The sequence below is a fragment of the Nicotiana attenuata genome, chromosome 2 (genome assembly GCF_001879085.1).
Source record: "Nicotiana attenuata strain UT chromosome 2, NIATTr2, whole genome shotgun sequence".
NCBI classification, from domain to species: Eukaryota; Viridiplantae; Streptophyta; class Magnoliopsida; order Solanales; family Solanaceae; genus Nicotiana; species Nicotiana attenuata.
The window spans coordinates 52,714,121-52,766,198 of NC_031990.1; the positions used below are offsets into that span (position 1 = coordinate 52,714,121).

The 52,078-nt window shown below is 38.5% G+C and overlaps 4 protein-coding genes across 4 annotated transcripts; 2 read left to right on the plus strand and 2 right to left on the minus strand.

Moving 5' to 3' along the window:
- LOC109210042 (kinesin-like protein KIN-14E) lies at positions 10,978-21,406 on the plus strand. Its single transcript, XM_019373417.1, has 24 exons — positions 10,978-11,189; positions 11,790-12,032; positions 12,173-12,245; positions 12,418-12,549; positions 12,629-12,867; positions 12,986-13,313; positions 14,235-14,334; positions 14,411-14,592; positions 14,704-14,819; positions 14,991-15,093; positions 15,512-15,664; positions 15,768-15,914; positions 16,021-16,221; positions 16,536-16,700; positions 16,774-16,878; positions 16,975-17,115; positions 17,203-17,397; positions 17,695-17,821; positions 17,925-18,127; positions 18,227-18,409; positions 18,692-18,787; positions 18,923-19,120; positions 20,493-20,764; positions 20,931-21,406. Exons 2-24 carry the CDS (start codon positions 11,887-11,889, stop codon positions 21,121-21,123), a joined length of 3,798 nt encoding a protein of 1,265 aa, XP_019228962.1. The 5' UTR covers positions 10,978-11,189; positions 11,790-11,886; the 3' UTR covers positions 21,124-21,406.
- LOC109219685 (probable aquaporin PIP1-5) lies at positions 25,685-26,873 on the minus strand. The gene is made up of 4 exons (XM_019384161.1): positions 26,840-26,873; positions 26,090-26,385; positions 25,877-25,994; positions 25,685-25,740 (listed from the first exon to the last, which is right to left on the minus strand). The coding sequence occupies exons 1-4, from the start codon at positions 26,871-26,873 to the stop codon at positions 25,685-25,687; spliced, it is 504 nt and encodes a 167-aa protein (XP_019239706.1).
- On the plus strand, positions 27,207-29,753 carry LOC109210056 (2-oxoglutarate-dependent dioxygenase DAO-like). Its single transcript, XM_019373433.1, has 3 exons — positions 27,207-27,676; positions 28,757-29,072; positions 29,161-29,753. The coding sequence occupies exons 1-3, from the start codon at positions 27,336-27,338 to the stop codon at positions 29,407-29,409; spliced, it is 906 nt and encodes a 301-aa protein (XP_019228978.1). The 5' UTR covers positions 27,207-27,335; the 3' UTR covers positions 29,410-29,753.
- Positions 31,024-35,870, minus strand: LOC109210050 (probable L-type lectin-domain containing receptor kinase S.5). The gene is made up of 2 exons (XM_019373424.1): positions 34,404-35,870; positions 31,024-32,125 (listed from the first exon to the last, which is right to left on the minus strand). The coding sequence occupies exons 1-2, from the start codon at positions 35,641-35,643 to the stop codon at positions 31,299-31,301; spliced, it is 2,067 nt and encodes a 688-aa protein (XP_019228969.1). The 5' UTR covers positions 35,644-35,870; the 3' UTR covers positions 31,024-31,298.

Sequence of the window (52,078 nt, forward strand, 5' to 3'; positions counted from 1 at the left end):
GAAAGAGACTCTGCTGGCTGCGAACCACCTCGAGAAGTGCAGCTCACCTAAGTTTCCGTATCATCCGTGCTGCTACGCCCAGTAGGCCACTAGAGATGCATATGCATGTGCAACAAAAATGCACAGAAGTGTAGTATGAGTACGAAAACAACGTGTACCCAATGAGTATCCCGTCTAAACTCGAAGAAGTAGAGACGAGATGGTCGACTTCGACACTTACTAATGGTCCAATGATGGTATATCCATAGTATATTAATTCGTGAATTTTTTTTAAAACATGATTATAATTCAATGGGTTGAAGCAAATAAACAATTCTTTCTTTTATAGGAAATCATTCCTTTTCATCATTTATGCATATATTCTTAAGCCAGAAAGAGGCAGCAACAACTTCAATAAGTTTCAAGGCAAGCAATACAAGCATGCGCAAATCATGCCGAGGTCGACGGCCCGCTCCAACAGAAATGTAAACTGTGCACCGCCGAGGGTCGAACGGCGCGAACCATAGATGCATCTATTCCCCCGCTCGCGAACTATCCATGCGACGCGGTCAACATAAATTAAACAATCACCCTGCTCGCGAATCATGCATGCGACGCAGGTACACATAGAAATACATGCTCAGATAGCCAATTAAGAATTTATCGGGGAATATTAAAAGCCACTTTCTCTATTAACAATTTAAGAAAAGAAGTTTAATCCTTTTTGAAATTTATTTATCAATTCGATGTGGTTTAAGCAATTCGAGCTGTCAATAAGTTACAGTTAATCCAAGTATAGCATGCTTTTGGGTCCTATACTACCCGGACAATAGCATAATAGTAGCTACGCACGGACTCTCGTCACCTCGTGCGTGCGTAGCCCCCACAAATAGGAGCACATAACCAATTAATTCGCCTATGGGGATAATTCCCTCTTACAAGGTTAGAAAGGAGACTCACCTCGCTCCGAAGGTCCATAACCGGCATTCCACGCCCTTCCGAAGACTCGAATCGATGCACAACGCTCCAAAACTAGCCAATAATTATGTAAATCCATTAATATATGCTAAGGTACTCATTACAATCAAATTTATAAGAATTCCTAACCCCGATCGAAAAGTTGACAAAAATGCCCTCGGGCCCACGTGCCCGAAATCCAAAAAATTTCGAAGATAAAGATTACCCATGGCCTCACGAACTCAGATATACGATTTTCTCTAAATTCCATACCCAAAATCGTGGTCAAAATCCAAGAATACTAATTTTCTAGGTTTTCCCTCAAACCTCAAGTTTTCTACAATTTTCCAAGTCTAAATCCATATATAAACCTTGTATATACTCAAAACTAGTAGAAATCACTTACCTCATGCTTGGTGATGAAAATGGCACTCCAAAGTTGCTCCAAAATCGGCTCCCATGGAAGAAATGAAGTGAAAATGAGCCAAACTTCGATTTTTAAAGAAACCTCTCTGCCTCCAGCAATTTCCGCATCTGCGGAAATTTGACCGCATCTGCGGAAAATTTCCGCATCTGCGGTTATGACAGCAACCAACACTTTTCTCGACACGGAAATGAGGATAACTCCCTCATACGATGTCCAAATTTGACGATTCTTTTTGCGTTGGCTCCGAAATTACGATACGAATCTAATGGCTCAATAAAAACTTAATTTGGAGTTCATTTGCTTAATATGGCACCCCTTTATGTCCAAAGAAACGACGTTGAAACATCAAATAAGAGCGCGATACAACCCGAAACACACCCGAGGCCCCTGGGACCCCGACCAATCACACCAACCAGTCCCAAACACATTACGGACTTGCTCGAGGCCTCAAATCACATCAAGCAACGCTAAAATCATGAGTCAACCCCTAATCCAAGCTTTATGAACTTTAGAACTTCCAACTTCTACTTTCGATGCTTAAACCTATCAAATCACGTCCGATTGACCTCAAATTTTGCACACAAGTCATATTCGACATTATGGACCTACTCCAACTTTCGGAATCGGATTCCGACCCCGATATCAAAAAGTCCACTTCCGGTCAAACTTCTCAAAAACCTTCAAATTTCTATCTTTAGCCAAATGGCTCCAAAATGACCTACGGACCTCCGAATTCACTTCCGATCGCGCTCCCAACTCCAGAATCACCATACGGAGCTGCTCCCTGAATCGGAATCCCAAACGGACATCGATATCACTAAAATGCACTTCAACCCAAACTTATGAAATTTCTTTCAAAATGCTACTTTCCACAATAGGCGCCAAAATGCTCCCGGATCATCCAAAAACCGATCCGGGCTTACGCCCAAGTCCGAAATCATCATATGAACCTGCTAAAACCTTCGGATCCCGATTCCGAGGTCGTTTACTCAAAATTTCAATCCTTGTTAATTCTTTCAACTTAAGGCTTCCGAAATGAGAATTCCCTTTCCAAATCAACTCTGAACTTCCCGAAACTTAATTCCGACCATGCGTACAAGTCATAATACCTGAAATGAAGCTGTTTATGGCCTCAGACTGCTGAACGACGTGCTAGATCTCAAAACGACCGGTCGGGTCGTTACAAAAAAGGCCAATGCCATCGTACTCGGGGACTAACCTTTCGAACAAGTTTGAAAGGTTATCGGGAAACAAGTCCGAGAGACATACCCGAAGGCTACGGCCATATTAAAGGGTACGGCCATATAAAAGACTACGGTCACATATAAAGGCTACGGCCGAAATAATGCGGTTCGGAGATGTCCGACTTCCGCCATAAATTAAAGGCCTTCAAAAACTTTGAAAAAATGGTTAAATCAGGCTACTCTCGGCAAAAGCAAATGATAAAGGGCTTCGATAAAATCAGCCCTCGAATAATTTAAAGGCTTCGATAATATCAGTCTTTGAAAAAACCTCAAGAGATATCCGATTATCGTTACACAAATGAATTACAAATAAGGTTTCGACCGATTGAACCTTCGAGAAACCCAACGGGTACAAAAAACACATGCTAAGGCATAAAGAAATTTTAACTAAGTCTTTTAGCCGAAAAGAGGGAAAAATTATAAGCCGTCTCAGAGGCCGAAGTGGCCCATCTTACAGAGCCTAAGGGCCGACCTAAAAAAGCCTAAGGGCCAACCTAAAAAAGCTTAAGGGCCGATATAAAAAGGCCTAAGGGCCAAAACATATAGAGTTCGAGACCTCGCTCTCACTCAACTCGGACTCAAGAGTCCCATCATCCCGAGCTCGCGTCAAATCAACTTAAGCTTAGCTCGAGGATTAGCAAAAACCTTAAGAGGTATTCTATTATAAAGATCGTCCATCGATCAATAAAAAACCTAAGGGTTGTTATCAAATTTTTTTTCACAAAATAAAGAAAATGCAGAATCCAATACGTATCAGAGACGAGGCAAAGGAATTCTTTGTATTTATTTACAAAAGATATTTACAACACCCACGAGGGGCCCATACACAAAAACAAAGAAACAAAAAAGAACCTAATCTATTTCGGGGCCACATCCTCGGGGGCTATATCTTCGGGAACCTCCTCCTCCTCAAGGACTCCTTCCTCATCCCCCGCCCTCAGAACCACTAACAACATCTTTATCATCGGAAGAAACGAGAAACCTGTGATCGGTTTTCAACGCTTTTGCTTGGGCTATTTCTTCAGTGAGGTCGAACCCTCGGGCGTGGATTTCCTTGAGAGTCTCCCTCCGGACTTGGCACTTGGCCAAATCATTTTTTTCCCAGTCGGAGGCCTCCCTTAGCTCCGCTTGAACAGTCTCGGCAACCCTTAAGTATACGGCGATGGTCTTATCAGCCGTAGCCTTCGTCTTCTCAACTTCAGCCTTGGCCTGTGCAACTTCAGCCTCGGCTCCAACAAGCTTTGCCTCTGGCTCCTCAATTTTTTCGGCCTGGGCCAGATTCTTCACTTTAATGCCTCGGAGGCCAATTGGGCTAGAGAAGTTTCTTTATCGGCAGCAAGCCGATCATGCTCTATTTCCATCAGTGGCAGTCAACCTTAACCTGATCGACCTCGCCCGGCAGCTACCTAATCATCTCCAACTTTTGCTGCTGCTAAGACATCGAAGTGTTAGCCTCCGCAGCAGGACCAAGAAGACCATACTCTGTTAAAATCACGGTTACCTGCTCATCTAGCTCGACCTCGTTTTCTCGAGCTTTTGCTAAGTCAGCCCGAATGTCCTTGAGCTACTCCTCCTTTTGGCCACAAAGGAGCCTCAGGGCCTTCTCTTCATTCGAAGCCTTCCTGAGCTCGGCCTCACATTGGCTCAGCTCGGCCCTGAACTTGATGATGGCCTACACATGAAACGAAGACATGTCAGTCAAAAGAAAGGGAGAAAAAAGAAAATTACAAAAATAAAAGTTAATGATTACCCAAGAGAAGAGACGTTGAGCCTCTTCGAAGAGGGTGGATGCATCATTAAGGTCAACATCATCGTCAACCCCGGTGAAACAATCCCGAAAAGGATCTTCTTCGAGAACCTTGCTCGGGTCGGGCGTTCGTAGAGCCCGAGCATCCTTTATTGCCTCCTCGGAGTAAGATGGTAGAGAAGGTGAGTGACCCATTGTCACGGCCCCGAGCTCCTCACTCGGGATGCTCTGATTAGCTTCGGCCCTCTCAGCACTTGTCCCCTCCGGCGTAATTGTTGAAGGAGGGGGAATGATCTCGATCTCGGGGGACTCGAGGGCTTTGCCCGAGTCTTTCTTCGGAGTTCCTTCACCATGAGGCAAGGTCTCAGGTTCGGAGGACTTGGCGGCCTCGACTGGTTTCCTAGTTCGGGGCACCAGCGCTGACTCTTCGCCCTCGTTCTCTTCATCTTCCAGATGTTGGATGGCTGAATCTAAGTCCACATAGATAAGCTTCCTCCTTGGATTCCGAGTAGGGGCCCCCTCATCCTGGGGATCTTCGAGTTTCGAAGCCCTCTTTCTCTTGTTGTCTTTCCCCAATTTCGGAATCGGGGACTCGGTCCTTTCCCCGGGCGGGGCTGGCCTCATTTCGGAGACATCTCTGATGCTTGCACAAATAAGCATGAGTGAGATGACATCACCAACAAAAGAAAAGTATCAAAAACCTGAGAAGAGGACTTACCATGATGTTTGGCCTCCCATTTGCCCCTCGATAAATCACGCCATTTGCGCTCATCATACGAAGAGGTCGCAGCTAACTTTTCGACCCAGTCCTCGAGGTCGGGGATAGTGTGAGGCGTCCAAGCAACAGGTGCAGAAGAAATAAAGGCATTAAGAAACACAAAAGCGGAATATGAGTAGGTATTTAGAAAAGAACTTCACTTACGATTAAAGTTCCATCACTCCGGGAATGACATTTTTTCCCTAGGGATGACATCCGAGGTCCTCACTCTGATAAAATGGCTCATCCAGCCTCGATCTTTATCCTCATCGTTACTAGAAAAGAAGGCCTTTTTTGATCGATGTTGAAGTTTGATGAGCCCTCGAAACAGCTGAGGCCGATACAACCGAATGAGATGGTAAGGTAAATCCTAATCCCTCGGCCTTGATGGAGAAAATAACGCAGCATAATCACGATGCGCCAAAAGGAAGGATGGATCTGGCCGAGGGTAACCTCGTACCTTTTGCAGAAATCAATCACTACCGGATCAAGGGGACCCAATGTGAAGGGGTAAGTGTAAACACTTAAGAACCCCTCCACATGAGTAGTGATGCTTTCCTCGGGGTTTGGGATCTGTACCACAACCTCGTCTCCCCAGCCACAGTCCTTCTTCATGGCCTTAAGGTACTTCTTCGATATTGAACTAACATATCGAGATACATGTTCGCATCGGCCTGGGATATCGGGGGGATTTTCAATATTGAAATCTTTCTTTATCACACAGGGGCCGGGAGTGATTTCATGAAGAGCCGGCAGCTCCACCGGTTTGGCCGGCCGGGAAGAAGAAGAAGATGATGCCTTCTCTTTTTGGGGGACTGTTTTGGAAGTTTTGGCCATAATTTTAAGCTAAGAAATGCAGATGGTAGCGGAGCGTGGGGTTTTCTGGGAGTTTGGCATTTTCTGACACTTAAAGGGGTGGTGGAAGCAGATGATGAGAGAAAGAGATGAAGAGGAAAGGTGATCAGAGTAAATATAATGAAGAAGTAAAGTTTTTAATTCGTAGACGGAGCCCCGTATTTATAGATGAGCGGCGACGATTCGGCGGTGCTAAGTGGCCGACCATTACTAGCATGCATTTAATGTTTTGGGAAAACAAACCGACGGGACATTTCGGTCACTTCGAGCGCCTACGTCACGGGAATGACATCATCATCAGAGACTCCGAAAAAAATGTGGGGACTATCTGTATACAGTCAAAATCAGGTATGCCCGATTTCCCGGGCTCGAGGGGTCACCTTAAGCCTGAGTTCAGGCAAGGCCGAGTTCGAGCTCGATGGACCAGACTCGAGCTCGAAGACAGAGTGCAATGCCGTAGGATCGAAGTATGATGAGTATCGAAGCCAAGTATGCTCAACCCCGAAATATTGCCGTTATGGATTTGTAACAAAATGAGCAAGATTCCTGCCACGTCCCTAAGATCATGGCATAAATCCTGGAACAGATTTGTACGAATCCGTACTAAGCGGTTAGACAGCTGTCCCAATAAGATTCTTTACTGTAAATGAAAATGTACCTTATTTAGGGCTCCCCTATTATATAAAGGGGACCCCAATCATTTGTAAACATCATCTAATCATTGGCGAAGAATATACTCTCTTACTTTTCTCGCTCATTGTTCATCAAAATTATCCTTTAACTTACTATTCTTGCTTTACTGTTCTTAATCCATCTCGAGGTCACTAAGCTCGAGGTCTATACTGCCTAGTAACACTGGTTTGATCACTCATTTCTTTCATTTATATGTTATACTTCTCTGATTATTAATTAGTATTAAACTAAATCACATATCTTTTAAACCACAAATCAAATTTAATTGTTACTCGTATTTTTGAGGTAAACAATGATTGAATCACCTATATATATATATATATATATATATATATACTATATATATATATATATATAATATATATAGAGAGAGAGAGAGAGAGAGAGAGAGAGAGGGGGGGGGGGCAGAGCCGGGCTTTCAAGCATATAGGTCGGAATTTTAATCGCCTTAAGATACTGGGTTGTGAATTAGCAATTTATACATATTCAATTAATCTTTTAAGATAATTACAGGGTTCGAACCAAAGCTACTGGTTCGGCCGAACCCACTCTCGGCACTCTAGCTCCGCCCATATATATATATATATATATATATATATATATATCTAAAAGCACCGGAAAATCTAATACTATAGAAGTTGGTCATATCATTGCTTTCATCTTGAACCCCAACCTGTCAGGTGTTTGTCCTGATTTTTTTATCATATTTGGTTTTCCTGTTTGTTGAAGGAAAGGACAACATATTTACCATAATTGAGTTTTTTCTTCTTTTAGAAGAAAATTATAAATCTCACATATTTGGTTAGTATTTTTTCTTAGAGGAAAAGATTTGGACTTAATCGAGGATCATTCTGTCTTATTCATAAAGGATTTGAGAGTCTTAAGGGATAACTTTTCGGGACAAGTGTTAGTGTGCCACTTGTGATTGCCTCTTTGTGAGGTTGTTCTCTCAATATTTTGTACTCTCTTTTATAGAGTGAATTACTCATCTCCGCTCGTGTACGTATGCCGATTGACCGAATCATGTTAAATGTTTGTGTCTCTTTTAGTATATTTGTCTTTGTTGTCTGATTTATCATCGTTCAACGTTTACTTTACTAGTTTTCGCATGATACCTGAGTATTTCGATCCTAACACAACCTGTATATGTATTTACGAGGAACAAAAAATGACAAATCATTTCCACTCTAATTCCACGTACCCTAAGTTGAAGATATTTCTCTTACACTAATTACAAATAAGAGAATGAAATAATTCCCCAGTTTTTTTTTTTTTTAAAACAAAAACAAAAGAACATGAGTCTTTTTCAAGTTTTTTTAATTAGTTAGTTTATTCTTCAAATTTTGTCGTTCCATGGACTTGCAAACATGTCTCTTTGTCTACTTTGAGATTGAAACTTTCAAACTCCTCCAATTGCACTCGGTTATGACTCATGGTATGATTGGATAGTTCCTAACTTCCAAGATACCTCGACAGTTGGCTAAAAATTTAATAGAGATTTATTAGGTTAAGTAATTAGTTTAATTCTATTTTTCATGTTGCAAATGTTAGAATATGGTTAAATAAGAATTGCAACATTCTCTTCGTTTATAATAGTGTTACTTTGTAGCTTTGATCTGTAGTTCCAATAGTCATATTCCCTTATATTAGACGTTTTATACTCTTTTCTTTACTGTTCTTTTCACCTTTTGTGCAATCTTGGAATATATCTCAATGGAAACATCAAACCTCAATCATCCCTTCCTTAAAAAGCTGAAGGTGTTCAGTGGAGTTATGAGTAATTCAGAGAAATATACATTTGTTGGAACACAATTATAGGATACTATAATATTGTGGTTGGACTAAGGTATGGTCCTAGCTAGTAACCAACTACTATCAAAGAATACAAACTACTACATGCTACCCAGTAACCTTAGGTCCCAGCTAATGGTGCAAAGTCTCAATCCAATATGTCCAGTGCTTGTACTTCTTCAATAGGATTGGGTAATATGCTTCAAACCTTACAACTGAGGGCAAGAATCTTTCTTTGATTTTTCATTTCTTTTGCCCCCACAGATTTTTGTACTTTACCCGGGAAATTTCTTTGATTCCTTTAGTGGGTGTTTGGACATAAGAACTGTAAAATTCAAAAATAGGGTAAAAAAAATTTTCAGGTGAAAATGGTATTTGAAATTTATTAGAGTTGTTTTTAGACATGAATATAATTTTGGGTTGTTTTGAAGTTTTGTGAGTGAATTTTGAAAAATAGTTTTTTGGAGTTTTTCAAATTTTCGAAAATTTCCAAAATGCATCTTCAAAGTGAAAATTAAAATTTTTATGAACAAACGCTGATTTCGGAAAAAAATAAAAAAATTTTGAAAAAAGGGGTTTTTTTTTTTTATGTCCAAACGGGCTCTTAGTTACATCCAATGAATTTTTATTTTCTCGATATCAAACCCAACATTGCAACTTGTTCCCGTTTCATTTTTTCCTCCTTCGGGGTAGAAGACATATGAACGAAAATTGGAATAAGGAAGGGTTTTAGTGATAATACGATAATGACTTTTTCACATATTCAAGACAATAAAACACGTATAAAGTTGATAACAGAGAGGGTAATCAATAAGGGTGTTCATAAAAACCCGAAAAACCGAACCAAATCGAAAACCAAACCAAACCGATCAAAAACATCGATACTTTTTGGTTTGGTTTGGTTTTGGTTTTGAAGTTTAAAAACCGATCAAATTTGGTTTGGTTTGGTTTTAATCAGAAAAAACCCGAACCAAACCGACTATAGGAGTAGCTATTTCAATTTATTATTACACCTATAAATATGTATATCGTTATACAAAAGTTTCAAAAAATTTATGGTAAATGTTAATAGTTTGCACTTTTAATATAGTTCTTTACCTTTACATTCTAGTTTGATTGGTATTTTTCTTTTGTTTAGTGTAAGAATCCATTTCATGTTAAAAATAACATATTTTTAATTGAGTTCTTAAATTATTCATCACTATTTGATTCAATTATCATCAATATATTTTGGTAAATAATAGTTTTCTCAAACGGCGATTGATTTGATAGTGTTACATTGAAAATGTGGTCGCCGGAATATGTGTTTGGTAGTGTATGTCTTATATTTAAGAAAAAACCGACAAATAACCGAAAAAACCGAAAAACCGACATAAACCGAATCGAGAAAAACCGACTTAATTGGTTTAGTTTTGTTCTAATATTTGAAAAATCGACTTACTTGATTTGGTTGCTTTTTAAGGAAAAACCGATCCAAACCGAACCATGAACACCCCTACTAATCAGTTATGTAAGTTTTTTTTTTCCTCTCAATAACGGATGACTAGATACGTAATACTACTACTATAACAACATAAACAATATATATATATATTCTCACACTGTAGATCTGTGGAGGGTAATGTATAGTCCGACCTTATTCCAAACCTTGCAGAGGTAGAAAAATTGTTTCCTACAAACTCTCATTTCAGGCAATTCACAGCAGAATTGAAAAAGAAATACAGTAATGAAGAAAATGTTAAAAATAATAAAGATAATTTACGTGTGGACTATAAATTTAAGAATTTACCACAGTAACTTTCACAAATTTGGTTCAATAGCTTTTGTTTCTTATTTAAATTTTCACTTTTAGCTTATTATTATTATTATTTTTTTCCTCCTGATCTCCTTTTATTTGGAAATGCATGCATGATTTATTCATTTTAGAGAATTGAGTAATTGAACTGACGAGAAGCTGAAGCAACACTGTCATTATGGTAGCACAAAGTAGTAACGTAAATGCTATTCTACGCTTAAGACTAATTTTCTACAGTCTGATGGTAAATCAAAACATTAATTAATTACTTAAAGACGTCTTTCCTTTGAATAATTTGGGAAAATTCTTAAAATTTCGTTTATATCAAATTTTATGAAGATTTAATTTAACTTGATCCTTATATACTCTAAATTAGATTAAGATGTTCTACTATGGGTCTCAAATTGTCCGATTTTCTTCGTGTAACAAAAGGTAAAAATCTGGAAACCAAAAAAATAAACCCTAGAAAAGAAAAAGAAATATAGAGTTATAATGAAATTTTCATACAAAGGGCATTAACTCTTATTTAGGCCAAAGAAAAAATACAACTTTTTCTAAAATCCCAGAAGAAGAAGAAAAAAAAAACAGAAAGAAAATAGTTTGCTATGAAAATAAAAAACTTTATTCACTTAATTTTAGCAAAATCTACCAAATCAGGACCAAATGTAATAAGTGGACAATTCTGATATTTTATAGTCCAAGTTATAACTATATCCAAGTTATTGGAACACCATCCTTGTATATTTTGTCAAAAAAGAGCTTTGAAATTATTTAAAAAACTCTCGTGACCATCTTCTTTCTCCCTCCTTCACTCCACCACCATTACATCTCTCTTTCTATTTTCTCTCTCTGGTGGTGGCGATCTTTCATTCTAAGTAAAGCATAATCCAAAGCTTCTTCTTATATTTATGAGCTTCTTACCCATTTCTAATTTATGAGCTTCTGTAAGTGTGAACAGCATTTCTGCTTAAATTTAAAGTCCAAAAATTTAAAAGACACTTATCCAGAAGTTTTTATGCTTTTATTTCTGAGCTACAACTGATATTATGCTGTTTTGTTTACTGGCTTTTTGCGCTTTTGATTTGTCATTGTGTGTTTTCGATCTACTTCAGTGGTTATGACTTGTTGTCTTTTTCCCCAATGTGTAATCTTATTCCAAAGTTTGAAATTTCTAGCATTTTCTGCGGTTTTTTGCTTGTGATTCTGTGGATCTTGGTGTATAGAATTAGTCGGTTCTTTGTTTAGGAGAAAAGTTTGTTGGTCATTTGGTGGCTGCTAGGGAGCTTGCTACTTATCTAATCTTTTGAGTTTTTCTATGAGTTTTGTAGCATATGGTGCAATGTTGATAGTATTTTTGTGATTCTGTTACGGTTTGCGCCGGTTGATGATGCTTATGGTTTTGGACTTTTGTTGACTATTTGTTGAAATTGGCTCCTACTCTAATGTGTGGATTTTTTTTTGCATCTGATTCAAAATTGGTGGATTAATTTAAGCTTTTGGGCTTCTTTGATTTCTAATAATCATGGTGTTATTAATTTGGTCAGGTAACCGAGGAAGCTATTGAAGATTAAATATTGTTTAATTGAGGAGTTGGATGGTCTTTCTGATAGTTGTATAGAGTTGAGACTATAATTTTGGAACATGACTTCTGATATGCCACCAGTTAGCATGAGGTCAAACAGGTCTTCTTTTGGCTCAAGTAACGGATATGAAACACCTTCACACTATTCTTTTGCAACCTCAAATGGGGATGATTATGATAGTGATGGTTCCAATTTTGCTCCACCGTAAGTCTCTCCCTTCATTTTTTCCATTTGATTTACTTTGGTGTTATTTTACATGTTGATGAAATGGGTAGTGTTGTTTGATACTAATAAAACTTACTAGTTACAATTACCAACTGTGTTTTGCCTTGTGCAATGTGTAGCACCCCAACTACTCTCTCATCAGTTCTGTCACCCGAACTTGCTGGTGCGATACCATATATTGACAGATTCCAGGTGAGACATGTCTTTCCGAAAAAAAGAAAATCATTTCAATCTGTATGCACACAACGAAGACTGGAGTGACTTTCTTTTTTCTTTTCTGAATTCTATTAAGAATGAGGCGACGGACCTCAATTCTGTTTTCCTTTTACTTTAGAGAGGTGATAGAGATTCTTTGTGGTTATAGGTTGAGGGGTTTTTGAAGGCTATGCAAAAGCAGCTTCAATCTGCTGGCAAACGTGGGTTCTTTTTAAAAAAATCCGTTGGTCCACAAGTTCGGGAAAAGTTCACATTTGAGGATATGTTGTGTTTCCAAAGGGTAAGATTAAGCTCTTTAGCTGTTTACACTTTTAATTTCTTTGGCATGTACAAACTAAAATCAACTCGCATCCTGACAGGAACCCATTCCAACATCAATTCTGAAAATAAATGGCGATCTCGTCGGCAGGGCAGTTAAGTTATTTCAGTCCATTCTGAAGTATATGGGTATTGATTCCTATGATAGAGCAGCTCCAATCAGCTTGGATGAGCGAATCGAGCTTGTTGGCAAGCTATTTAAGCAGGCGTTGAAGCGGTCTGAGCTTCGTGATGAAATGTTTGCCCAAATTTCAAAGCAAACAAGGAATAATCCGGAGAGGTACTTTTGACATCAAGTTAATTAATTGAGAAATGGGAAGCTGATATTCTCTTCTTCCTGTTCATTCTATTGCTTTTTACTTGACATTGTTCCTCACATGCTTGCTTCGTAAATACAGGCATTCTTTGATTAAAGCATGGGAGCTAATGTACTTGTGTGCATCTTGCATGCCTCCGAGCAAGGAAATTGGTGGATACTTGTCAGAATATATTCATACTGTTGCACATGGAATCAATACTGATTCTGAGGTTCAAGTTTATGCAATAAATACTCTAAATGCGTTGAAACGTTCTATTAAGGCTGGACCTAGGCACACGATACCTGGTCGTGAGGAGATTGAAGCTCTCTTAACTGGTAAAAAGCTTACTACAATAGTGTTTTTCTTGGATGAAACCTTCGAGGAAATTACGTATGACATGGCCACAACTGTAGCTGATGCTATTGAGGTATTGCTGAATTTCCATACAGTATACACACGACAAAATATGCACGGTATTTATAATGTGGTAGAGCTTAGCAAGAGTTAGGAGATCCTTGTTTTTATTCATCACTCTTTTATCCAAGAGCGAATGGCTATGTCGGGCTCAACATGAACTTTACATGACAGTTGGAACATCTCTAGGCATACGAGGAACATGTAGGGTTCACTAGTTATCCTATGGTATTCAGGTAAAGTTTGACGAGAAATATTGCACAGGAAAGTGGGACAAGTGTAACTTTTTTGGTGTAGGACAATCTGAACATCCAAGCTAAAACCATAAGATAATATTGGAGTATCCTAGGCCGTTATAAACACTTTGGACTTATACAACCAATGTGGGATATGTTCTTTAACACCAAAACTTGCATTGCTTGTTTCGCTCTTTTATCTCTTCCTTTCTTCTTTGTTTATGGTTTCTTTATCAGTCTTGTGCTTCCTTCCAGCATACATCTCATTTATTGTGGATTTGTTATTTGCTTGGTTCAATGTTTAAGGAGTAACTACTTTATCAAAAAATGCTTAAAGGAGTAACAAATGACTTCTGATCAGTCAAATGAACAACTTCTTATAATCTTCTGGAACCTTAACTTTTGTGCTATCTGTCTGTTACTTCTTTTTCTTTTCTCCTTTTTGTTTTCCTTCTTCTCTTAGACTCAAGAATTTCAAAGTCTGATTTATGTATATATGGCTTAGTCCCTCTAACTCTGATTTTAGATCTAAGATCATTTGACATGGTTTATTTATCACTTTTTAAATTTGACGGTCTTGATTTAAGAAGTTTCTCTTACCGCATTCTAGTTTCTTTTGGGAAGCAGATAAATTTAACAGTGGATATGATGGTGATATTTTCCTTTGTAATTTTTGTGTGACATACTTGCTCTTTCAGGAGGTTGCAGGGATAATCAAATTGTCTGCTCATGCTAGCTTCAGTCTGTTCGAGTGCCGTAAGGTTGTTACTGGGTCTAAATCTCCAGATCCTGGAAATGGTACTGATTCCTATCCACTTTATAAATTCTTTTAAGGTCAAATGTTTTGCATTTTAAGCATGTATGTTTTCTGTAGAGGAGTACATTTGTTTGGATGAAAATAAGTATATTGGAGATCTGTTGGCGGACTTTAAGGCATCAAAAGACCGAAGTAAAGGGGAGATTTTGCATTGTAAACTAAGTTTCAAAAAGAAGTTGTTTCGGGAGTCGGATGAAGCTGTTACAGAAACAATGTTCGTGCAATTGTCATATGTTCAAGTATGTCAGTTTGCTTATAGTGAATTGATATGCTAAATTTTTAAGCTCATTGGTGTACCTTCAAGTCAAAGTTGATTCTACTTTGTTATAATATTTGTTCTGTGGTCACAGTTACAACATGATTACATAATGGGCAATTATCCTGTTGGCAAGGATGATGCAGCACAGATGTCTGCTCTTCAGATACTGGTTGACATTGGATATGTTGATGGCCCTGAATCTTGCACGTCAGTAGTTTTTTATTAACTTTTCTTCCTTTCAAATTATGCCTCATTACTTTTTTCCCAAATTGGACTTCTCCCCAGTTTCTTATTCCACTTTGCTAGTAATATTTCTTTCAAAGACTGAATGTGCTGTAGTATTTATGCCTGTCCTATATGCTAAGTTGTTTATTTCAGTGACTGGACATCACTGCTGGAGCGTTTTCTACCCAGACAAATTGCAATGACACGGGCAAAGAGGGAATGGGAATTGGATATACTTTCTCGTTACAAATTGATGGTAAGAGCTTTATCTGGGTTTCCTTGGTCTAGGAATCATGTTCTAAGAAACTGAATAGAAGTTTTTTTTATCTACATTTTCCTTAATGATGTTTCTTTATGCTTAATATACATTTTCATTCATAATATAAGGTGTTCTCCAATCAATATTAGATGATTTGTGCCTCCTGTATTTCTCAAGGCCACTTTTTGTGAGCAGGAAAAGAGAACTAACAGCAGTGCTTGGCTTTTGTCCTTGAGTTCCTTTCCAGTCGCTCATTTTCTTTCTATTTGTATTTTTTCTTTTCACTGTGGCAAGTTTACCAATCAGCATCCCATGATTTATGTTGAAATTCCTTAGATTACTTTAGCATGAATTTCCTTTGTGTTTGTGAACTGATACCATGTCAAGATAAGGTTCATTCTTTTAATCTCTCTAGGAAAATCTGACAAAAGATGATGCCAAACAACAATTTTTGCGGATTCTAAGGACGCTTCCTTATGGAAATTCAGTTTTCTTTGCTGTTCGAAAGATTGATGATCCTATTGGACTTTTGCCTGGGAAAATCATATTGGGCATTAATAAACGTGGGGTAAGATGTAATTCATAGTGATGCTTATCAGGTTGAGAAGATGGATCTGTATTTACTTTACGCATTTCTTCAGTTTTCAAGTATGATCTTTTGTTCCCCGCAGGTTCATTTTTTCCGTCCAGTTCCAAAGGAGTATTTGCACTCAGCTGAGTTGAGGGACATAATGCAATTTGGTAGCAGCAACACTGCTGTGTTCTTTAAGATGAGAGTTGCTGGTGTCTTGCATATCTTTCAGTTCGAAACAAAACAGGTTCAAAGCTTGCCTATTACGGAACATGCTTATCTTATGTGTTTATAGATGGTTGATTCAATCTGGCTCACTATTTTACATAGCTTGACATCTTCATTCTATGCAGGGAGAGGAAATTTGTGTTGCTCTACAGACACATATTAATGATGTGATGTTACGCCGCTACTCAAAAGCCCGTTCTGCAGCTAATGGTTCCGTTAATGCAGATGTTCCAAATAATCTCAAAACTGCAAACACTGACATTAATGAAAGACGCATTCAGGATTTGTCTCGCGCCCTTGAAGAATCTCAGAAGAAAGTCAATGATGTGAGTGGTATTTGTTGTTGTAGAAGCTTTTATGCTTTATGAGAAGTTTGAACAAAAATGTTTAACATACTAGGTATATGCTGCTGGTAATATGTAAACAGGGACTGTTCTTTTCTGTTAACATAAGTTGAAATACTGGAATTCCCAGCTCCTTCTATCAGTTGTGTCTGTGCTGAAATGTACATGTCACCCATTTGCTCTACCCGCTATGCATATATCTATCTATCATTACAATCACAATACAAAGATACAATGTGATGTATTTTTGGCACACATTTGCTTTGATAGCTCATGGTGGTTGTGTTGATAAGCAGTTGCTGGAAGATTTACATGAAAGGCAAAGAGAAGAATCGAAGATGCAAGAAGAATTGGATAGCTTAAAAGATAACTTGAGATCAGAGAAGCAAAATTTAGCAGCTGCTGCTTATGATTGTGAAAAATTTAGATCTCTATGCAATGAAAAAGATGCAGAGCTTCAGGTGTTTGTTAAATGTGCTTAAATTGATTTATTGAGGCGGCAATCATCTCATTATATTAGTGCCTTCTTTACAGGCTGCCCTAACGGAGAAGCAGAACTTGGAAATGCGACTTTCAAAATTAAGTTCTAAAGGTTTGGAGAAAAATATTACAAAGGAGTTGGTTGAAGCGAATAACCAGGTAGCTATAAATATGTGTTTGGCCTTAGTTATCTGTCCAAATTATTTAGTTTGATCAAACCTAAAAAAACACAAACTTATGTGGCTTTACATGCAGGTCTTACAGAAGATCCAGGAAGAGTTGAGAGCTCGTACTATGGAGTTGCGCGCTGCAGAAGAAACAAAGAGGAAGCTTTTGAGTGAAAGAACATCACTTGAGGAAAAAATCGTAGGGCTAGAAAAGAAGAAATCAAGTGAGGTATGTTGCATTCCATGTCTTTGTGTTTAACATGCATTCTGCATTTATATTGATTTTTGTTGATTTCCACTGATATTTTGGGTACAGATGGAAAACCTTCAGAAAGATTTTGAAAAAGAATGCAAGGCGCTGAGGCTCCAAGTCTCTGAACTTCAAAGAAAACTGGAAGAGGCCAAACATGATTTGGTTGTCGCACGGTCAGGGCTTGAAGCTAAAGACAGGGAACTAGAAATGCTACAGAATAATTTGAAGGAGCTCGAGGAGCTAAGAGAAATGAAAGAGGTAAATATCTTGTACAAAGTATTTACAACTATAACTATACCTTCTTCCCAAGCTAGTTGCGATCGCCTATATGATCCTCAATATCTATTGGTTCATTATTGTGAGGATTCATTTTAAATTAACTAATTTTATGTTGATAGTGAACTTACAAAATCCTCCTCCTTTATATGTTCTTGGAACTAGCAATGTGGACAAGCTCTCATAGGCAGAGTTTACAAATATTTGTGTCAAAAAATATATTTATTATGCTGCTGGAATATTGTATTTTCTTTTTTATTTGACACTTACTTTACTCAGGACATTGATCGAAAAAATGAACAAACTGCCGCCATCTTGAAAATGCAAGGGGCTCAATTAGCTGAAATGGAAGCACTTTACCGAGAGGAACAAGTTCTAAGGAAAAAGTACTTCAACACAATAGAAGGTAAAATTACATGCCTTTCTTTATTTTGTGCTACTGACATTGCAATTTGAAGGTCCTTGTTTATTTTTAAAGTGTAATACTATGGACCTTACTCATGTCTCAGATATGAAAGGCAAGATCAGAGTCTACTGCAGATTAAGACCTCTTTGTGAAAAGGAAATTATAGCGAAGGAAAGAAATGTAATGAGAAGTGTTGATGAGTTTACTATTGAACATATATGGAAAGATGATAAAGCAAAACAACACATGTATGATCGTGTCTTTGACGGAAATGCCACTCAAGATGATGTGTTCGAAGACACTAAGGCAAGCAAAAAGTCAATTGTCCTCTTATAGAACTTTGCTAGGATCTAATATATGCATATTGCCTAGCAGCTTCTAAGTTAAGACGTGTTGTTGTTGCAGTATTTGGTGCAGTCAGCTGCTGATGGATATAATGTTTGCATATTTGCATATGGACAAACTGGATCTGGCAAGACATTCACAATCTATGGAGCTGATAGTAATCCAGGACTGACACCAAGAGCTATATCTGAACTCTTTAGAATTATGAAGCGAGATAGTAATAAGTTTTCTTTCTCTTTAAAGGTAAACTCTTCTAGTGCTTTAAAGGTTATGGTAGGCTTTTATTCCGGCTTCAGATAATATAGTTAGTGCATTACTTATGCTTCAACTTTCTAAATTCCGATTCTCCGGTGGAACATCTAATTACAAAAATTGTCAAACTATGAGTAATACAATTTTGTCACCTTCCTTTTTTCTTTTCATATGATTTTTCTCCTTATCCAGTGCTTGTGAAGTGAATAGATGTACGTCCTGAAGGCCCATTATAAACCATTGTAAACTTATGACTGATGTGAACTTGATCAGGCATACATGGTAGAGTTGTATCAGGATACATTGGTGGACCTCTTATTGCCAAAGAATGCAAAGCGCTTGAGATTGGATATAAAAAAAGATTCAAAGGTGATTGCTATTTAGAGCCTCACAAATTATCAATACTTCTTTTGCACTTCTCTTTTCATTATGTCCAAGCTTGAACGAGCTTATGTTTATCTTTTTATTTTGGCTGTAACAATTAGCAAAATTTGGCATAAACAGGGCATGGTTTCTGTGGAAAATGTGACAGTGGTGTCTATTTCAACGTATGAGGAACTTAAGACAATAATCCAAAGAGGATCTGAACAACGTCATACGACTGGAACCTTGATGAATGAGCAGAGTTCAAGATCTCATCTTATAGTTTCAGTTATTATTGAGAGTACCAATCTTCAAACGCAGGCAATTGCTAGAGGGAAGGTGCGTGCATCACACCTTCTACTTTCTTGTGACAATGTGAACTTGCACGACTTATATGATATGGGCATGGGTGGCTCAGTAAAATGTGGCCTAAAACCTAATTTTAATAAGAGACCTTAAACTTTCTTAACTGAAATTATATATATACACACGCACAAAAAAATAGTGGTGTGTTCTTTTAACTTGTTATTTATATTGTAGTATTCTTATAATACGTAAAGCCTAATTTCACAGCAAACATATGATAATAATATTATTATTTGTATTGGTAAGCGCTAATTCACGTTAACAAGATGTTAGCCATGTGTTTGCAATTAGGGTGTTCGTCGCTTGGCACGGTTCGGTATTTAGATATTTTGGTTTGGTATATTCGGTATTCGGTTCCTTAAAAAGCTATACCAATACCGCACCTAATTTAATTTGGTATGGTTCGATTTTTCTCCTTTCGGTTTCGGTTTATTCGGTCCGGTAACTTTGATTTGTTCGGTAACTAGTGTATAGAGCCATAGACTGTAATATTCTTAATTAAAGTACTCAAAAACAAAAATAAAAATCTTTCTTGATAAAATGTTTGTCCAAAATCAGCAAGTATCAACTCATTGAGAGAAAGCGGTACATAAAGGAATATTTGATCATTGAAAATGTTTGTTACTTGCTTAGAATTAATTGCTGAACTTAGAGAATAAAGGAAAGTATTTAGAATTTTTATATTTATGTTATAATCAATAATATGTGTATTGTGTAACATACCCCTTCCATCCCAATTTATGTGAAGGTGTTTGATTGGGCACGAAGTTTAAGAAATAAAGGAAGACTTTTGAAACTTGTGGTCTAAAATAAGCCATCGAAATTTGTGTTGCTAGAAATCATCTCATTAAGGGTAAAAAAGAAAATTTAAAGTTGAATTGTTACTAAATATTATTTAGAAATGTGTCATTCTCTTTGGGACGAAAAAGGAAAGAATGTCACATAAATTGGAATGGAGGGAGTAATATATATTTCGATACGGTATCGGTATTTCGGTAGTTCTTTTTGAAATATTGAATACCGTACCTATTACCAAATTTCTTAAAAATTTAAACCAAATACCATACCAAAAACCAAATTTTTCGGTTTTGGTACGGTAATTCAATATTTACCAAATTATTCACAACCCTATTTGCAACACATTAGCTTGGATCTCGTTATAAGTAACTTTATTTACTGTTGGTGTGGTATCTATTTGAGTACGGTAGTCAGTCCCTCCAAAATACCTAAATCTTGTTATTTACCAATAAGTGTATAATGTTCAGGAACTTTACCAATATAGAATCACCAAAAGTTTTGCTTTGTTTCTTTAGCTTCTGCTTTATTCTTTTCTATGTGTGTGCAGCTGAGTTTTGTGGATCTTGCTGGCTCAGAAAGAGTTAAGAAGTCTGGCTCAGCTGGCAATCAATTAAAAGAAGCTCAAAGCATTAACAAGTCACTGTCAGCACTTGGTGATGTGATAAGTGCATTATCTTCAGGAAATCAACACATTCCTTATCGAAATCACAAGCTAACTATGTTGATGAGCGACTCGTTAGGTGGAAATGCTAAAACTCTTATGTTTGTGAACATCTCTCCAGCAGAATCAAACTTGGATGAGACTCACAACTCCTTAACGTATGTTCTTTATTGTTGAAATAGGTCATATTGTTTTATTTTATGATCATGTTATTCTTATAATTTTCCTTTTTAAATTGAAATGCTCTCTTTTAAGCCTGATTTGATCATACGATGGAGCCGACTTGTAATCAAGGTATAACTTAAGTATAAATTTGGTTTCCAGGTATGCATCAAGAGTCCGTTCCATTGTAAATGATCCCAGCAAAAATGTTTCATCTAAGGAAGTCGCTCGGCTAAAGAAGCTAGTGGCATATTGGAAGGAACAAGCTGGTAGAAAAGGGGATGATGAGGATTTAGAGGAAATCCAAGATGAACGGCCAACTAAAGACAAGACTGATGGTCGTCATTCGATGTAAAACATCTAGAATTGAATGCGAGGAACGAGTGAATCAAGTTGAGCATCTTGTTTAGTTGCCTCCAAAATATGAGGAGGAATGGTGAACGTTTGAACTGCTTGTTCAGCTGGTTTGTACTGCAGCTAAATGGTTGAGATTTTTCCTTCCCAGAATTTTGTTGTCATGTAGGAAGGCTTAAAATATTTAGCTTAGGGAGTCCTCAATCCTCATGTTGTATAGAGCTATATGTGTATATTGTACTTTACAATCAATCAATGGTTACTTCATTCTTTCTCCCCCAAAACTTGTTATCTTTGCTTCAGATGTGTGAAATTTCTTATCTATATATTATTAAAAGGAAGGAAGTTTGGCATAGAATTGTGACAAGTGGCGAAATAAGAAAATGACATGTGTTAGTTTTTAGGACAAAAAGTAGTTATTAGGAGTAATAATTAGTTATTAGTTGATTTTTTTTATTAAAATTAAATCTATATATTATTAAAAAGAAGGAAGTTTGGCATAGAATTGTGACAAGTGGCGAAATAAGAAAATGACATGTGTTAGTTTTTAGGACAAAAAGTAGTTATTAGGAGTAATAATTAGTTATTAGTTGATTTTTTTTATTAAAATTAAATTTTAAAATAATTAAATAACTTTTTTAAAGTAACAACGTAGAATAGGAAGAAAATTATAACAATTTGTAAGTGGTGTTGTCCTAACTGCTTGCAAAATAAAAACCGCATTTTTTTGGCAAGTGGTTGTACTGTTTACGCAATAATAAAACAGAACAATTAGTTTTAAATTATTGGTCTTCATAGAGCACATTTTATTTAAAATAATTAAATATTCAATTTAAGATCTTACAAAAATATACAAATTATTTATAAGGTAAAAACAATTAAATAATCAGTAAAAAATATTTTGTTAACAAGAATAATAAAGTCATATTAATATTGATGAATCATGCAAACGAATATTTTATACGTATAGATTACTACAACATTTAGATATAATGTGTTCAAATAATTAAGAAAATATTTTTCTATGATTAATATTTGAATTGAGTGCAGTTAGTTTAAATTTGAAAGCACAACATACTTTTTTGAAAATGCGGTCCAAATTAGAAAATAGAATGACAAAAATTATTTGAATTTGAGATGAGAAAGTTTTTAAATTTTTATCTATATTATATTAGAATGAGTGTGGTAGAAATAGATATTAAATTCAAACAAGCTAATAGAAATTCACATGACAATGTAATAATATTAGTTATTGAATAATATAATATTAAAAATAAAGAATAAATAGAGAAAAAACAAAAATTCAAATTTTTTATCATAGAAAAAAGGGTAAAACTTATTTAAATTTGAGATGAGAAAGTTTTTTATATTATGATAAGAAAAGTCATAATATGGATAAATTCACATAATTCAAGTCTAATAGATAAAATCAAAAACTAAAATATTGAATAATAAAAATAAATTAGAGATAATGTGAGGAAATTTGTAAATAATAAGTTTAGAAAATAAAATAAATGTAAATATACAATACTTAGAAATATTATTAAAATTTAAAAATTTTAAAATTTTTGAGAAATATTTAAAACAAAATAAATATTTATTTTATGTTTACAAAAATTATATATTTATCTATATTATATAAAGAATAGTAGTGACAATAATATGAAATAATGTTACAAGCTAATGAAAAGCCACGCAAAACATAATAAAACTATATGTTAGATTAAAAAATAGCAAAATTATGTTAAATTATTAAAAAATTACTATTAGAAATGAAAGGGAAAGACTACTTGAATTTGATATTAGAAATTTCTTAAAACTATGATGAGAATGCTCAAACTATGGAGAATACCACGAAATAAAAGTCTTATTTATGAAAAATAAATAAATAAATAAATATTTCAAAATACATAATATAGGTACTAATGAAAATTTATATTTAAATTTGTATCTTAAAACTAAAAAAGAAAAAAAAATTACGTAAAGAAATAAAATGACAGTGAAAATATTACTACAAAATTTAGATATAATGTGTTCAAAGAATTAAGAAAATATTTTTCTATGATTAATATCTGAATTGAGTGCAGTTAGTTTAAGTTTGAAAGCATAACATAATATTTCGAAATTGGGGTCCAATTTACAACATAGAATGATAAGAATTATTTGAATTTGAGATGAGATTTTTTTTATATCATAAATTTTCTATTTTTGAAAATATCATGCAAAGAAATAAAACAGCAAAAATATTATTACAATATTTAGATATAATGTGTTCAAACAATTAGAAAATATTTTTTCTATGATTAAAATAAAATTAAAAATATAAAATTAATTTGTAATATAGGTAATTTTACTAATTATAATTAAAAATTAACTGCATTTGATACAAAATAATTATAAGAGAATTCAATAAATTGGAAAATAATAATAAAATAACTTATGTATTAATATTTTTGACTAATTAAAAGTTAAAATTTAAAATATAATATGATATTATTTTGGTTATAGGTAAAATATTAATATAAAAATTAATTAAAATTTATAGTAGGGAAGAGATGTATAAAAAAAATAAAGGTAGTGTTAGGATATTTATACTTCAAATTAATTGAAAAATAAATAAATTAAATAATTGAACTATATTTTTGAAAATAACTGATAAATTAAAATGATTAAGAAATTCTGAATAGAGGCTACAAGCATATAAATATACCAAATTTCAAGAATAAAATATTTATATTTATTAAAAACTATTAAAAGGATAATAAACAAAATATTAATTTAATTATTAAGCTAATAAAAATTATATGACAGTATAAAAATATTAAATAATTAAATAATAAATAATACAATAACTACAAGAAAAGAACAAAAATAAAAAAGAATTTACATAAAATGATGTGATGAATAAGACATATTTGACTTTGAGTCAAAAACAAAGTGATAGTAAGAATTTTGTTAAAATAATGTGATATAATATGCTCAAACAAGATAGATCACAACATGACATATTTAGTATTTTTTTAATATTGACACCGAAACGAAATGCAAGTACTAAAATCAGGGGTTAGGTTACTACAAATAAAAAAAAAGTTGTCTACTACGAGATTTGAATAATAATTTCATATCCTGCTTTATAATTAATATCTAATGTTATATAATTTTTATCTGAAAGATTTATATTTTAAGGTTATTTGCACATGACTCAAACAACCTACATCACAATTTGATATGATTTGTGTTCGCGCATCGCGCGGGTACTAATACTAGTTGGATGATAAAACAAACATTTTATTATTTATGAAAATAATTTTTGTTTTATTATCCCAAGGGACAGCTAAGCCTATTTCCCGCTTCATCTTCCCTCGCGTGACCCGTACACACTCCACGCGACTTTTCTCCTGAAACGGAAAGAATCCAAAAATCCACCGCGCTCACCGCTCCCCGGCCATCGTCTTCGCCGGCCACGGCGGCGTAAGAACTCTTCGCTCTTCAAAACATTCTAGGTTTTCACTTTTTCTCATCGGTTTTTAGCTTTTATCTAGTTGATGATAAATACGCAAAGCAGCCCAACTTACCAACTGTAATAATCTGAAGTAACTTCTTTTCTAATTTCGTTTTTAAATGTTTGGATCTGAATAAAGTCACCTAGTCCTCGTTAGATACTAATTAACTGATCTCAATATATAACTGGAGTCTATACTTAGATAATTTATATTGGTCATTTAACAAAGATGGTATCATAGGATTGTTAATCTGTCCCTTTCGCCATCTGTTTTACATAATCAAAACTCATCCTCAATTAGCAACTTTCCTTAATTTCAGCAGAATGGTCCACTTCCCTATAAAAGCAGCGTTAGATAGTCCTAGTACACCCTAGTAAACTTTTTTATATTGCAAGTGAGCGGAAACTTCTCTATTTTCATTTCTTGATTTTTGTCTCACCAAAAAGAAAATTTTATGTTTTACAAAAACAAGCTTAATAATGTGATAATAAAGACATAATCAAGCACGGGATTGACCTCTAATCATGAGAGTGACGATAAGGGCAACTTGTGATCGTTTCTAATAAATGCAAGGGCTGTAACCTATTTAGCTGTTATGAATAACAATAACTATTAGTAGTACATAATGCAGCTTGGAAAACAGATTGATAATTTGATATAGCTGATTATTGTTGTTTTATTTGTACGCGGACAAGGTTATCCTGAGATTAAAATCTTTGGTTCATTGGACTAAACATAGGATATACTGTATTCAATCCAAAGCATGTGTTTGATTTGAAGGTGGATAAGCTTGGATAATATTTTGTTTCCTATTTTAACCTTGATTCAAAAAACAAAAAGGTTACGGTGAAAAGTGAAGAAGGATAAGCTGATTATTTCATAACTTCATATTAGCTATCTAACTTAGAAGATGGGATAATTTAATCCCAATTTTATACCACCTTATTCCATAGTCCAAATGACTCCTCAATATACAAGGGCGGAGTCAAAATGTTCCATACAGGTTCGGCCGAACCCAACAGTTTTGATTCAAACTCTATATAAATTATTTATTTAGAATCAGTAACTTGAATTAAAATCTCCAAACCCATAAACTACAAATTCTGGCTCGGCTTCTGTCAATATATAACCATGAGATCCATTTCATATGGAGTGAATTCCATTTTACCCCCTTAACCTTTTAGGGTAGGGAAATAATACCCCCTTCACCTATTGAATGGGAAAGAGAACCCCTTTGATGCAAAAGTTTACCAGAAAAATAAAAAATTTGAATTCCAACAACAATTGGGTTAATGCCGGTGCCTGTAATTGGGATGGTGTCCAAGTGAACCAAGAACAGTGCAAATCCAATTGGGAGAGGTGCCAAAATCTGTAAAACGCAACCATGAGTTAGAATACACACACACATTAAATAGCTCAACAGTAAAATCTAAAGTACAAATGAGAGGTCAAGTAAGCACTCACAGGGACATGGGTGTCTCTTGCATTTCTTTTGGCATCAGTAGCAGAGAAAACTGTATAGACAAGAACAAAAGTGCCAACAATCCCAGCACCAAGGCCATCTCCTTTGGTGTAACCATGATTCACAACATTGGCACCTCCACCCTTAACCTGATACAAAGATGGCTGGAACCCTTTGACAACACCAGCACCACAGATTGCACCAAGGCATTGCATCACAATGGAGAAAACTGCCCTGGTTAGAGACAATTTCCTTGCCAGAAACATACCAAATGTCACGGCAGGGTTAATGTGTCCACCTGATCAAATCCAAGAATATCTCAATGTCAGAGCACAAAGAACAAAATATACAGAATTTAAGTTATATACTGTAAAGATTTCTAACACAATCAGTGTAGTTTTTCATGGCAAAGCAGGTCAAATACCATTTTTACCATACAACAACAAACTCAGTGAAATCCTACATGTGGAGTCGGGTAATGGTAATGTGTAGACAGACCTTAACCCGACCTTGTGAAGGAAGAGATATGTTGTTTCCCTTAGACCCACGACTCAAGAACAGTGAAAAGGACACAATAAGCAAACGGTAACAATGGCAAGGAAATAAGATAACATAAACAAATAACACAGCATGTAGTCGCAAAGAATCTAGGAATACAAAGCTATAAGAGAAGTGCGAAAATTGTAGAGATTTACTACCTTATAAGTAACAAGATTTTGTAAATATTTTTACACGTCATAGCACTGAAATACATTCTAAAAACCATTTCCGCTGAGGATCTGACATCTTTCAATAATATACTGCTAGAAGTTTAATCCAGTTCTAGCAGGAAATGCTATTAGTATAGCTAAGGAAATCCCATAACAACATTGCAATATAAAAGATAACCACTAAAAAAGCTATTCTGCTCCAAATTGTCCAAAAGGAAACTGTTACAATTTTGATGTATTATGAAACTTCAGAGAACTACTTCAAAATAAGAAGCTCAATAACTATCAAAGGGGGTTCTCTTTTCCATTCAAAAGGTGAAGGGGGTATTATTTCCCTACACTAAAAGGTTAGGGGGGTAAAATGGAATTCACTCTTTAAAAGTGTTTCTATTACAATATGTCCAAAAAAGTGGCGACCGTCGTGCGGAGAGGCCGAAGATGTGTTTCCTCAAAAATTCAACAAATTCCTCACGTTATTACTTGTTCATTATAAAACAAGTACGCCCGCCTGTCCACACGATCAAATAAAACTAGCAAAATGGAAACTGAAAATTCAGTGCCAGTAATTGATTTACAGGACTTTCCAAGACAATCATCAAAGTTGATTAAAGTCTGTGAAGAATGGGGATGCTTCAGGATTTTGAACCATGACAATATACTTCCAGTTTCACTAATGGCAGAAATGAAGGAAGTAGTGAGGACATTGTTCGATCTTCCAACTGAAATCAAGAAACGTAATAAGGATGTTATAGCTGGATCTGGGTACATGGCCCCTAGTGAAAAGAATCCACTTTATGAGGCTTTGGGTCTCTATGATATGTCTTCTCCTGAAGATGTTGATGCTTTCTGCACTCAGTTAGATGCCTCCCCACACCAGAGGTTTGCTTCCTTCTTTGGCTTTGACTTTTTTAGTTTCTTGATTATGCAAAAGTTGAGTTCTTTGTGCGCTCATGGTTGAAGTAAGAAGGTGATTAGCAATAATTAGCTACTAATTAGCAACTTACTGGTGGCAAGGGCGGATGTAGTGTGCTAATGACGAGTTCGATTAAATCCATAACTTACAATGCAGAGTAAAAATTTATGTGTAAAAATTCATTAAAATTGCAAAAATAGTAAATATGAACTCATAACTTTAAAAATATAATGGGTTCATAGCTAAATAGATTTAAATCCTAAATCTGCCTCTGACTGGTGGGGTCTGGAAGTTATTTACTTATGTGTTTGCTGCGTAATTCTTATTTGAGTTTAATAGTCGGGGGAATTTGGACGATCAGTGAAGCTAATAAAGAAAGCTAATCTTTCCTGGAACAAGATACAGTTAGTGTAGATACTGCAGTTCACTCTTGTTGATTTGATCTCCCCTCTATTGTTGAAGGGCAATCCGGTGTAGAAAGTATCCCGCGTTCACGCAGGGTCTGTGGAAGGGCTGTACCCAAGGGCGAAGGCACACTTGGGTTAGGGTGGTGGAAAATTACACTGCTTATATAGGTAAAATATAATATTTTAGAGGTACATAACATGTATTGAACACCCTTTCTCGGATTATTTTCTTACTTATTTCAAGTTTGAACACCCTTGAGAAAATTCTGGCTTTGCCACTGGCTGTACCCCAAGAGGTGTGATGTAGACAACCTACCTTAACACAAGCATTAGTGGCTGCTTCCACGGCTTGAACCTGTGACCTGTAGGTCTTTACCATTGCTCTAAGACTCGTCTTCTATTGTTATGCCAAAATTAAACAATTCCAAGAACATAAGTTTGCTAGACCTTAATTTTGTAGTAACAATTAAAAGGGCATATACCTTAGGAGTGGAACACAAATTTAAGAACCTTTTCAGCAAGGTGTTACTAAATTTATAGTTGAATGAACCAAAATCCAAAATCTTCTATCCATCGTTGTGATTTTGTATAATTCCTTTATCAATCCACGCCTAAAAGATTGATTCGTACTGTAAACAGAGAGACAATCAAGAAGTATGCTGCAGCAATACATGGACTAATGATGGACATCATGCGAAAAATGGGTGAAGGGTTGGGACTGGAAAATGTTTCGTTCGAGGATTGGCCTTGTCAGTTTAGGATTAACAAGTACCACTTTACCCCAGAAGCTGTAGGTTCCTCCGGGGTTCAGATACACACAGACTCGGGATTCCTTACTATTCTACAGGATGATGAAAACGTCGGTGGTCTTGAGGTGATGAAGAAATCTGGTGAATTTGTTGCAGTTGATCCCTGGCCAAATACCCTCCTTGTGAATCTTGGAGACATAGGCACGGTAAGTATGCTGCTACTCTACCTAATTCATTGTCAAGATTTGACTTGTTCCAACAATCGTATGCATACTTGCCTTTTGCTATGTGAAGGTATGGAGCAATGGAAGATTTTACACTGTTAAACATAGAGTGATATGCAAGGAAGCAAAAACACGGTGGTCTATTGCTTCATTCCTCTTAGGACCAAGGGAAATAGCAGTGGAACCACCACCGGAGCTGGTGGATGCTGAACATCCCCGTGTCTATGTTCCTTTCACTTTCCAGGATTACAGAAAGCTCCGATTGTCAACGAAGTTGCAGGCGGGTGAAGCTCTTGATCTTATGCGCACTAACTTATAAAACTTTGGCAAGCATCTCATGGCCTCCTTTATATTGATTTAGACTAATGAACATGAAAGTAGGAAAGAAAAAATAAACCCTTGTGGGATATCATTTGAGATGGTCAGCAATCCAAATTCTATATACTAGAATAGCCTATATAATGGCATAGTATCCCTTGGCTAATTTATGCATATCAACTTTGCATCTATGATCCATCTTTATATTGTGCTCTACTGTTATCTAATGCTTTTCAAAAGAATCGAACAAGTCTTATATTTACAATTTAAGATCTTGGAATCTTTAAGTTGTATGTAGTACTAGTACAATTTATTTTTGAAGTGTTTTGACCTACAGAACCCAAATTATACTAGAGTTTGGCCTTCACAATTTGTGAATTACATGTGTTAAAGGGAGTCAAAGTGGGAGGATGATTTGATACGAATTAGTTGTTCTCATATGATATAAGTCCTCAGAGAAGTAAGGTGATAACTTCCTAAAATTTCCAACCAAAATTCTACCTACACAGACAGTTATGGTACACAACCAAATCTTTAAGTTGTACGTATCAAGACATGAAATTGTTGTAGTCACATGAAGCAATTAAAGCAGATGCTTTCATGTATAAATTTGAGCTGGAGACGATAAAGATACTTTCCCACCATTTCATTTTATAACAACAACAACATACCCAGTATATTCCCACAAGTGGAGTCCGGGGAGGATAGTATGTGCGCAGACCTTACCCTTGTGCAGGTAAAGAAGGTGTTTCCGATAGACCTTCGGCCCAACAACAACAACACCATTTCATTTTCTCTTTGTTTATTCCAATTTAGTTCGACAATAGTAGCAACATGATTTTTTTTTTACATAATTTTAGTCTAAAAGATGACCAAAGAATGATATAATGACTTTTTTTGGCCATGAGATCCATTTCACATGGGATGTTTTTCCCCTTCAAGAGTGCCTTATGTCCAAGTACCCCTTATTCAAGAATCATCACACACACCAAGTACCCTACTAACTGTAAAGGGCCAAAACAAAAATGGAGACAAAAAGTTCAGTGCCAGTGATTGATTTACAGGACTTTCCAAGGCATTATCAAAGTTGATTAAGGCATGTGAACAATCTGTGGATTCTTCAGGATTTTGAACGATGACAATATTCTTCCAGTTGGCGGAGAAGAAGGATTGTAGATAAAAACAGGTTAATTCCTTTGGTTTGTAAAAGAAAGCTAAAGGTTCGTAACTGGAAAAACAAATCTCAAAATCTGCATTAGTCTTTTCTTCTCCCCTTGTTGAGCTCTATAGAATGAGATGGATCTATAGGATTCATACGACTGAACTCGAGAACTCAACTAGTTTGGTATTGAACTGTGGTTTTAGATGGTGAGGTCTGTGTTATTTCACAATGTCAAGAGAGTTAAACCGTGTGATACAAGGACTATACTTCTTGGGTTCAGATTCAAACAGACTCACTGTATTCCTTACAGTGAGTCTGTAAACTAGTTATATTAGTCAGTAGTATTATGTAAACTAGTTTAGCGCTTGAGATACTGGTGTTTACTCGCGTTAAAAATTTTGTTTGTGTAGACCTTTGTAATTGGTTTCAAATGTTAGTTACTCGTTTAAATCAATCCCAATATTATCAATATATCAACTAAAGAGCAACAGTAAATAGGACATACTGTAACACTACTGAGTTAAATGATGTACATGGGCTGGTCTGATCTTCTCATCCTTCCCCATTAACAAATTGAAAAAAAAAAAAAACATCAAAACAAAAAGTAAAAAACTGAAAGAAATATTTTAACCTCCTCCCCAGAAAACATAATTACAGTAAATTAAAGGAAAAATAGACGACCAAAAAAATCAATTTTCCTTTTGGTAAAAGTTGCTTTACCAAAGTAACTACACCAATGAGTTGGGGTGGTCTGCATATGTTGGGGTCTCCCTGCTCTGATAGTCAAGACTCCATCCTGAATTGAAGTGAGAAGTTGTAATAGATGTTGTGTCCATAACACTCGAGTCTATGTCCATTGGCATCATAGATGGCCATACAAATGCCGGCTTAAATGGTGGAACTTCTGGTGCTGGTGCTGACGCTGATATAATCTGAACTATTGTCTGTGTTTTAGGTCTCTCACTTGCTATTGGATGTGAGCAAGCCAAACCTAACAGCAGAAGTTTCTTCGCTTCTTCAGCAACATAGTCATCCCCAAGCCTTTGATCAACAGCTTCTAGGATACGGCCATCGCGATGCAAGTACCATACCCAATCAACAAAGAATTGAAAGCCATTAACCTTGATTCCAGGTCTTTGGCCACATACAACTTCCAACAACACGGCACCAAATGCGTAAACATCAGATTGCGATGTGGCTTTCCCGGTGTGGAAACACTCTGGTGCTATGTATCCCATTGTGCCAAGTACTCCTTCAGCCTCAGCATACGAGGTTCTTTCATTGTCAAGGGCACGTGCAAGGCCAAAATCCCCAAGGCGCGCATTGAACTTGGAGTCGAGCATAATGTTACTTGCCTTTAGATCGCGATGGACTACCCTCTGCTCGTACTCATTGTGCAGATAGTGCAATGCCGAGGCGACACCTTGCACAATTTTGTATCGGACATGCCAGCTAAGCGGCTGCTTATCTGGGCCCGAAAAGAGGTGCATATCTAGGCTGCCATTAGGCATGTATTCATATACAAGCAGTAGTTTTCCATTCTTGTGGCACCATCCTGTTACCATAACATGCAATTATAAGATGCTTATGTCAGTGAGATTGTTTTTTATCAATAAAAATTATCCAGTGATTCAGTAACAAAGATGTGTGAGTTCATCAAATAGAGAGAAAACAATTCCAGATGGTCAACTTTATTCTGTAGTTTATAAAAAGAAAGTCACGAACTTTATCTCTTTGTAGGGTCAGATGACAAGAGTAGATGACACAAAAGAATAGGTGTTTCAAGATAATTGTGTACTAAAATACGAAGTTGATGTCCTTTTCAGTGGATATAATTATCATCATTTTATTTAACATTCAAAAACTTGTCTCAATCATTGACAATGCATTGAAAGGTATGTTAGGACAAAGAAGGAAGCTTCCTCAAAATATTGACATAAAAAAAATGGTTTGACGAATGGCTGCTTAGGGCATATTCCATGGTCAGCGAAAGATGATCATCTTCTTTTTGTTCTCTTTTAAGAAAATCAAATGAATAGATTCAGTCTACTAAATTGGAGGGGACATAGCAGCAAGTTGGTTCTTGGTCAAAACATTTAAGTCATTCCATTAGTTTTTCCTACTTCCATGATGCTATATGGCATAAACTATCACTTATCATATTGCTGGAATCAACTATTAAGAGATGAATATGAATCCTCCATCTTTAACCGGAAGTCTAGGCTTTAAGTCATCCCTAAGGAAAACTCTTGGTAGAGAGCGTTTCTCACTTTAGTGAATCCAATGCAGCACGAATCCAATTAATCGGGCTACTAAATTTCGGTTACGCTAATAAACTGATAGCCTGTTTGGCCAAGCTTCTTTTTGGCCAAAAGTGCTTTTTTTTTTTTTTTTGCCAAAAGCACTTTTGGCCAAAAAATTGAGGTGTTTGACCAAGCTTTTGAGGAAAAAAAGTACTTTTGAGGAGAAGCAGAAAAAAGTAGCTTTATCTCCAAAAGCACTTTTTTGAGAAGCACTTTTGAGAAAAATACACTTAGAAGCAGTTTTTTAAAGCTTGGCCAAACACTAATTGCTGTTCAGAAGTGCTTTTCAAACTAATTAGCCAAACATAAACTGTTTCTCACCAAAAGTACTTTTGAGAGAAGCACTTTTGAAAAAAAGCACTTCTCAAAATAAGCTGATTTTTGCAGCTTGGCCAAACGGGTTATGAGCCTCAAGGAGAAGCTTTGACAAGGGCTACTAGAGTAGTTGAATAAGCATGTAATTTCACGGATCTCTGAGTGGAAAGTTAAGGAAAAAGCATAAAAAGAGATAAGACATGTCCCTACTGGATTCTTGCCACGCGGTTAATCAGTCTATTAGTACCAATTTACCATTACATAGTAATATTAAAGTTGATGCCCCACCAATCTTTGGCTTTTAAATTATCTCAATAACTTTTACAAGGTTTTTGGAACCATTCTCTCAGTAGAGTCCTTGTTAATGGATTCTCTCTTTCATTGAAAATCAAGAACATACAAGAACTCTGTATCTGATTGCTAAATGCTAAATGTCAATAAAACAAGGCCCCTTTCCTTTGTCCCGGTCTCTATCACCTAATTATGGAAGGGGCAGAGAAAGAATCCTAAATTTAAGAAAATGCAAGATTTTTGAACCACCTTGCTGCTATACTGTAAACTTTCTTTATACACAAAGAATCAATTTTATCATATTTGCACACTTTACTTCTCCGGCAAAGAGGATTCAATTAAACCCCTTCATACAATTCCGGCCCTGTGAACAGCATTTATATCAGTAATTTTTTTTAAAGAAAGGTAAAGGGGAGTTTTGGCGTAATTGGTAAAGCTGTTGTTATATGACGAGGAGGTCATGGGTATGAGCCATGGAAACAACCCCTTGTAAAAATGCAGGGTAAGGCTGCGCACAATAAACCCTTGTGGTCTAGCCTTCCTCGGACCCAACGCATAGTGGGAGTTTAGTGCACCAGACTGCTTTTTTTTTTCCCCGAGAAAGGTAACAAATTTATATCACTTCAATGGAAATACTGGGAGATGTGCCTATTGTGACTCAAAGGTTTAGCTAAAAGCTGTGTGCGAACACAATCTTTGCAGTTGCCATCAAAAGCTCATTCTCTTGTACAATCTTATACGATGGATAGTTATTAGTACCATTTTCCTAACTGTTTTTAAACCTGATATGTTGTCATGCTAAACCTACTACCAAAATCATACTAAAAACATGCATAAGATAACTCTTTACTCTTTTCAAACAGATGAAATTCATGGTAAGGAACATGCCAATATCTACATTCAAATAAAAATAGAAAGACTTACCAAGCAATTTGACAAGATGTTTATGCCTGAGACGATTAATGATAGTAAGTTCAGCCAAGAAATCATCTTCACCTTTGATACTTTCCCTTGAAAACCACTTGACTGCAATATCTTTATCCTCAGCAGCTAAAAAACCTCTGTAAACCACTCCATATCCCCCTTGCCCAAGCTTATTCTTTTCATCAAAATTGTTGGTAGCTTTTTTCAAAGCCTTGAACTTATACTCTTGTGGGGTTCCAGGCAAACTCTTTAGTGCACCCAATATGTTTGACTGTGACCTATCAATTCTTCTCTTGTGATAAATATACCCTAAATATGCTGCCCCAAGTAGCAATAACACCACAACTGGAACCCCAACCCCTAAAACAACCTTCAACCATGGATGCTTTTTATCTGGAAAATACTCAACTGTTAAGTTCCACCTCAGCACACAGTTGAGTTGGTAATTACTCCCAGTTGATGCAGCAAATCCAAAATATGATTCTTGATTCACATGGTCTTTTAAATCAAGATTATATGTTAATATAGGGTTGTTTGGTCTAGGTGGTGTAGAGCCATTTTTTTCAGCTTGTTCTGCAATATACACATCAAGAATTTTCTTGATTCCATCATATTGTACCCAAATATTATAGAATCTTGCACCCATAGGAGCAAGCTCAATCCCATGAGATGACAAAGATTCATACTTTACAGATCTAATACTGTGAATATCAATACCAATATGGTTATCATCAGGGTCAAAGTTCTGCTTAAAAGTATCAAGCTCAACAGCAATAACTTTATTGGTGGAATTTCCATCAGTAGTAGCATTTGTCAAACCCAAATATTGCCCTTGGCTATTGAGTGGCTTCTCCAAATCTGGAGAAATCAAGAATGCTAAACCTTCAGCAGCTGTTTCATTCTTTGGCCTATAAATATTTACAAGAAAAGAAGAGTTGAAAGATGCAACCCTGCTTTTATTGTTTGAAATATCACCATCCCAGAGCTTAAATGGCTGTTTCAAGAGGATTCTTCCTGAGTTATTGTAGAGGTTGAAATCAGAAGATGCAGAGTCAGGAGTCACCTGAAGAGCAGCGTTGCTGATTGTTGCAGGCTTTTCAACCTCAAATATGTTAAAGAAAGTTTCATCAAAAGATGGATATTCTTTGTTGAATGTTTTCAGTTTCTGGGCTTGAATTTTGAGTTGAAGACAGCTGAGAAAGATGAAAATGGTGAGTATTTTTGCTGTCAATAATCCCATTTCATCAGCAGGTGGAGATGGTGAGTAGTGTAGGGAAAGTAGATTTGGAGATGGACAAGAAAACAGGGGAGAGGAGAAGGTTTGAGGCACGTTGGGTTTGTCTTACTTTTTTGTAGATATAAATAAAATAATTGATCAATGAGTGAAGAAATTGAGATGAGATAATAGTAATAATAATATTAGTGCTGAAGAGGTTTGAAGTTTGAACAGGTTTTTGGGTTGGTCTCACACTCTTTCATGTCATTACCTGGAACTTGCCCCTTTCTTGATTCTTTATTAGTATTATTTTTTTTCATTTTCTTCTGCATTTTATTTGATTTGCATGAGTTTTTCTATTGAAAAATGAAAGGGATAAACTTTTGCTGTACATCACATGCCCTCCAGGTCACCATCTTACTAGTTGGATTAAAGAAATTTGAGGGGGTCTTTAGTCTTTCTTTCTCCTTTGATAAATATTGGACCCACTTGAATAATTGTATACTAAAATTCCGTGCACGCTTTATTCATCAATATAGGCTCTCCTTTATCTAAAAATATTAGCTGGATTCGTGATATATATATATTTCATTTATGCTATATGGTTTAATGTTGCAAGAAAAGAGGAAGAAAAAAGGATAAAGAAGCATTTACAAGTATTTAATTATCAGTATAAACAGAATTTAAATAGAAAAAATAACTCTACAAAGATTTCATGCATTTATTTACAAATTTCTCGGGTTATTGTTTACTAATCTCGTGTGAAAGGATATAATAAAATCAAGATAATATTTTTTTTAAGGACTACTAAATTGTAGAAGGATTTGCAGGAAAAAAAGTGAGTAATTGTCATGCACCAATACAAGTGAATCCTAAAACCAACAATAATAACAATTGATAAAATTTGTTACGCCCTGCGTTCTAATTTGTTTGTCTTATTTTTCTTTCCAAGATGTAATCCACTTTTTTCAAAGGAGGAAATTTTACTAAACATCTAAAATATTTTTAAAAAAAATAGATTAAACCAGTAGCTGATTTCGCTTTGACAAAGGTGGCTTATAAATGAGAGAATCTTAGGTGCAGTGTTGTACTAAGGCAGGGTGCCGAATCAGATATGATTGACATTTGACCAATGTAATTAAGTTATTTGGAATTTGCAGTGGACTTCATCAATGCAACTGAAATGTTGGACCTTTCTGTTTTCTCTAACAACGGTTTGGTCATCTCATGTTTTAAAATTTAATTCAGTGTTCCAAAGCCTTAAATATCCCATTTGAGCCTTTCTCGAGTTGCATGCGTGGTTCGGGTGTTTTCCCGGAAGGCTTATATGTCAAAAATTGATAAAAATAAGAATTTTTGCCTTAAAAATTAATTTGAGTTGACTTCGGTCAACGTTTTGAGTAAACGAGCCCGGATCCGTGTTTTGACAGTCCCAGTGGGTCCGTATCGAAATATGAAACCTGGGCGTATGTCCGGAATCGCATTCCGAGGTCCCTAACTCGAGATATGAATTTTTGATGAAAAATTAAAAGTTTGGCAGTTTAATGATTTTAAGAATTTATTGATGTTTGCTCTTGTTGATACCGGATCCGCATTTTGGTTCTGGAGCCCAGTACATGTCCATTATTATATTTATTACTTGTCTGTGAAATTTGGTGAGAAATGGAGTTAGTTTGACGTGATTCGGACGTTCGGTTGGGAAAATAGAAGTTCTAAAGTTTTCTTGAAAATTTCATTTGATTTGGTGTTCAATTCGTAGTTCTAGGTGTTATTTTGGCAATTTAATCACGCGAGCAAGTTCGTATGATGTTTTAGGACCTGTGTGCATGTTTGGTTTGGAGCCTCGAGGGCTCGGGTGAGTTTCGGATAGGCTACAGAGTGTTTCGAACTTAGAAAACATAGCAGCTGTTGCAACTGATCTGCAGACTTCGCATTTGCGAGGTCTGGCTCGCAAATCGCATTTGCGAACCTCGCAAATGCGAAGAGGCCATCGCATTTGCGAGCAGTGGGCTAGGGGGAGGACCTTCGCATTTACGAAGTTTTGATCGCATTTGCGATCCTGACAGTCCGTATTTGCGACACTGGTTCGCATTTGCGAAGGCAGCAGGCATAGTCATTCTTTGTATTTGCACAGACTTGTTTGCTTGGGGTTCGCAAATGCGATACCTGCAACTGATCAAATAGTTAGAAAAACAGGATTTTCGCTCATTCTTCAAATTTTCAAAACAAGAACACCATAGGGGCGATTTTTCGAAGACCCTTTCTTCCCCAAATCATTGTTAAGTCATTCTAATCTATTTTCTTTCAATCTTTCATTACATTTCACAAGTTTTTAACCTAAAATCTAGTGTTTTCATGGTGGAAATTTGGGAGTTTTTGATAGAATTAGGGATTTTTGAAAAATAGAGATTTAGACCTCAAATTGAGGTCGGATTCCAAAATAAATTATATAATCGGGCTCGGGGGTGAAAGGGTAATCGGGTTTTGGTCCGAATTTCAGGTTTGGACCAAGCGGGCCCGGATGTTGGCTTTTGTTGACTTTTTCAATAATGACCTAAATTAAATTCTTTACATCGTGGGTAGTTCCGGGTCGTGATAAGTTGGTATCAGAGCACTAGGTTTCCTAGGTCTCACAATTCACGAGCAGGCTTAGTAGAGTCTGGAGGATCAGTACAGAGACGTCTGTACTTATCTTTCAGAGGCTATGAAGTTTAAGAACAAATTTCACTTCTATTCTTCTCTGTTGTGCGATTTTGTTCTCTCATTGCTAATTGAACTCTTCTACTCTTGTTCTATCACATATGGCGAGAATACGTACTGCATCTTTAGCTGAGCAGCAGCCAGAGCCCCCAGTGGCAGCTCCTACGAGGGGCAGAGGTCGAGGCCGATGTCGTGCCAGAGGCCGGGGCAGGGCTCAGCCCAGAGCTCGAGTAGCAGCGCTAGCAGCGGAGCCTCAGGTGGAGTTTGATGAGGAGGTTCCAGCCCAGACTGTGCCAGTTGAACCAGCTCAGGTCCCGAAGGGGTTCATCGCAACCCCAATGCTTCAAGATGCTTTGGTCCGTTTAGTGGGCCTTATGGAGAGTGTGGCACAGGCCAGCACATTCCCTATGGCACCAGCCGTCTCTCAGGATGGGGGAGGAGCGCAGACTCCCGCTACTAACACTTCGGAGCAGATGGCTCCCCAGTTTCAGACTCCAACAGCCTAGCCAGTTGGGGTATTTCAGCTGGTAGTTGCGGCACAGACCGGTAACGGACTAGCTATGTCTTCTGAGGGCTTATTGAGATTGGACAAGTTTACTAAGATCTTCCAGGTTCACTTCAGTGGTGCACCTTCTGAGGACCCACAGGATTATCTTGACTACTGCCATGAGGTTCTGCGGAACATGGGGATAGTTGAGACCAATGGGGTCGATTTCGTTGTGTTCCAGATGATGGGTTCCGCCAAGAGATGGTGGAAGGACTTTGTATCGACCAGACCACCTGGGTCTGCTGCTTTTACTTGGGACCAGTTCTCTCAGATATTTCGTGAGAAGTTCCATCCTGTCACATTAAGAGAGGACTATCGGAGGCAGTTCAAGCGTCTCCTGTCATGCCATTCTTCTGCTTCCTACCGAGAGAGAGAGAGAGGGTGAGGAGGTTTATTGAGGGACTTGCTCAGCCTATCAAGGTGCAGATGGCCAAGGAGACTGGGAGTGAGATTTCTTTTCAGACGACTGCCAATATCGCCAGGCGAGTCGAGATGGTTCTAGCATAGGGGGGAGGTCAGGGATCTGACAAGAGGCCTCATCATTCTGGTGGATTCAGTGGTGCCTCATCTGGAGGCAGGGGTACTTTGGTAAAGGCCATCCTCCCAGGTCGTTTCCTTCAGCACACCAGACACCCCATGATACCTCAGGTGGTCGTGGCTCTCATATGCCTTATTCCGATCAACTAGCCTGTAGAGCACCGTCAGCTCCTATTTGTGCACCTCCGCTCCAGAGTTTTCAGGGTGTTTACTCAGGCCGGCAGGGTCAGTTTCAAGGTCAGCAGTCACAACAGTCGAGGTCTTGTTATACTTGTGGTGATCCGAGACGCATTGCTAGATTTTGCCCTCGAGCATCGAGCAGTTCTTAGCATCAAGGTTCTCGTGCCATGGTCCCGGCACCAGGTGCTTCACCGCCTGCTCAGCCAGCTAGGGGTAGGGTTCAGGCAACTAGAGGTGGAGTTCAGGCCAATAGAGGTGGAGGTCAGGCCATTAGAGGTGGAGGTCAGGCCGCTAGAGGTGAAGGCCAGCCAGCCAGGGCCCGTCCTCGAGATGTAGTTTAGAGTGGTGTGTCCCAGCCCCAATGCTATGCCTTTCCAACCAAGCCTGAGGCTGAGTCATTTGACCGGTTATCACAGGTACGATTTCAGTTTGTAGTAGAGATGCCTCAGTTTTATTTGATCCGGGTTCTACTTATTCCTATGTGTCATCCTATTTTGCTTCATATTTGGTTGTGACTCGTGATTCTTTGAGTGCTCCTGTGTATGTGTCCACACCCGTGGATGATGCTATTATTATAGATCGTGTTTATCGTCTGTGTGTGGTTACCATTGGGAGCCTTGAGACTCGAGTAGATCTCCCACTTCTCAATATGGTTGATTTTGATGTCATTTTGGGTATGGATTAGCTATCACCTTATCATGCTATATTGGATTGTCACGCCAAGATGGTGACCTTAGCCTTGCTGGGGTTTCCTCGATTAGAGTAGACAGGGACTCCTGGCCATTCTACTAGCAGGGTTATCTCTTATGTGAAGGCCCGGCATATGGTCGAGAAGGGGTGTGATGACCCAAAAGGTCATCACTTGTTTTAGAAACAAAATTCTGTGTTTCGAGGCCTTAGAAGCCTCCTTTTTCCTCACCTCAATTTGCGTGCGCGGTCCGGGCGTATATCCGGAACGTTTTCATGTGGAAATGTGATGAAAATGTTAATTTGGCCTTTAAAATTGAATTTAAGTTGACTTCGATCAACATTTTGGGTAAACGAACCCGGACCTGAGATTTGACGGTCTCGGAGGGTCCGTAGGAAAATATGGGACTTGGGCGTATGCACGGAATCGGATTCCGAGGTCCTAAGCCCGAGAAATGAATTTTTGAAAGAAATTGTTTTACTGAAAATATAAGAGTTTTTGGAAATTTGATTATATTTGAAATTTATGGTATCAGGCCCGTATTTTGGTTCCGGAGCCCGGTACAGGTTCAACATGACATTTAAGATGCGTCTGTGAAATTTGGTGAAAAATGGAGTTTATTTGACGTGATTTGGATGTCCGGTTGAGAAATAAAGAACTTAAAGTGTTCTTGAGAAAAATGATGAGTTTTGAGGTTTAATTCATGGTTTTACATGTTATTTTGATGATGTGATCGCACGAGTAAGTCCATATGATGTTTTTGACTTAGTATGCATATTTGGTTTGGAGTCCCGAGGGCGCGGGTGAGTTTCGGGTAAGTTCCGGGATGTTTTAGGCTTAAAACATAGCTGTTGCAGGTTCAGAGAAGTTGCAGATCTCTGAACCCGCGAGTGCGGTCCGCAATGATTTTATGCTACCGCGGAGGGGCCATTGCGGCCGCAAAAGATTTCGTGCGGTCCGCGGTGGGGACTTTGCGGCCGCATTCGATTTTGTGCGGTCTGCGGTGAGGAAGAATCCGCAGGTTCACTGGTCTGACTTAGGAAGCCTGTATCTTTTGATCTACAAGGAATTTTGAGATAATTCAAAAATGAAAGTTGTAGCCCTTCGTGTCTAGTTTCCAAAAAGGTAAAGAAAGCACAATTTGGACATCTGTAGAGAAAGGTATGGCCAAAATACTAAAGCATGTCACTGCAGTTAACATTCTCCGCGGTGAGCTCCACTGCTGCAATCCTTTTTGTGCGGTCCGCGGAGAGGGTCTGAGAGGGGTATATTTAAACGGGGCTTTCAGTTATTTTTCACTTTTCAAAACCCCAAAAACGTAAGAGGCAATTTTCCAAATACTCTTTCTTCTCCAAAACATTAGTAAGTGATTTCTAACTCATTTTCTTTACTCCTTAACTTCTTTTTACCAGATTTTATCCTAGAATCTAGGGTTTTCATGGTGGAATTGGGAATTTTGGGAAAAACCTATGAATATTGAAATTTGGGGATTTAGACCTCAAATTGAGGTCAGATTCCAAAACCAATTATATATATGGGCTCGGGGGTGAATGGGTAATCGAGTTTCGGTCCAAATTTCGGGTTTGGACCAAGCGGGCCCGGGGTCGATTTTTGACTTTTTGGGAAAAACTTTAGAAAACTTATTTCCATGCATTAGAATTGATTCATTTAGCACTTATTAATATTATTAAGTAACTTGTGGCTAGATACGAGCGAGTTGGTGGTGGAATCAAGAGGTAAAGCGATAGTTGAGGCTTGAATTGTGTTCGTGGCATCGAGGTAAGTGTTTGGTCTAACCTTAGCTTGAGGGATTAGGAGTTGTGTCTTAATTGCTATGTGTTAACTGTGGAGTACGACGTATAGGCATGGTGACGAGTATCTATTCGCCGGTGTCAAGCATGCCCGTGAGTCTTGTATTGTAATTGCTATGACTCTGTCGTGTTTTATTCGTGCTTCATACGAGGATTATCATAATTGTTCCCTTGCCGGGATGTTGATGTTATATTACTGTTCCCTTGCCGGGATGTTGTTGTTATATTATTGTTCCCTTGCCTGGATGTTGTTGTTATATTATTGTTTCCTTGCTGAGACTCTTTTACGATTGGTGTTGAAATATGAAATGGGAGCAGGTTGCACGCCTGCAACGGTAATATATGAAATGGGAGCGGGTTGCACGCCTGCAACAGTAATATATGAAATGGGAGCGGGTTGCACGCCTACAACGGTAAATATATGAAATGGGAGCGGGTTTCACGCCTGGAACGGTAATATATAAAATGGGAGCGGGTTGCACGCCTGCAACAGTACAATATGAAATGAGAGCGGGTTGCACGCCTGCAACGGTATTATATGAAATGGGATCGGGTTGTACGCCTGCAACGGTATGACATGTGTACTTGTTTCTTATTTCCTTATCTTTTGCTGGTATTTGATTTATGGCGTTCCTTACATTTTTCTACTGTTATTCTGTTGTTACCTGTTACTCCCCGCAGCATGTTTCCCCCGCCCAACTTTAGTTTTAATTATCTGCTTCTATTTCCGCTGTATATGTTTTAACTACACAGGTTTATTTGGTAGTCTAGTCCTAGCCTCGTCACTACTTCGCCGAGGTTAGGCTAGGCACTTACCAGCACATGGGGTCGGTTGTGCTGATACTACACTCTGCACTCTTTTGTGCAGATCCCAGTGCTGTAGATTTTGGACCGCAGTGAGATTGCTGTTTCTTGTTCATCAGGCGACCCGAGGTAGTCCTGCAGGCGTCCGCAGGCCTTGGCGTCTCCTTCTATATACTTTTCCTGTTTCTTTCATGTATTTCCAGAGACAATGTTGTATTTATTTCTTTCAGACCTTTATTTGTAGTACTCCTAGACAGTCTGTGAAGTTGTGACACCAGTCTTGGGTAGATTTGTTATGGATTGGTAGTTTTACTAAGACTTTACAATGCGGTCTTCCGTTTATTCAATTCTGTTGTTATCTAATTGTTGGCTCTTAACTGTTATCGGATTAAAAATGGAAACAAGGTAAATAGTTCAATTGGTTGGCTTGCCTAGCTTTCACTAGTAGGCGCCATCACGACTCCTGAGGGTGGGAAATCCGGGTCGTGACAAGTTGGTATCAGAGCTCTAGGTTACATAGGTCTCACAACTCACAGACAAGCTTAGTAGAGTCTGAGGGATCGGTACAGAGACGTCTGTATTTATCCCCTAGAGGCTACAGAGTTAGGAAAAACTTCACATCTATTCTTTCCTGTCGTGCGATTTGGTTTCCCAATGCTAATTGAATTTCTACTCCGTTCTTTCGCAGATGTCGAGAACACGCGCTTCCTCATCCATTGATCAGCAGCCCGAGCCCCCAGCAGCAGCTCCCACGAGGGGCAGAGGGCGAGGCCGAGGTAGGGGCAAAGCTCAGCCCGGAGCAGCAGCATCAGTGGCGGAGCCTTAGGTTGAGTTTGACGAGGAGTTCCGGCCCAGGCAGTTCCGGTGGGCCCGGCTCAGGTCCCAGAGGGGTTCATTGCTACCCCAGTACTTCAGGATGCTCTGGTCCGTCTAGTGGGCCTTATGGAGAGTGTCACCCGGGCAGCCTTGCTTCCTGTAGCACCAGCCGTCTCTCAGGCTGGAGGAGGAGCCTAGACTCCTGCAAATCGCACTCCGGAGCAGGTGGCTCCCCAGTTTCAGACTCCAGCAGCTCAGCCAGTTGGAGCAGTTCAGCCGGGTGTGGTAGCCCAGACCGGTGATGGAGCAGCTATGACTGCCGATGCCTTGTGGAGATTGGACAGGTTCACTAAGCTCTTCACTACCACTTTCAGCGGTGCATCTTCTGAGGATCCCCAGGATTATTTAGACAGCTGTCACGAGGTTCTCAGGAACATGGGGATAGTGGAGACCAACGGGGTCGACTTTGCTACTTTTCGCTTATCTGGATCCGCCAAGACTTGGTGGAGAGATTATTGTTTGTCTAGACCAGTTGGGTCACCAGCTCTGACTTGGGATAAGTTTTCACAGCTATTCTTGGAGAAGTTTCTTCCCGTCACTCAGAGAGAGATCTATCGGAGGCAGTTTGAGCGTCTCCAGCAGGGTTCCATGACCATTAATCAGTATGAGACTAGGTTTATTGATTTTGCCCGTCATGCTCTTCTTATACTCCCCACTGAGAGAGGGAGAGTGAGGAGGTTCATTGAGGGACTCATTCAGCTATTCGACTTCAGATGGCTAAGGAGACGGGGAGTGAGATTTCCTTTCAGGAGGCGGCCAATGTGGCCAGGAGAGTTGAGATGGTTTTATCGCAGGGAGGTGGTCAGGGGTCTGACAAGAGGCCTCATCATTCAGGCAGATTCAGTGGCGCCTCGTCTGGAGGCAGAGATTCTTTTGGTAGAGGCCATCCTCCTAGGCCTTTTCAGTCAGCACTTTAGGCTTCTCACAGTGCCCCAGGTGGTCGTGGTTCTCACATGCAGTATTCCGATCAGCAGTCCTATAATGCATCACCAGCTCCTATCAGTTCACCCCCGCTTCAGAGTTTTCAGGGTCGCCAGCCCCAACAGCCTAGGGCTTGTTTTACTTGTGGTGACACGAGGCACATTGCTAGATATTGCCCGCGAGCACCAAGCAGTTCTCAACACCAGGGTTCCCGTGCCATGGTTCAGGCACCGAGTGTTCCACCGCCCGCTCAGCCAGCTAGAGGTGGAGGTAGAGGTACTAGAGGTGGAGGTAGAGATGTTAGAGGTGGAGCTCAGGCTGCTAGAGGTGGAGGCCAGCCAGCAGCAGGCCGTCCTAGAGATGTAGTCCAGGGAGGTGGGGCCTAGCCCCGAAGTTATGCTCTTCCAGCCAGGCCTGAGGCTGAAGCTTCCGTTGCAGTTATCACAGGTACGATTCTGGTTTGTAGTAGGGATGCTTCAGTGCTATTTGATCCAGGGTCTACATACTCTTATGTGTCATCTTATTTTGCGCCGTATCTGGTCATGCCTAGTGATTCTTTGAGTGCTCCTGTTTATGTGTCTACACCGGTGGGTGATTCTATTGTGGTAGATCGTGTCCATCGTTCTTGTATAGTTGTGATTGGAGGTCTTGAGACCCGAGTAGACTTGTTACTGCTGGACATGATTTATTTTGATGTCATATTGGGGATGGAGTGGTTATCGCCTTACCACGCTATCTTGGATTGTCATGCCAAGACTGTGACCTTAGCTTTACCGGGCCTACCTCGTCTTGAGTGGAGAGGGACTCCTGGTCATTCTACCCGTAGAGTTATCTCATATATGAAGGCTCGGCGTATGGTTGAGAAGGGGTGTTTGGCTTATTTGGCATATGTTCGTGATTCTAGTGCTGAGGTCCCTTCTATTGATTCTGTGCCTGTAGTTCGTGAGTTTCCTGAGGTATTTCCTTCAGACCTACCAGGTATACCACCCGACAAGGACATTGACTTTTGCATTGATTTGGCTCCGGGCACTCAGCCCATTTCTATTCCGCCGTATCGTATGGCCCCGCCGGAGTTGAAAGAGTTGAAGGAGCAGTTGCAAGACTTGCTTGATAAGGGTTTCATTAGGCCTAGTGTCTCGCCATGGGGTGCGTCGGTGTTGTTTGTCAAGAAGAAAGACGGATCGATGAGAATGTGTATATATTACCGGCAATTGAACAAGGTTACAATCAAGAATAAGTATCCATTACCGAGGATCGATGATTCGTTCGACCAGCTTCAGGGTGCCCAAGTGTTTCTAAGATCGACTTGAGATCTGGCTACCATCAGTTGAGGATTAGAGCATCCGATGTCCCTAAGACAGCTTTCCGCACCCGGTACGGGCATAATGAGTTCTTGGTAATGTCATTCGGAGTGACAAGTGCCCCAGCAGCTTTCATGGATTTGATGAACCGAGTGTTGAGGCCTTACTTGGATTCGTTCGTGATAGTCTTCATTGATGATATTTTGATTTATTCCCGCAGCCGGGAGGAGCATGAGCAGCATCTGAGAGTGGTTCTTCAGACTCTGAGGGATAGTCAGTTGTATGCTAAGTTCTCGAAGTGTGAGTTCTGGTTGAGTTTAGTTGCATTCTTAGGTCATGTGGTATCAATAGAGGGTATTCAGGTAGATCCAAAGAAGATAGAGGCAGTCAAGAACCGGCCTCGACCCACATCAGCTACAGAGATCCGGAGTTTCTTGGGGTTGGCAGGCTATTATCGTTGGTTTGTTGAGGGGTTTTCATCTATCGCAGCCCCGATAACCAGGTTGACCCAGAAGGGTGCTCAGTTTAGGTGGTCGGACGAGTGTGAGGCGAGCTTTCAGAAGCTCAAGATAGCTTTGACTACAGCGCCAGTATTGGTTTTGCCCACAGGTTCAGGGCCATATACAGTTTATTGCGATGCATCTCGTATTGGACTTGGTGCGGTATTGATGCAAGATGGCAAGGTCATTGCTTATGCTTCGCGTCTGTTGAAGATTCATGAGAAGAACTACCGGTCTATGATTTGGAGTTAGCCGCCATTGTTCACACGCTGAAGATTTGGAGGCATTATCTGTATGGCGTGGCATGTGAGGTGTTCACGGATCACAAGAGTTTGCAATACTTGTTCAAGCATAAGGAGCTAAATTTGAGACAGAGAAGGTGGTTGGAGATTTTAAAAGACTATGACATCACCGTCTTATATCATCCGAGAAAGGCCAATATGGTGGCCGATGCTTCGAGTAGGAAGTCAGCCAGTATGGGCAGTCTTGCGTATATTCCGGTCGATGAGAGACCGCTTGCTCTGGATGTTCAGGCTTTGGCCAATCGGTTCGTGAGGTTGGATGTTTCTGAGCCTAGCCGTGTATTAGCTTACACAGTTGCTCGCTCTTCTTTATTGGAGCATATCCGGGATCAGCAGTATGATGATCCTCATTTGTGTGTCCTTAGAGACACGGTGCAGCACAGAGGTGCCAAGTAGGTTACATTAGGAGATGATGGAGTTTTGAGGCTGCAGGGTCGAGTTTGTGTGCCTAATGTGGATGGGCTTTTGGAGTTGATTTTAGAGGAGGCCCATAGTTCCCGGTACTCTATTCATCCCGGTGCCGCCAAGATGTACCAGGATTTGTGGCAGCATTATTGGTGGAGGAGAATGAAGAAGGACATTGTTGCATATGTGGCTCGGTGTTTGAATTGTCAGCAGGTTAAGTACGAGCATCAGAGACCTGGTGGTCTGTTCCAGAAGATTGAGATTCCTGAGTGGAAGTGGGAGCGTATCACTATGGACTTTGTTGTTGAACTCCCACGGACTCAGAGGAAGTTCGATGCAGTGTGGGTTATTGTTGATAGGCTGACCAAGTCAGCGCATTTCATTCCTGTGGTAGTCTCCTATTTTTCTGAGAGGTTAGCTGAGATCTATATCCGGGAGATTGTTCGCCTTCATGGTGTGCCCGTGTCTATCATTTCGGACCGAGGTACGCAGTCTACCTCACATTTTTGGAGAGCATTTCAGTGGGAGTTGGGCACACGAGTTGAGTTGAGCACAACGTTTCATCCTCAGACGAACGGGCAGTCCGAGCGGACTATTCAGATTTTGGAAGATATGCTCCGAGCTTGTGTTATTGACTTTGGAGGCTCGTGGGATCAATTTTTGTCTTTAGCGGAGTTTGCCTACAATAACAGCTACCAGTCGAGTATCCAGATGGCTCCTTATGAGGCTTTGTATGGTAGGCGGTGTCTATCGCCGGTTGGATGGTTTGAGCCGGGGGAGGCTCGGTTGTTGGGTACGGATCTAGTGCAGGATGCCTTGGACAAGGTCAGGATCATTCAGGATAGGCTTCGTACAGCTCAGTCTAGGCAAAAGAGTTATATCGACCGTAAGGTTCGTGATTTGGCATTCATGGTCGGTGAGCGGGTATTGGTTCGGGTGTCGCCTATGAAGGGCGTGATGAGATTTGGGAAGAGGGGCAAGCTTAGCCCTAGATTCATTGGCCCGTTTGAGATTCTTGATCGAGTGGGGGAGGTGACTTACAGTTGCCGCTGAGCTTATCAGCCGTGCATCAAGTGTTTCATCTGTCCATGCTTCGGAAGTATCACGGCGATCCATCCCACGTGTTAGATTTCAGCACTGTCCAGTTGGACAAGGACTTGTCATATGAGGAGGAGCCGGTAGCTATTCTAGACCGGCAGGTTCGTCAGTTGAGATCGAAGAGTTTCTCTTCTGTTCGTGCTCAGTGGAGAGGTCAGCCTGCTGAGGCATCGACCTGGGAGTCCGAGTCCGATATGCGGAGCCGTTATCCCCATCCTTTTCCCCACTCAGGTACTTCCTTCTTATGCCCGTTCGAGGACGAACGGTTGTTTTAGAGGTGGAGGATGTGATGACCCAAAAGGTCATCACTTGTTTTAGAAACAAAATTCTGTGTTCCGAGGCCTTAGAAGCCTCCTTGCTGTTATATTATTGTTTCCTTGCTGAGACTCTTTTACGATTGGTGTTGAAATATGAAATGGAAGCGGGTTGCATGCCTGCGACGGTAATATATGAAATGGGAGCGGGTTGCACGCCTGCAATGGTAATATATGTAATGGGAGCGGGTTGCACGCCTGCAACGGTAATATATATGAAATGGGAGCGGGTTGCACGCCTGCAACGGTACAATTTGAAATTGGAGCGGGTTGCACGCCTGCAATGGTATTATGTGAAATGGGATCGGGTTGCACGCCTGCAACGGTATTACATGTGTACTTGTTTCTTATTTCCATATCTTTTGCTGGTATTTGATTTATGGCGTTCCTTACATTTTTCTACTGTTATTCTGTTGTTACCTGTTACTCCCCGCAGCATGTTTCCCCCGCCCAACTTTAGTTTTAATTATCTGCTTCTATTTCTACTGTGAGCACGTGATTTTTGCCCTATATGAATTACTCCTACAGAATCCCAAAGAAATAGCTTTTTTTATTATTTGCCATTTTGGGGAATTTTTGTGGAATTTTCTCAGTTGTTTGCATTTGTCTGTGCACGTTTATTTATTTTATTCATGAAAAAAAATACAAAAATACATTGCATTTGCATTTAGGATCTAATTTTGCATTTTTGGATTAATTAGTGATTTAGTTGTTTGCAAAAAATAGAAAAAATCACAAAAAATATAACTCACTTTGCATTTTTAACTTTTTAACCTTAAACTTTGTAGTTTCTTTTTAATTTGGGAACTAATTTATTTGTGGTGAATATTATATGGGGTAATTAATATAATTTTGTAGGTTAATTTAGTTTTAGGAATTAACTTAGGATTTTATTTTAATTTGGAAAAGGAAATTTGAATTTGAAAAAAAGAAGAGAAAAAGGTCTTAAAACAAGGGAATATAAGTTTTGGGCTCATTAATTGAATTTTTGTTAGATTATATTTTAATGATGCAATTAATATACATGTGCAGGAGTTCAAAGAAGTAAAGAAGAACTAGTGAAATGGCTGTGTCGAACAAGGAAGGAAATCTCTCACAAGGGAAGCCACCTATAGAACGCACGGTGTACAAGGAAAGTTACAAATCTACATCAGCAAATCAGGATTAGCCCCGTGAATCTGGGAAATCAAATCAGCCATAACGAAGTGAAGATTCAAAGTGATCTGTGATTGGCGAAATCACGGGAGAATAATAAAGGCTAGAAGATCCGGTCAGTGGTCAAGTTTAGAAGGTCCAACAATCAAGGAGAAATCTTGTTTATTCCATTGTCTGCCGAAGGAAAAGATCTCAAGAGAAGCAACGGATAGTTCCTTATTCTTGGAAAGAATCAATTCTTTCCAAGGATCAAAACCCTTGGGTTGACGAGCCTTCACCATTCATCTTTGTATAAATGTACTGTGTAACATCATCCTCAGTATACTTTGATCGAACCAAAATAACTCTCTTCATTCTACTGCAAACAAGCATAGTAGCCTACATAGATCTGCTGTGTAATAAGTCCGGGATAGAAAGAGGGCATACAACTGGTGAGGCATTGTATCAAATGAGTGCTAGAGAATCTGAGCGATATACATCACATCTGTACTCGAAAGAAAACTTATTTGCTTGAAGAGAAATCCCTTGCAACCCAAGGGGACTGGATTAGGATTCACATTGAATCCGAGCCAGTATAAAATTCCTGGTGTCTTTAATTTCTGCATTCACTTTCTGCATATTACCTCAAACTGTTATATCTGCAAGATTGCCATATTTAGTCGACTACTAAAGTTTTAAGTCAACTCAGTAACGATTAATTTCAATTAGTGATAATTCACCCCCCTCTTGTGCTTTCAATTGGTATCAAAGCAAGGCTCACACTTTTGTATTCTGCTTAACAGCTTGTGAGAAAAAGATCATGGCAAATCAGGTTATCATAGGAGCTCTCTTTCAGGAAGGAACTTCACAAGTAAGGCCACCTTACTTCAATGGACAACATTTCTCCCACTGGAAAATCCGAATGGAAATCTTCATCAAGGCATACGCCGTCAAGGTATGGAGAGTTATCAAGAAGGGAAACTACCCACTGCCTGCCAGTACTCCACCACTCGCTGACCCTGATGATATAGACTCATACACAAAGGAACAACTGGAAGCCGTCCAAATAAATCACAAGGCAAGAAATCTGCTTCACAATGCAATAAGTGGTGAAGAATATGAGAAAATATCTAGCTGTGATACAGCCAGAGATGTGGGACAAACTTGAGGTTACCTATGAAGGTACCAGCAAGGTAAAGGAAACTCACATCAATATGATAGTTCACGACTATGAACCGTTCTCAATGAAGGAAGGAGAATCCATCGAAGAAATGTTTGCCAGGTTCAGTAAGATAATCAGTGACTTGAAAGCTTTTGGCAAAGCATACACCAGTGGCGATCAGGTTAGGAAAATTCTCAGAAGTCTACCAACCACTTGGCGGACTAAAGTTGTCACCTGGAATCTCAAGATCTTAACAAGTTATCATATGATGAACTACGAGGAGAGCTCATTGCTTTCGAAAGAACTCACCTGAAGAAGACAAATCAAGAGGAGAAAAAGAAAATTGTTGCATTCAAAACCACTACTGAATCGACTGAAAATGAAATTGATGATCCTGAAGCCCTACAAGAAGAAATTGCTATGATGTCTAGAAACATGGATGGACTGATGAGAAGATATATAAATACTAAGAAAGGAAGATTTCCACCAAGGAGATCTAGGCAATACAACGAACAAGATAAGAACGATGGAAAATGCTATGAATGTGGAAAATTTGGACACATCCAAGCAGAGTGTCCAGAACTGAAAAGGAAGATCTCTAGAGGATTCAACAAGAACAAATCATTTGGAAGCTGGAGCGATGAGGATGACTCAGACCATGAAGAAATAGCAAATCTCTGCTTCATGACAATCCTAAAAAATGAGATCAACAAAACTTCAGGATGCTGGACAGATGAAGATGATTCAGACAATGAAAACTGTTTTATGGCAAGAGGAGAAACTAGCGAGTTATGACTGTGAAAGATGTAATGAATTGCAGGACATTCTTGATTCCACCTTAAAAGAGCCTCAAAAAATGATGAATGAGCTTAAGAGACTCACTATGGAAATCAAAGACTGGAAACTCAAATATGAAGTATGTGAAATTGAAAAAGATGTACTTCAAGAGGAGTTTGAGGAATTGCAAATGCAGCTTAACAGCTTGCGCAAATCCACCAGTCACAGTTCTGTTAGGTCAAACCAGACGACTTACAAGTCAACTGGAAAAGAACCAATCAGGACTAAATCGACCAGTCGGTCGGAGCAGTCGACTTACAAGTCAACTGGAACGGAATCAGCTAATCTCATGATAGCTAGTTCCAACACTTATGGAAGACTTGAAAACAGGTCTAGGGCTAA

What these genes read in the sequence shown, in the direction of transcription:
- LOC109210042 (XM_019373417.1), top strand. Translation starts at nt 11,887, where the DNA reads ATGACTTCTGATATGCCACCAGTTAGCATGAGGTCAAACAGGTCTTCT. An exon ending in CATATATTGACAGATTCCAG is followed by an intron (nt 12,246 to 12,417) that starts GTGAGACATGTC and finishes TTGTGGTTATAG; the next exon opens with GTTGAGGGGTTTTTGAAGGC. An exon ending in AAAAAGATGCAGAGCTTCAG is followed by an intron (nt 16,701 to 16,773) that starts GTGTTTGTTAAA and finishes CCTTCTTTACAG; the next exon opens with GCTGCCCTAACGGAGAAGCA.
- LOC109219685 (XM_019384161.1), bottom strand. Translation starts at nt 26,873, where the DNA reads ATGTCAGATCCTCAGCGGAAATGGTTTTTAGAAT. An exon ending in GCGGAAATGGTTTTTAGAAT is followed by an intron (nt 26,386 to 26,839) that starts GTATTTCAGTGC and finishes GGATTTGATCAG; the next exon opens with GTGGACACATTAACCCTGCC. An exon ending in CAAGAGACACCCATGTCCCT is followed by an intron (nt 25,995 to 26,089) that starts GTGAGTGCTTAC and finishes TGCGTTTTACAG; the next exon opens with ATTTTGGCACCTCTCCCAAT.
- LOC109210056 (XM_019373433.1), top strand. Translation starts at nt 27,336, where the DNA reads ATGGAAACTGAAAATTCAGTGCCAGTAATTGATTTACAGGACTTTCCA. An exon ending in GATGCCTCCCCACACCAGAG is followed by an intron (nt 27,677 to 28,756) that starts GTTTGCTTCCTT and finishes TACTGTAAACAG; the next exon opens with AGAGACAATCAAGAAGTATG. An exon ending in ATCTTGGAGACATAGGCACG is followed by an intron (nt 29,073 to 29,160) that starts GTAAGTATGCTG and finishes TGCTATGTGAAG; the next exon opens with GTATGGAGCAATGGAAGATT.
- LOC109210050 (XM_019373424.1), bottom strand. Translation starts at nt 35,643, where the DNA reads ATGGGATTATTGACAGCAAAAATACTCACCATTTTCATCTTTCTCAGC. An exon ending in ACATCTTGTCAAATTGCTTG is followed by an intron (nt 32,126 to 34,403) that starts GTAAGTCTTTCT and finishes TTATGGTAACAG; the next exon opens with GATGGTGCCACAAGAATGGA.